The sequence below is a fragment of the Salvia hispanica genome, chromosome 4 (assembly GCF_023119035.1).
Source record: "Salvia hispanica cultivar TCC Black 2014 chromosome 4, UniMelb_Shisp_WGS_1.0, whole genome shotgun sequence".
NCBI lineage: Eukaryota > Viridiplantae > Streptophyta > Magnoliopsida > Lamiales > Lamiaceae > Salvia > Salvia hispanica.
Genome location: NC_062968.1, coordinates 29,476,819 through 29,539,207, shown reverse-complemented (window position 1 = coordinate 29,539,207; position 62,389 = coordinate 29,476,819). Strand labels below are relative to the sequence as shown.

At 35.8% G+C, this 62,389-nt stretch overlaps 10 protein-coding genes across 14 annotated transcripts; 7 read left to right on the top strand and 3 right to left on the bottom strand.

The window, feature by feature from the left end:
- Nucleotides 1–1,734: 1,734 nt before the first annotated feature.
- Nucleotides 1,735–4,074, top strand: LOC125220866 (putative receptor protein kinase ZmPK1). Its single transcript, XM_048122999.1, has one exon. The coding sequence runs from the start codon at nucleotides 1,735–1,737 to the stop codon at nucleotides 4,072–4,074; it is 2,340 nt and encodes a 779-aa protein (XP_047978956.1).
- Nucleotides 4,075–6,816: 2,742 nt separating this feature from the next.
- Nucleotides 6,817–9,297, top strand: LOC125220865 (putative receptor protein kinase ZmPK1). Its single transcript, XM_048122998.1, has one exon. It carries the CDS (start codon nucleotides 6,817–6,819, stop codon nucleotides 9,175–9,177), a length of 2,361 nt encoding a protein of 786 aa, XP_047978955.1. The 3' UTR covers nucleotides 9,178–9,297.
- Nucleotides 9,298–9,351: 54 nt separating this feature from the next.
- LOC125221769 (serine hydroxymethyltransferase 2, mitochondrial) lies at nucleotides 9,352–15,572 on the bottom strand. Its single transcript, XM_048124011.1, has 16 exons — nucleotides 15,339–15,572; nucleotides 15,194–15,244; nucleotides 15,001–15,087; nucleotides 14,768–14,889; nucleotides 14,199–14,275; nucleotides 13,433–13,557; nucleotides 13,239–13,331; nucleotides 12,823–12,915; nucleotides 12,519–12,716; nucleotides 12,207–12,311; nucleotides 12,066–12,131; nucleotides 11,878–11,955; nucleotides 10,579–10,690; nucleotides 10,382–10,492; nucleotides 10,070–10,238; nucleotides 9,352–9,538 (listed from the first exon to the last, which is right to left on the bottom strand). The coding sequence occupies exons 1-15, from the start codon at nucleotides 15,390–15,392 to the stop codon at nucleotides 10,093–10,095; spliced, it is 1,518 nt and encodes a 505-aa protein (XP_047979968.1). The 5' UTR covers nucleotides 15,393–15,572; the 3' UTR covers nucleotides 9,352–9,538; nucleotides 10,070–10,092.
- Nucleotides 15,573–16,969: 1,397 nt separating this feature from the next.
- LOC125221770 (gamma-secretase subunit APH1-like) lies at nucleotides 16,970–21,393 on the bottom strand. Its single transcript, XM_048124013.1, has 6 exons — nucleotides 21,173–21,393; nucleotides 20,902–21,057; nucleotides 19,776–19,861; nucleotides 18,913–19,038; nucleotides 18,069–18,196; nucleotides 16,970–17,287 (listed from the first exon to the last, which is right to left on the bottom strand). Exons 1-6 carry the CDS (start codon nucleotides 21,283–21,285, stop codon nucleotides 17,144–17,146), a joined length of 753 nt encoding a protein of 250 aa, XP_047979970.1. The 5' UTR covers nucleotides 21,286–21,393; the 3' UTR covers nucleotides 16,970–17,143.
- Nucleotides 21,394–22,915: 1,522 nt separating this feature from the next.
- Nucleotides 22,916–23,591, bottom strand: LOC125220864 (Werner Syndrome-like exonuclease). The gene is made up of 2 exons (XM_048122997.1): nucleotides 23,357–23,591; nucleotides 22,916–23,262 (listed from the first exon to the last, which is right to left on the bottom strand). The coding sequence occupies exons 1-2, from the start codon at nucleotides 23,589–23,591 to the stop codon at nucleotides 22,916–22,918; spliced, it is 582 nt and encodes a 193-aa protein (XP_047978954.1).
- Nucleotides 23,592–26,440: 2,849 nt separating this feature from the next.
- On the top strand, nucleotides 26,441–30,127 carry LOC125218299 (membrane-associated progesterone-binding protein 4). The gene is made up of 9 exons (XM_048119932.1): nucleotides 26,441–26,647; nucleotides 26,731–26,807; nucleotides 26,916–26,987; nucleotides 28,346–28,383; nucleotides 28,774–28,817; nucleotides 29,159–29,205; nucleotides 29,448–29,622; nucleotides 29,719–29,891; nucleotides 29,972–30,127. Exons 1-8 carry the CDS (start codon nucleotides 26,543–26,545, stop codon nucleotides 29,884–29,886), a joined length of 726 nt encoding a protein of 241 aa, XP_047975889.1. The 5' UTR covers nucleotides 26,441–26,542; the 3' UTR covers nucleotides 29,887–29,891; nucleotides 29,972–30,127.
- A 14,079-nt stretch (nucleotides 30,128–44,206) lies between these two features.
- Nucleotides 44,207–44,734, top strand: LOC125220863 (PRA1 family protein B3-like; the record flags this gene model as incomplete). Its single annotated transcript, XM_048122995.1, has 1 exon — nucleotides 44,207–44,734. A coding segment is annotated over one exon (456 nt), but the record flags the coding sequence as incomplete, so codon positions are not given.
- Nucleotides 44,735–46,809: 2,075 nt separating this feature from the next.
- LOC125223147 (TRAF-type zinc finger domain-containing protein 1-like) lies at nucleotides 46,810–50,716 on the top strand. 4 transcript variants are annotated; one of them, XM_048126151.1, is made up of 7 exons: nucleotides 46,811–47,496; nucleotides 47,634–47,708; nucleotides 48,568–48,703; nucleotides 49,421–49,561; nucleotides 49,629–49,750; nucleotides 50,317–50,372; nucleotides 50,436–50,716. In XM_048126151.1, exons 2-7 carry the CDS (start codon nucleotides 47,659–47,661, stop codon nucleotides 50,480–50,482), a joined length of 552 nt encoding a protein of 183 aa, XP_047982108.1. In that variant the 5' UTR covers nucleotides 46,811–47,496; nucleotides 47,634–47,658; the 3' UTR covers nucleotides 50,483–50,716. The 4 variants fall into 4 exon arrangements, with proteins under 4 accessions (XP_047982106.1, XP_047982108.1, XP_047982109.1 ...); XM_048126152.1 differs by having other exon boundaries at nucleotides 46,822–47,496; nucleotides 50,317–50,351; XM_048126149.1 differs by having other exon boundaries at nucleotides 46,810–47,496; nucleotides 50,317–50,716.
- Nucleotides 50,717–54,125: 3,409 nt separating this feature from the next.
- Nucleotides 54,126–55,407, top strand: LOC125220862 (probable disease resistance protein At1g59620). The gene is made up of 2 exons (XM_048122994.1): nucleotides 54,126–55,253; nucleotides 55,354–55,407. The coding sequence occupies exons 1-2, from the start codon at nucleotides 54,126–54,128 to the stop codon at nucleotides 55,405–55,407; spliced, it is 1,182 nt and encodes a 393-aa protein (XP_047978951.1).
- A 38-nt stretch (nucleotides 55,408–55,445) lies between these two features.
- On the top strand, nucleotides 55,446–58,747 carry LOC125217812 (putative late blight resistance protein homolog R1B-16). Of its 2 annotated transcripts, XR_007175819.1 has the most exons (3): nucleotides 55,446–56,881; nucleotides 57,079–57,142; nucleotides 58,528–58,747. XR_007175819.1 is itself a non-coding variant. In XM_048119351.1 (2 exons), the coding sequence occupies exon 1, from the start codon at nucleotides 55,485–55,487 to the stop codon at nucleotides 56,844–56,846; it is 1,362 nt and encodes a 453-aa protein (XP_047975308.1). In that variant the 5' UTR covers nucleotides 55,446–55,484; the 3' UTR covers nucleotides 56,847–56,881; nucleotides 57,079–57,290. The 2 variants fall into 2 exon arrangements, 1 of the variants encoding a protein (XP_047975308.1); XM_048119351.1 differs by lacking the exon at nucleotides 58,528–58,747 and having other exon boundaries at nucleotides 57,079–57,290.
- The last annotated feature ends 3,642 nt before the right edge of the window (nucleotides 58,748–62,389 follow it).

Below are 62,389 nucleotides of genomic sequence, written 5' to 3'. Positions count from 1 at the left end.
GTGTAGATGCATGTGAAAAGCTCATGAGATTGGTCTAATTAAGTTGGTCTTAAATTAAGACCGATATTTATTTTCAAAGAAAATTCCAATTTCTAATTGTCAAGATCAAAGTTCATTGGACGTGTCAAGATCAAAGTCCATGGTACACCCGTCGTACAAGGCATGAAGACTGACTTAACTCCATTATATTTAGCAATCAATTTTTAATTCACAATTTCTCATTCACTTATATTAGAAAAAATGAATATACCATAACATTTTAGTTGGAATAGCTCAATTCTGCGTATATAATTTCACAAAATTAAATCTTTTGTCAGGCATATTACCGAGACAAATTATATTAGCCAAATTAGATTACAACAATCCTAGTCAATAGTAGTACTCATTATGTCCTAAGTTAGACGTCACACTTGGATTTGTGTGTTAAGTGAAGGAAAAAAAATACATATTTTTATATATTGATCGAGGTGAGAGATTTTTTCCAAAAAAGAAAATGTTGCATCTTTTATAGGACAAACAAAAATAAAGTGTTTTATCAACCTTGAGATTAGTCTAATTAAGTTCGTCCTAAATTAAGACCAATGTCTATTTCCAAATAACAGTTCAATGTCCAAATTCAAATTGTCAAGATCAAAGTCCACTATATATATCAAGATCAAAGTCCACGGTACACTTGTAATACATGGCAACGTACTTAGGTGGCAGAATAATCTCTCTAAATTAAAGTTGACGTCCTAGTGAAATTATGTAATTTTATGTTTCGCAATCTTCTTTGTTTAATGTAATTTTAGTATTTTTTTTTATTAGTAAATTCAATTGGAATTTTTATAAATATTAAATTGATTCAAAATAATGAATGTTGAACCGAGAAAAGTAGTTGCAAGTGAAACTATTGCGAAATTTCGTATCGGGACTCCGAAAAACAAAATGATAATTTAGCAATTAAAAATTACAATTAAATGAGTAAATCATTAGTAGGATGTAAAGCCGTCTTCCTAACATTTACTCCTTTAGTCCCATTTCAAATGGAACTTTTTTTTTTCACCAAAATTTTATGCAGTTCTGGTCCATGAGTTGAATGAAAAACAGAAAAAAGTATAATAGAGAGTAAAATATAAAAAATAATATTTTAATTTTATGAAAAGTATCATTTAGAATGAGATATCTTAAAGAAAATGTATTCGTTCCGATCCTAATAGAAATTTCATTTTTGACCGGTACGACTTTTAAGAAATTGTTGACTTTGTAACAGAAAATGGTAGAAAAAGTTATTGGAATATGAGTCTTACTTTTATGTACTCCCTCCATCTGCGAATAGGAGTCTCGTTTTTTCATTTTAGTCCGTCCGCAAAAAGGAGTCTCGGTTCACTTTTACCATAATTGTTGTTAGGGTCTCACCTTCTAGTAACTCATTTCACTCGCATTTCATTTAAAACTAATAAGTACATATAAGTGAGATCTCTATTTTATTAACTTTTTTTCACTCATATTTTTTAAAACATGTGCCGCCAAGAAATTGGGACTCCCAATAATAGTAAAAGTAAAATGAGACTTCTAATAGCGAATATGGGTGTATCACGTATTAAAGTTTATTCTCTAGTGCAATATGCCCATCGGCTTAAGTCGCCTTGTTCCTTTCAATCAAGTCATTACATATTGGAAATTCGAGAAATCAAAGTTGACTAACGACTTATAAAATCTAATAACCGATTACCATTGGCCACAACTCAAAAGATGAGAAGCCTAATTACAATACTAATCTTACTCTACCTATTCACATTCACAACAGCAGCCTCCAAATACCGACTCATTTTAAACCGCGGCGATTCCATAACTGTAGGCAAAGAATCACAGTTCCAGACTTCCCCCGACGCCGCCTTCACCTTCGGCTTCTACAGCCTCGGCACCAACGCCCACTGGCTCGCCATATGGTTCACTAACTCCGCCGACAAGACCGTTGTCTGGACCGCCAACCGCGACCGGCCCGTCAACCGCAAGGGCTCCAAAGCCACCCTCCTTCGCGACGGCACCATGGTGTTAACCGATATCGATGGTGCCGTCGCCTGGCAAACCAAAACCACCTCCTTCGACGTCACCGCCGCTCATCTCCTCAACACAGGCAATCTTGTATTACAGAATCAAAAAGGAGATATTCTATGGCAGAGCTTCGACTCTCCCATGGACACTCTCCTACCTTCTCAGCCATTCACCAAGAACACTAGGCTCACATCCGTCTCAAGCCAAGCAAGCTTCGCCACTGGCACTTTCAGTCTCTACTTCGGAAACGACAACGTTTTGAGACTGATCTCCGACTCCCCGGACACCTCCACCACCTACTGGCCTAATCCGGATTTCGACATCTACAAAAACGGCAGAAACAACTATAACAGCAGCAGGATTGCAGTGCTAGATGATCACGGCCGCTTCCTCTCTAGCGATTTGTTACAGTTCAACGCTTCCGACGTAGGCCCGGGCATTAAGCGGAGGCTTACCATGGACTACGATGGCAACCTTCGGATCTACAGTTTGAACGCCTCCACGGGCTTATGGTCCGTCACGTGGCGGGCGCTGTCCCAGCCCTGCGACGTGATGGGCGTGTGCGGGAAGAACGCGATCTGCGTGTACGCGCCCCTCCTGCCCAAGTGCACGTGCCCACCGGGCTACGTTATGGAAGACGACACCAACTGGAACACCGGATGCAAACCGGCATTCAATCTAACCATGCTGCAGTCCACACGAGTTACCTTCCTGCAAATTCGTTACGCGGATTTCTATGGATTCGATTTCAGCATCACCAGCCCCGTCACGTTGGAGACGTGCACGAGCATGTGTTTGGAGGATTTCCGGTGCATAGCCTTCGGCTACCGTTTGGAAGGATATGGGCACTGTTTTCTCAAAAGCGCAATGCTCAACGGCTACGCGACGCCCGATTTTCCGGGTAGTATATACATCAAACTGCCCAACACTTTGGCGCCATCTAAGCCCAATATATTCCATGCCTCGAGCCTGAGGTGTGGCTCGGATGAGAGAGAAGAACTCTTAGGTTCCTCTTCAATGAATGATTTCAACGTGTATATGTATTCATTTGCAGCGGCCCTGGGGGCTATAGAGCTGATGTTCATACTCCTAGGGTGGTGGTTTCTGTTTCGAAAACACGGGATCCCAGCCTCGGTGGAGGCAGGGTACAACATGATCTCGAGCCAGTTCCGGGAGTACACCTACTCAGAGCTGAAGAAGGCAACCAAGAATTTCACAGAGGAGTTGGGGCGAGGGGGCTCAGGAGCCGTCTACAAAGGCGTCCTCTCCGACGACCGGGTGGTGGCGGTGAAGAAACTAGGCGACGTTTTTCAAGCTCAGGAAGAGTACTTCGCGGAGATAAGCACGATAGGAAAGATCAATCACATGAATCTGGTGAGAATATGGGGATTTTGCTCGCAGAGAAGGCATCGCCTCCTCGTCTACGAGTACTTGGACAACTTGTCGTTGGACAGGCATGTTTTCGGCTCGAGCTTCCTTTCATGGAAACAGAGATATACTGTTGCATTAGGAACGGCAAAAGGATTGGCGTATTTACATCACGAGTGTTTGGAGTGGGTGATCCATTGCGACGTGAAGCCGGAGAATATTCTTCTCGATAGTGATTTCCAGCCCAAGATTGCAGATTTTGGGCTGGCGAAGCTGCTGCAGAGGGAGGGGGATGGGTTGGAATTCACGAGGATAAGAGGGACGAAAGGGTACATGGCGCCAGAGTGGGCGCTGAGCCTTCCCATCACCTCCAAAGTGGACGTGTTTGGGTACGGGGTGGTGGTGCTGGAGATGGTGAGGGGGGTGAGGTTGTGTAATTGGGGGGAGGAGGAGGGGGACGGAGGCGGGCCAGTTTCCAGCTTTGTGAGGAGATGGAGGGGGGAGGTGGAGGGGGTGGTGGATGGGAGGTTGGGGGGGCGGTTTGGGCAGAGGCAGGCAGCAGCGTTGATTCAGGTGGGGGTTGCTTGCGTGGAGGAGGATAGGAATAAGAGGCCGAGCATGGCGACTGTGGTGGAGAGTTTGATGGCATGTGAATACGAAGAAGATTGAGTTTCTTTTTCTTCTTTTTATGTTTTGGACACCTCATTCATCGTGTTTGTTCTAATGTTATGGATGTTCATATATGGATTCTATAAAGAGTGAGTGATGATAACAAAAAGTGTAATGCATGTAAAATGACAACAGAAACAAAACAATATATTGGTAGCATCAATTGACGCTGCGGTAGTCATACAAATGAAGCAAAGCAGAGAATGTAAATTATTGTTCCAAGGATAACACATGCCCACGGTACAAAACTAAGGGACTTAACTGATATCCGATGAGAAGCCGCTCGTGGTCATGGTAGAATTGTATAAGGCAGTCTGCATCATGAACGAACACAGTTAAGAAACAATTGAATAGATCATTGAGGAAAGCTATTGTGATTCTTTTCAAGAATGAATAACTCAAGAAATTAGAAAGTGTCCTTACATAACATTTATATTGGTCTAGAGCAAGTGATGATGTAGTGCCAACACAAATGCAGGTATACCTTGTCTCTTAAATTCACCAAGATGAGATGCTTCTCAGTTCCACCTGATACAAGATTGTAGACTCTCTCTAACAAAGCCTGCAAGTAGGATATTTTAATGTGATAAGACACCAAACAGTTAGTTCAAAGAAAGATATGTTGACCGGTTCTGTTGTATCCTACATAAATTTCTTGCTCAGAAGTGTTCCCTCAGCAAACTGTGAGCAGTTACAGGCTAATTAGCTGGACATACCTATGCCTCCCATTCTGACAATAGGAAGGATTTGTAGGTCGACTGACATGCTAATTAGGTTGTCCTTCATCAGTTATATAATCTCATCAAAACCGACCACAACATCTATGCCCGTGACTGAATCACTCAGATCTTCATCAAAACTAACCACAACATCTATGCTCGTGAGCGAGTCACTCGGATCTTCATCAAACTCAGTTGACTTTATTTTCTCCGTTAATCTCCTCAGCCGGTTTGAAGTTCAGACAATCATCTCTGTTGCAACCGTCAAATTCGTATTTTGGTTATATGTTTAGGACCAAAATTGACCTTTACTCTATAAATAAATATGAATGAAAAAAGTTAAATAAGCTAAGAAAGAGACTGCAAACAATCAAATCTGCTCTTAAGCATCACCCCACAAAAAGGAAGCACTATCCCTTGTATGATGAAACGCTGAGTTAAGAGACATGAAAACCTGACCCAAAAGTACTTCCACTCTTTCTATATATGGCATCCATCCAACATTTCCAAATTCCATGAGCAAAATTGATGACATACGGCCAATGTGGTCGCTTGACATGGGAAGTGAGGTCCTGTTCCTGTTTGATAGGCCCTACATACCATTTCTCCAAACACAATAAAGTAGTGGATTAGAGTAGAGTAGTTTTTCATTACTCCAAACGGTTGGTGAGCAATTCGGAAAAATCTGATGGATGCTCATCCGCTGCTTAATTTGTCACCACAAAACTCGAAGATTTGGTATTAATTTTGTAACAGAGTCAGGCGCGCTCCATTTCCACAGGAGCGGACGGCTTGATCGCATTTTGAATGCGTTTGTGACTGTGTTTTAGGATGTTGAAACTTGAAACGAAACTTTTGCAAAATCATGTCATACATTTTCTGTTTCGCATGCAGCAGTAATTAGGCCTAAATTGAAGCATTATACAGCCCATAAAGCGGTCCACATTCATTGCCGAAAGCCCAAAACGGGAGCCTAATAGAAGCGAGCCCATAAGGCAGTCCACAATATTTAATAATTAATCTACCATTACTGCAAGAATACAATTATAGTTATAGTAGTAGTAAAGGTATCGAATCACATAAAGATGTACAAATAATTTAATTGAGCTTATTGAGCTAAAGCAATAAATTTCAAAAGGGATGAAATAATGAAAGCTAAAATGGAATGAAGAAGATAAAGGACGAGGTTGGTCGTTAGTAAGATTTTTAATTTTGGATCATTGATCTTTGTTCTTTCTCTAGACAGAGAAATGGTTTTAGAGTGAAAATGAACTCTGAAGTGAATTGTTAATTTGCGGCAAAATAAAAATGTAGAGTGTTAAGGTTGATATAATAGTCAAGAAATATCTCCAATGATTTGTGACAATTATTTTTCTTATTCCGATATTGATATTTCATCTATAAATATTCTTTACACTCTTTTTTTTTATTATTATTCTTATTTTAGTTTATAATTTTGACAAATTCTCCCATTGGGGTGGGGTGAAATGACCAAATCAAATAGTACTACGAAAAATTGACGTTAATGTGTAATCGATGTCATATTTAAACTTTCTACAGCCCTAGCGAAATTATGTAAATTTTTTGTCTCAATTATGCAATCTTCGTTGTATGATGTATATTTTTGGTATTTTTTTGTTTATTTGCAAATTTAATTAGAATTTTTATAAATAAAAATTGATTCAAAACTGTTGCAAAAATATTGTACTATCTTGATTATTGATGTTACCGATAAATAAAATCATTGTGACTAAAAGTTTAGGCTGGAGTTGGGGCCTGGGGGAGTGTTGTACTGCTTAATTGTATGCTGTCTAAATTTATAAAATATGAAATGAGTAAATCATTATTGGGTTAAAGGTTGACTTTTTTCTAGCAATAATGTTCTTTTGCATTATGGCGATTATCTAAAGCCGCCATATCCCTTTCAATCAATTCATTTCATACTCAAAAATTCCAAAAATCAAAGTTGACTTAACAACTTATAAAATCTAATAACGGAATTCAATTGGTCTCATCTCAAAGAATGAGAGGCATAATAACAATCACAATCTTCCTCTTTCTATTCACATTCACAACAGCAGCCTCAAAATCTCGACTCATTCTAAACCGCGGCGATTCCATAACCGTAGGCAAAGAATCAGAGTTCCTGACCTCCCCCGACGCCACCTTCACCCTCGGCTTCTACGGCCTCGGCACCAATGCCTGCTGGCTCGCCATATGGTTCACCAGCTCCGCCGACAAGACCGTCGTCTGGACGGCCAACCGCAACCGGCCCGTCAACCGCAAGGGCGCCGCCAAGGTCACCCTCCGCCGCGACGGCGCCATGGTGCTAACCGACGTCGACGGCACTGTCGTCTGGCAAACCAACACGACCTCCTTCGACGTCGCTGCAGCTCATCTCCTCAACACGGGAAACCTCGTGCTGAGGAGTCAAAAAGGAGATATTCTATGGCAGAGCTTCGACTCTCCCATGAATACTCTCCTACCTTCTCAGCCATTTACCAAGAGCACTAGGCTCACATCCGTCTCAAGCCAGGCAAGCTTTGCCACCGGCATTTTTAACCTGTATTTCGGAAGCGACAATGTGTTGAGATTGATCTCCGACTCCCCGGACACCTCCACCACCTACTGGCCTAATCCGGATCGCGACATCTACACGAACGGCAGAACCAACTACAACAGCAGCCGGATCGCGGTGTTAAACGATCACGGCCGCTTCCTCTCGAGCGATCTGTTGCAGTTTAACGCTTCCGACGTAGGCCCAGGGGTTAAGCGGAGGCTTACGATGGACTACGATGGCAACCTTCGGATCTACAGTTTGAACGGTTCAACTGGCCTATGGTCCGTCACGTGGCAAGCGCTTCCCCAGCCCTGCAACGTGAAGGGCGTGTGCGGGAGGAACGCGATCTGCGTGTACGCGCCCCTCCTGCCTAAGTGCACATGCCCTCCGGGCTACGTGGTGGAAGACGAAACAAACTGGAATACTGGATGCAATCCAATGTTCGATCCAAAGCTGCTGCAATCGAAAGCAGTGAATTTTCTGCAGATCCCACACACGGATTTCTACGGATTCGATCTCAACACCACGTTCCCCGTCACGCTGGAGACATGTAGGAGCATGTGCTTAGAGGATTTCCGGTGTGTGGCCTTCAGCTACCGTTTGTTAGGACAGGGGTTCTGTTTCATCAAAAGCGCGATGCTTAACGGCTATGCAGCACCCGATTTTGAGGCTAGTATATACATCAAACTGCCAGACAGTCTGGCGCCATCTAAGCCTAACATATTCCATGCCTCGAGCCAGACGTGTGGCTCGGAAGAAAGAGAAGAACTCATAGGTTCATCTTCAATGTATGATTTCGATAGCAGGAGGTTTAAGTGGGTGTATATGTATTCATTTGCAGCGGCGCTGGGGGCTATAGAGCTGATGTTCATACTCCTAGGGTGGTGGTTTCTGTTTCGAAAACACGGGATCCCAGCCTCAGTGGAGGCAGGGTACAACATGATCTCGAGCCAGTTCCGGCAGTACACCTACTCGGAGCTGAAGAAGGCAACCAAGAATTTCACAGAGGAGTTGGGGCGAGGGGGCTCAGGAGCCGTCTACAAAGGCGTCCTCTCCGACGACCGGGTGGTGGCGGTGAAGAAACTAGGTGACGTTTTTCAAGCTCAGGAAGAGTACTTCGCAGAGATAAGCACGATAGGAAAGATCAACCACATGAATCTGGTGAGAATATGGGGATTCTGCTTGGAGAGGAGGCATCGCCTCCTAGTCTATGAGTACTTGGACAACTCGTCGTTGGACAGGCATGTTTTCGGTTCGAGCTTCCTTTCATGGAAACAGAGATATACTGTTGCATTAGGAACGGCAAAAGGGTTGGCGTATTTACATCACGGGTGTTTGGAGTGGGTGATCCACTGCGACGTGAAGCCGGAGAATATACTTCTGGACAGTGATTTCCAGCCCAAGATTGCGGATTTTGGGCTGGCTAAGCTGCTGCAGAGGGAGGGGGATGGGTCGGAATTCACGAGGATACGAGGGACAAAGGGGTACATGGCGCCAGAGTGGGCACTGAGCCTTCCCATCACCTCCAAAGTGGACGTGTTTGGGTTCGGGGTGGTGGTGCTGGAGATGGTGAGGGGGGTGAGGTTGTGTAATTGGGAGGATGGGGATGGGGATGGGGGTGGGGCGCTTGCCAGCTTTGCGAGGAGATGGAGGGGGGAGGTGGAGGGGGTGGTGGATGGGAGGTTGGAGGGGCGGTTTGGGCGGAGGCAGGCGGCAGCGTTGATTCAGGTTGGGGTTGCTTGCGTGGAGGAGGATAGGAATAAGCGGCCGACCATGGCGACTGTGGTGCAAAGTTTGATGGCATGTGAATATGAAGAGGATTGAGTTTTTTTTTCTTCTGTATATGTTTTGGACTACTCATTCACCATTCTTGTTCTAATGTCATTCCGATAAAAAAAATACGATTAAATCACGAATATATAAAGAAGATTATGGATGCTCATATATGAATTCTATAAAGGGTGAGTGATGATAACATAAACCATAATGCATGTAAAATGACAACAGAAACAAAACAATATATTGATAGCATCAATTGATACTGCGGCAGTCATACAAATGAAGCAAAGCAGAAAATGTAAACTATTGTTCCAAGGATAACACATGCCCACGGTACAAAACTAAGGGACTTCATGATATCCGATGAGAAGCCGCTCGTGGTCATGGTAGAATTGTATACGGCAGTCTGCATCATAAAAACTTGTCAGGGACGAACACAGTTAAGAAAATACGATGGACTGCTCGATCAACTATATGAAATTAGCACCCATTAAAGAGTTCTTTAAATAGAGCATGTCAAGTAACGAACAAGTATTTAGCAGCTTCTCTACGCCAAATAAGGGTGTGGGGAGTGGGAACTAGGGGGGCTGACATAGAACAAAAGAGTAACCTACAAATATGGAGACTATCAGAATCACGAGATGGACCTAAATCTCCAGTATAGCTCAGAGGACAATAGGCAGAATCAAGTCATGAATAATGTAAACCGGGAATGAATATGATTGATCATCTGGGTATGATGGTTACAAATTCTCATACATGATTTTTATACAACTATTTCTTAGTTATGCTTTGGTGGAGGAATTTAGGCGACATGAAAGTCTTATACTACAAGACAACCTTGATGTAAATTTGGGGCGCTTAATTTTGATCTAACTAAAGCACCAAAATAGCATATATAGTATCTATGATGTTTTTGAACAATAACTTTTACTACCTTTCAGGAGTTTGAGCTTGGCTTCAGTCCTTATATTTCATTGTCTCTTTCTGAAATCCAATTGTGGGAAATTGTTTAGCATAATCCTCAACCTCAAGTCGTAGCTTTGATAGTGCAGATTGATGAGTGTCTGACTTCATAGATGCCACAAAGTCCTTCAACTTGGTTCCTAATGATTGCAACAAATGGCTTTGTTATTAGAATTAACATGCACTCGTAAGAAACCATGGTTATCAAAATTGGGACAGATGGGCATGTCAAGCAAGAGAGACAGAGTAAAGGTAAAATGCGAGAAATGACAGAAATAACAACCATTTGCGTCAGCCTTTATCTTTAGGGCCAATTTTACAGCTGCATCAAAGAACTCGGCAACTTTGGCAAAATCAACCTCAACGAAACCCCTTGACGTGAGAGCCGGAGTGCCTAGTAGAGATGTTAAGGATCCCATCATCATGACTTAAATGGTATAAAATCAAAGCCGTCTATAATAGCCACGGAAAAAGGCTTACCCATTCGAATACCTCCAGGTACCATGGCAGACACATCCCCAGGAACAGTATTTTTGTTGGCTGCAATATGCACAGCCTCCAAAACCTTTTCAACTCTAGATCCATCAATACCCTGCAGTTGATGAACAGGTAATTTTCATGCGTAAATTTTTCATGCTCTATGATTCAAGATATTTTGAAGTTCGTAACAAAAGCATGAAACCGAAAAGTAGTTTTGCTTTCTAATAATAATACTATATAAAATGAATGTATCAGTTTAGTTAAATTGTGAAAATAATGAAAGGCATAACACCATGTAAAGGCATTTTCACTTGTGCTCTCCTCAAAAACGAAGATGGAAGATTTTCCTAAAGAGTTGTCCCCTTTATCTAACTCAAGATATAGGATGACACTAGGGACCAACAAAGTTGTTTAACACAGACTCTAAGCTGTAAATTATTAAATTTACTGATTCGTCTTCATGGAGAATATTATACTGCAGGAATTGCTTGAGAAATTAAAACAATAATATTTGCATAACTTCATCATATTGGACCAAAGTACTAAAATTTATCAAAGATCAAAATTTCCTGTTAAACTAATAACAGGCCTTACGTAGAACATGTATTTGCAAAGGATGAGCACCCTCGGCAAAAATGACATCATTCAGCTCCCAGTAGGAAATTTAGCAGTTATATAGCCTTTTTTCCTTTTAGGAAAGTCATATATTAACCTTGATAGTACTTATTTGTGTTATTCTTAAGTTATAGCCCGAACGTGACCCATGCCACTTTTTAGCCCAATTTTAAGAACATTACAAATATACTAGCATGTACTTATCAGTTGTTCACTTATTAGCCAGCATCAATTTTCTGGCCAACTGAAGTCGACATACATTGCCAGAAGCTATTTTTTCCAATATATTAATTCAAGTCTGAATTGGATAACATGACAATTCGATGCCGGCAATACATGTCAGCTTTAGCTGCCCAAACATTTGATGTGGGCTATTAAGTGAATAAAGGAGATAATGACATGTTATACTTGTAATTTTTTAACATTGGGCTAAAAAGACACTACGGGGTCAAGTTTTGGGCTATAACTTAACAATACCCCTGCTTATTTTCCCAGAGATGAATGCTAAGATAACTACAGAAGTTTCTTACATGTGAAACAATTGACTAGAAAATGTCATTGAGGAAATCTATTGTGATTCTTATTAAGGATAGATAACTCAAGAAAATAGAAAGTGCCTTACATAACATTTATATTGTTCTAAAGCAAGTGGATAATGTAGTGCTAACACAAATGCGGGTATACCTTGTCTCTTAAATTCACCAAGACAAGATGGTTATCAGTTCCACCTGAGACAAGATTGTAGCCTCTCTCTAACAAAGCCTGCAAATAGGATGTTTTAATGTGATAAGACACCAAACAACTAGTTCAAAGAAAGATATGTTGACAGGTTCTATTCTATCCAACACAAATTTATTGCCCAGAAGTGTCACCTCAGCAAACTTTGAACAGTTACTTAGAACTTGCTCTTGATAAGCTTTGTATTCTGGTGTCATGGCCTGCAATTCAGAATAATAAGATCAGCAATTATCAAAATTATACTCCTATTTAAAAAAAATCACTAGAATAATTGCCTGTTTTAGTGCAACTGCTAAGCCAGATATAGTATGATTGTGTGGTCCACCTTGAAGCCCAGGAAATACAGCTTGATTAATTTTATCCTCAAAATCATACTTCACCTGTAAGATGGAAATTAGTAATCAACTACCGCAGAATTCACTTTATTCATTATGCACATTTTGGCACTTACACAGCCCCAAGCCTCCCTCACAAGCAAAAATAATTGGGGAGACGATAGAGCTTAATGCTTTTAAAAAAGATACCAATGAGTAATATCAAGAAGACAGCAGCAGAAGCAAGAAAAATAAAATGATATAAGAACTCACTTCTTGCCCTTGTTTATTAATTTCTTTAACTCCCTTCCTAAAAAATATCATTGCCCCACGTGGCCCACGTAATGATTTGTGTGTAGTAGTTGTAACTACATCTGCATACTCAAATGGTGACGGGATGACACCAGCCGCAACCAACCCACTAATATGTGCCATATCAGCCAACAGAACGGCCTTTTGTTTGTCACAGACCTGTCAATAAGGCAAAAAGAGTAGCAACATCAAGAAAATCTATTACTAGAAAAGAACAGATGGTATTCAATTATGAACCACAATAAAAAACAATATTCAAGTTTACCTTGCGAATCCGTGCATAATCATATAAACGAGCATAAGCACTTGCACCAGCAACAATCAGTTTAGGCCTGAAAAGTACCGCACTCTTTTCCAGCTGCAACAACAAGATTTAAAACTTCACACATGCTGGATGATCCAAGAAAACCAGGTTGTAGAAGGAAAAGTAACTTTTTCCCCCAAAAATCTCACCCCATGGGCCATGAAGTACTAAATGGAACTGCAAGAGGCGCAAAGGTGGAAACCAAAAATGTTGACAGCAAGGACATACTACATTATAAAGATAATGATGGACTAAACTTTTGAAACTTTGGCATAGTTTTTAACAAAGCTTCATGGTAACACATGAAGGTGCCATTCATACGAGAGTCATGAGACCATCCTAGATTCAAGACTTCATATAGGAATGATACCAGGTACCTGGTCATAGTCAACATAGCCAGTGCTTTCGTCCAGTCTGTAAGGCATTGTCTCAAAAAATAAGGACACGGCACTAATCTTCTTAGTGTCAGTCTGTATATTCCAGAAATTTAAAGGAGCGTCAGTAGCCGGTAAAAGATGTGCAACTAAAGGGAAAGAATGATAAAAATGGAACTTGACAAGCTTGGAAATACCTGATAACCATGTGACAAATGACCACCGTGAGGAAGATCAAGTGCCATTATCCTCTCGTGAGGTTTCAATAAAGCAGTATAAACTTGAAAATTAGCAGGAGAACCAGAAAGGGACTGCACATTCACTGCAAAGATAAGTATAGTAGTCTTGATGTCTAGTATAAAATGTTAACAACTATAGTAGGAAATTGTGTTGATGCATGAAAAGCTCTTCATTTTATTATAAAGTTATATGTTTTGAGACTTGGCTTCATACCACATCCAAAACATAAAGGACAATTATGAAGAACCACTACTCATTAAGATAACAATAGCAATATATTATTGAAAATATAATCATTATCATCAATCATCATCATAGTCATGAAAATAATGCAACCCAGGAGCTCAGGGAGAATATTACTTTCACATTATATAAAGAGCTTTTGCAGATATATACCACTCCAAGGTAGTAGTTTTAATTAGCTATATAAGTGTCTCTTTACAGCTGACTCCTTGTTCTATGCAGATAAGGAGGGTAGCAACGAGATATCATAGTTTAGGTGTTTTTAGTCAAGAGCAGGGTACTTGCAGCATAACAAAATGCTTATGGATCAACTGGAGTATCAATATGTAACAAGCTTCATTGGATATTTAGTGTCAGCGACTCAACATGAAGTTTCCAGATCATCAACATGCTTCATTGGGTGCTTATATTGTCAAGGAATTTTATTCCTCAGTGGTATGGAAATTCTAGATAGTACAATACAAATGGTAAACTGCTTACCACCCCATTTTTCAGGATCCAATTGAAACGTTTCTAAGGCACGCTTCTGACACAGTCTCTCGGCCATGTCAATGTACCTTAACACAGAAAGATTAAGACCATCAATGCTTAGAAGGTAAAGGAGAATGAGATTCCCTCCATCTACATATCAACCATCTAATTTCAAACACATTATGAAGAATTGAAATTTTTTTTAAAGAATCTTAGCAATGTTGCCCTCATATGCAGCTGAAAATCAAGTAGTAAACCTCTGCTCTGAGCTCGAAGTTACTTTCGAGAGGAACTCTGGATTATTGTTGAGGCATGAAATGGTTTTCTATTTGTACATGAAAACCAGTGGTTCATGTGACTAATATAGACCAATTTCCAAAGTGTAATAGTAATTTCTATCTCCCTATTATCACTTATCAGTATATAACCAAGAAATTTCAAATAAATCAGTTCTGAATAGCATTCTGAGTCGCTGACACCGAGCAACAAAATCAGAATGCAATGTGTTATTTCAAACTGGAAAGATCCTCACGCGACAAAATAAACGAACACGGTACAGAGGATAACTGTCTACATACTCATTGCCTCCATAATATCTCGCACCAGGGTACCCCTCGCTGTATTTGTTAGTCATAACCGATCCAACAGCTTGCATTACAGATAACGAAGTGAAGTTCTCCGATGGTATAAGTTCCAATCCCTACACTCATATTTAGCTCAACAATCAAAAATCAACACATCTTCCCAAAACGTTGCCAAATCAAATCTCATAACACGAATCCAATAACAAACATGAAATGTATTCGGATACCTTCCATTGCCTGGCCTTCTCAAGCTCAATGATGTCTGCGACCTCCGGATCCACCTCTTCCAGCGGTGCATTCAATTGATTTATCCACTGGCAATATCGATTTCAAGGTAAACAAATACGTGCTTCTTAGACTAACAATTACAATAATCGGAGCTCATAATTATAAATACAGAAATGAGAAAGAGATAGTTACGGTGACTCGAGAGCTGTAGTGGCGGGTAGCAGCTGGATTCGCGAAGGAAGACTGTCACCAAATACATGAATGGCAATAAAATTTAGAAAGCGCAGTCGACGAGATCGGAGATGATGATAATGAAGATAAAACGAATAAACCTGACCGTGTAACGAGGGGAATAGAGAGAGCGAATGGAGGAAAGGCGCCGGAGAGCCATGGCCGCCGCAAAGTGTATTTTTTCTCACTCAGCTGAGAGTGTGTGTGTGTGAATGGGATCTGTGCTAATGAAGGAGGAGAGATCGGAAGTTGGTGTTGTGGGTTGGTGACGACGGGGAACGCATTATTCTTTTGCTTTTTATTTAAGAAATTATAAATTGCCAAGAAAACGACGGTTGTGGGTTTGAAGGTGGCCCCAAAATCCAGCGTCTCAATGTTACATCAAAGTTGGTGCGTGTTGTGTGTCCAAGGCCAAAAGTCGATGTTTCTCTAATCTTTAAATTAAGAGCATCCCCACTGGGGACGGACTTCTCATAGACTTCCTACGAATTTCCTAAAAACACCTCTTGTCATGCAATAAGGACCTTCCATAGTCTTCCTTCCCAGCACTGTTACGTCATAAGGACTTCCCACTGCAAAGTGGCGGACATCTCATAGCCTTCTCGCGCGGACTTCCCGCAATAAAAAAAATTCACAAATTCACCAAATTATAAACAATTTTACGGAATTAATAAACAATGTACGGTATTAAAATTTCTGCACGAATACGGAGAAAATGCAACGATTTTAATTTAAAAAAAAAACATACATATGCGTTGAATCTATATAGTTTGCCGCTAGCAAAACGGGGGTCCCGACGGTATGATATATTTTTGTTTTAGGCCTTCATTTTCAACTATAATGCATGCGTTAGAGTTTTTAAAAAAATCGTATATATAGAGTTTGCAACGAGCCTTATATTTAGAGTTTGCAACGAGCCGTATATATAGAGTTTATATAAAAAATAATAATAAAATAAAAAATCGCGTCGGACATCCGCCGGTGACGTCCGTCGGTCTGCCACAATGGCGGACGTCCCATAGTCATCGCGGCAGACGTCCCGGCAGCACCGCGAAACTCCCGTGTCCGCACCGGACATCCGTGTCCGCCTCCATCCCACGTAATGGCGGACATCTGCGACGGACGTCGGGCACGCTGGTCCGACACCCTGCGGACGTCCGCCGCTGCTGATGCTCTAATATGAGTAAAGGACAAAACTAGTCCTGAACATATGTTCGTCCATTTTATGATTTTTGTCATATATTCTTTTGAATTTTTGCATACTGAATATTTCAACTCGCATCACAATTGATCTTATATTAACAATTGGTTCGAGTTAAAACCGTTTAAAAATCGGGTTAAAATCGTTTAAAAAATGACGAAATTGTTAGTGTAGGACCAATTGTGATCCGAGTTGAAATGTTCAGATGCAAAAATTCAAAAGATAAAATATATAGTTAAAATCATAAAATGGACATATATTCAGTACCAATTTTGGTCTTTACATCAATATTTGTCCATAAAAAAACCTGGTGCATATCTCAATTTTTATATTTTATAGTATGTCAAATTTGGATTTTAATTTAAGTTACTACTATCTCTATTTTATCATAAAAAAAAAAGACGTTTCTTTGAGCATCAAGATTAAGTATATACTCCATCTGTGACTTTGTCCAGTGTCCACTATAGTCTATACGTGAGGAAAATGATGAAATATTTATTAAGTTAAGTGGAAAGAATAAAATACGGAAAAAAAAATAGAAGAAAGGAGAAATAAATGAAGGATAAATGTGACACCCTACGGCCTACACATATGTGGGATATTTTTAACCTGAAAATGACAGTACAATCATAGAAATATTCAACAAGGCATACGATCTTTTACCGAAAGCAAATGGGCAACTAAGACTATGAAATATGATCCTATGTTCGTCACTGCAAGTTTGTTTCCATGCTCCGGTTATCTGTCAGTCTCCTCCACACAGTGTTCCCACAATGCACCAATGTCACGATTGCCATGACATAGAGTAGAGGAATGCCGACGACACAGCCCCCAGACACAAGATTTGCTAGTGTCTGCAAGGAGACCAGGGTTAACTCAAGACTAGGAGAAATATAATTTATACTACAGAGCATTACAGCAAATGATCTCAGATTTTTTAACTGAGAATTTCTACTTTTTCTTTCCCCCTAATGTTTTGAAGAAATTCAATACAGACATCTCATGCGTATGTATATCAATCTCAAACAAAACTATACAAATTTTGGCCTTAAGGAACACAAACCATTGAAAAGATCAACATAAATATTCGAGATGTCATAATGTTGCAACTTTTTGTTCCATGTGTCTCCCAAGGACAACAAGAACAATGTACAGACATAGAAACTAATAAACTAAATATAGTCATGGGGAAGATAGACCAATATAAAAGGGACATCTTTCCACAAGAAATTAGGATGTGTTCGAGTTTAGCATAAGTACCCTATAAAAACTAAGTTTAAACTAGCGACAATTATTTTCACAATGATCTGGGATGTTCATATGGTTTCCTATTTGTTAGATGGCAAACATCTATATCAATCAATGTGAATTGCATAAAAGCAGCAATAAAGCTTCTTCGCCAAATATGAGTAACAAAAAAACTCTATAGTTCTGGTAAAGCAGTATCAACACAGAACCGGTGGTTGTTTGTTCAGTACCTCGTGGAAAGTATATAAATAAAACTAATGGTTTACCAAATCTATGTTTACTCAATCTCCACATTCGTGAGGCAAGGCAGACTGGCAGGTAAACAATCTGTAAACCCAGTAATACTTTATATACATATTGCTAATGATAGAGAAAAATGGCACTTACAAACAATCCAGCTGCTAGATGAACAACAGGAGCAAAATATTGGTCCTTTTTGTTTCCTTCCGAGTAACCATTGAATGCAATAACCATAGAGAATGTGTGAATTGTAACAAATGCAAGGGCCATAATAGCTGCGGAAAAGAGCCGTAAGCAGTGCTGTTAGAACCATGATATAAAAAAACATGGATAATACCACAGCAAACAAAAAAAAACATGTATAAATTGTGGATGCCAACTTTTCATCCAATACAATATCATCCATCATTACAGGGTTAATTCAAACAGTTAAATGCTTAAATTGCAGCAACAGTAACAATCTAAGTTAGAAATGCAACTAGATGTATTTACATGAAATATCATCTAATATCTTCATGGCATTACTTGTTTTATCACTTTATGTGGACTGTATCACATTCAGCAGCAGCCTTTAACTAAACTTATAAAAGATATAGCAGCATCTTTACTTAATCAAACTGATCAAACGCAACATTTCAGTCCACACCAAACACACTAAATCTTGATGTAACTGAGGAAGAGCATCAATTCTTTGCAAGAGAAAACGCATGCAAACAAAGAGTCTGATGAAGTAAACTTCATATGATTGTAGAAAGTAAGTAAATTCGAGTGCTTATAAGTATGACAGCTGGGAGTTAGCTAGACAATCAAAGACAACTTGGGAGTGTGCATTTAATAAAAAAAAACACTAGCTAGTGAATCTTGTATATATCATCAAACATGATACAAACATTTCATAATAAGTCATATGCTCAAAGTCCATGCAATCAGCTATATTACTCTTAGCCTTCATGCTTAAAATCGCATGATGTCAAATAAACCAAACACTTACCAGAGACAAGAAAAAATGGTATTTTTGAGCATTTTTCAACATAATATGTTGCTGGTCCAAATGCAGGAGTTAAAAGGCTTATGCAGAAGAAAACAGCATGAGCCACACCATGACCCATTCCACCAGCTGCAAGTAAAAAACTAATAGCATTCAAAACAGGACAACAGCAGAAGGTATGGGAAAATTACTATAACCGAATAACCAGTTCAAGTTCAGGGGTTGGATTAGGGGAAGGAAGGTTTAGATAAACTGCATATTTCACATACAGAGTAATATATATGGAAAAGTTTTCTAAAGCATCCATCAACTCTTCTTTTTATCATTTCAGTAAGACCTCAGAAGTCTGAGTTAAGTAATTATTTACCCTGCTAAAAGTCTTATATATCTGAAAACTATTTCATCTTTAAACTGTAACCAAATTTATTAGCTTCCAGGATGAATCCTTTCAAGGTTCTGATGTCACTTGCAATCAATATTTATAGGAACTCTAAATAGATATTAAGAGTGTTCATTTAATAGTTAATATGGAAACTTGAATAGAGATGAAATGATTTAAATGATTCAGCTTGATATGAGTGGATTTCATCGACATACAGACACCAGGCTGACACTCTTTTCATAAAAATTTGACAAGTAGTGACAACACTTTGTATGTATCTTGACCATCAGAAGGCGGTCTACAGAACTGAAGGCTGGTCCAAAAAGTGCACAGATTGCATTCACATTTTCCCATAAAGGGATTCACGAATACTATAAAAAATTAGAGCTCATCAAAAGGGTTTCCACAAACATGACTAGGTAAGGAAATGGAGGACATCAGCACCCTTGCACACAGAAATACAAATACAATCCAACAAGTGTACCAAGTGCAATTTGCATCTTATCAGTGATGTATAGGCGAGGCTTGGAGACTCTATCTGCATAGGCATCCAACATTTCTTCCATCCTCCTAATACAGATTAGTAAAACAAATGCTCAATAAGAGTAATTCGCGTTAAATATATAATATACAAATGATAACAAGTTAAGCAGCGGAAAAAAAGCAAATAAAATTACAAACAAGCTGCAGAAAGCAAAATAGAAGTAATGCATGCCATGACAGACCGGGCCATATTTGGTGCATATTTAAATATCTATACACAGGAATGCTTATGAAATATGAATCGAGGAAATACCTCTTCTACTTGATTGTCTTATTCATTGAAACAATGTGCAATCAAATACTGGCAATAATGGGCTACAAGTCTCCAACTATAACATAACGTCAGAATATTATACACACATCCAATCAGGATTAGATATACTATTTAGAATCAAGATTAATATTATTTGAAATCTTTGTCAGATGATACAAAAGCTGATTCCTTAGATCCCCAATCAAAGCAGAAAATGCAATATCATGAAAGGAACAAAGCACGAGTAGTCTTCTCAATTTAACGAAGGCACACTCTGAGATGGAATTTACTGTTAAAAATATGAAAATGTAAAACCCGAACTCAAATTCAGGGACATAAACTAAACCACTCCAATCTCATTATAATCTAGTCCATGTGTGACAAAAAAAAAGTTACCATATAAGGAAACGACTCAACTATGAAGAAACTTCCCGAAATGGTAAAATGACTCAACTATGAAGAAACGGAGGGAGTACTAGGTAATACTAGCATATATTTTTGAATCCACATAGCTATGCTTGCTTAATAAGATAAACGAACATAGATTTAACCATATGAAACCTTGATTTAACAAAAACAATAAAACTCAAACCCCTTGATAAATGGACAATTCCGTTTCCAAACTACGTACTCTCTAGTAGAGAAGGCCGTGAACCAACTCTTGATTTATGAATTTCTATTATCAGCTTATCATCCATGATATGATCTCATCCAACCACTAAAACTAAGAAACTAGAGCCCCTAAAAAAACACAGAATCCAACAATAACAAATTTAATTAAAAGCATTTCACGGTAAGTAATAACAAAACTAACTTGTTGACTCTCCACAAGAAAAGGCGGAGAGCTTCTTGGAGGGCAACGGAAGTCAAAATTAGAAGCGAATAAGGCCACCACGTCGCCGTTTTGAACGGTAGAAACGCTCTCCAGACTGCCGATAATGCAATGAGACTCATCAGCCATACCAAAGTACTACAATCAAAAAGCAGAATTCACAGCTCAAAATGTCATCCTGCGGAAAGTAGGAATAGCCCTAACGCGTATGAATTTCCATAAATTCCCAAATTGAGAAGAAAGAGGGGGAAACCTGGAAAGAAGAGTTAGAGTGAGGAAGGGCTTGCGGGAAATAACGGCGACGAAGAGTGAGAGAGAGGGGCCCAGTGCTAGCAACGCGTAGCCGATCCCCGCCGCCACCGTCATCTTCCTCCGCCGTAATTGAGCTTCCCTGTTGAGCTGAATCAACGCTTCTTTGGCTTGACTTTGCGTGATCTAATCAAATGTGCGCAGTTAGTTTAAGGTGTGCTGTTTAATTAATTGAATTTTGTAAACAAAAATGGAAGAAAAACTTTTTATGGAGTATACTCGTACTGTGATTAATAATCTAGCAAATAATATCAATTGAGTTCATCGCATACTATCAAAAAAAAATCGAAATTGCACAAATATATTCAAAGAAAAAAATATTGAAAATTAATTTTCTATAATTACTATATAAATACTATACTACTGGTATAATATTGGTCAAAGTCAAATATATAATCTTCATAAATTAGAAATACAATAATTAAAAAATAAAAAATCATTTTTTCTTCTTTTTTTTTTTGGTTATACATCCAAACCAAATTAAAATTTTCCCAAAAAAAAAAATCGAACCATACAAAAAAAAAAACCTAATTTTAAATTTTGATTTAGTTGGATCGGATATTCGATTTCCAATTATTTTGTACAGGGAGGTGCAAATGCAATGCAACGCCGTTGGGATGTGGGGGTAGTATTTGGGGCGGTGCAATTTTTTTTTATGTCAAAATTAATACTATATGCCGTCAAATTTTCACATTCATTTTATCTCGTCTCTCATTCATACTCAAATACAACTATCAAATAAAAAAAGTACCCTATCTCTTTATACAAATGTATCCGAACGACGACAATATCGATGTATTATTATTGGTATGATAATGGCGACTGACCCAATAAGTGCAAAGATGGATAGAAGAGAGTTGTTTTACAATATGTTGATGCACATATTCCATAACCAAGCTTGTACGTTCATCGATGCATGTATTAGTATAAATTTATAATTCATAACATAATTAAGGATGAATGAGACATCGTGAGTTGGATGGGTCAGTAGAATGAGCACGTCAGTTCTACCTTAGGCGTCACAAGCATTTTCCCAAATCAAGGTGCGCCTCGAGAATTTCAAGATGCCTCAAATTGAGGTACTTTTATGTATCAAGAACAAACATATGTCCGCTTCCAAATTGATCTCATCAGAGAAATTTGAGCATACAACCAACACATTCTAGCATTGAATTCAATCTTTATTTAATCTAATTTAAAGGATTTTAATTAAAGTAATCATGTTATAGATAAACTTATAATATTAGTTGTTTTAATTTTATAAATTGGTTAATAATTAAAAAGTAAAAATTATAAAATTGGTGGACTAAAATAATAGGATAGATATGAGTTGAGCCTTGAGGACTTAGGAGTGTGTGGCATGAATAAAATTTTAGGAAAATGATAATCCGATAGATAAGATATAATACTACGTATGGACTTGGACATTTTTTTAACATACACTAAAATATATTCTATCACGGAGAAAGGAATTACAAACAGAAGTCATATTCATCGCAATTCACAAAACAAAATGCGACGAGGCATGAGATAATCTACAAATCCTACAAACATGGAGTACAAAAATTTCAGAGCTCCATTTTCAACCACAATTTAATTTACCAACCATCATTTAAAAGTAACAAGAAAATCTACTTCATGGAGTATTACTTTGAAACCAAAAACAAGCATAGTTTAAAAACTACTACTAATTAAAGTCCCAAATTCCCAATTCTAGCTTGAGCTGCTCGATTATGCGTTCGCATAGATCGGCAAACCAATGGAGAGCCCTGGCGATCTCAGACGACAAATATGCATCCACACACGCATACTGGACCTGCTCCGCACTCAGCCGCGGCGCATCCCAACGGCCCACCCTCACCCACTGCGGCTTCTCCACCTCCTTCCGCAACACAACACTCGCCAACTTCTTCAACCCCGCATTCTTAAGCTTACTGCTGTAAACCTCCACCGCCATCCCCCTCAGGTCCACGTACCGAGCGCCGCCGCCGATCCCGTAGTCGGTCTGCAGCTTCTCCATGTCCTCCTTGATTCCTACGCCGTAAAAGCAGCACCAGCCGCTGAACTCGCCCGAGAGGAATCTCCCCAGCGATTCCGGGATCCAGTCGGAGTGGAGGATCTGGAACACGAGGCAGCGTGGCGACGGGGTTGCACCAGGAGGCGAAGCTGGGGCGCCACTCGACGTCGAGGCCGACGGTGAGTTGGGGTTCGTGGCTGTGGAGGTTTTTGACGTCTCCGATCCAGTCGGTGACGACGGCGTAGTTGGCGGTTACAGTGGTGTAGATGTCCTGATCGAAGAATCGGACGTTGTAGGCTTCGTATGTGTTTTCGCGCATGGCGTACGGCGCGATGGTGATCGCCATTGTTGGAGTATGGAGCTCTCTTTTTTCAATTTGTTTTGGGGATTTACAGCAATCAGGAAATTCGGAAGAGAGGAGTTCTCTTATAATTAGGGCTCCTACAAATTTCACGGATAGTCTTTCTTATACAGAAAGTTTTGATAATTCTTTTTTTCTTTAATCGAATTTCAATGGTTGGTAATTAATTTCATTACATATTTTATTTTATTAAGCAGAATTTTATCACCATCATTTAAACAAGATGAGTTCTTTATGGCATTCACGATTGGGGGGCCCTATGCGACGCCCTAAGCCTCGCCCTATGCACTGCCACGTCAGCATTTTATCCTCCTCCCATTCCATCTGCAGTGGGGCGGACTATAGCCCGCCCTAAGCGACGCCCTAAGCATTTTACTTCTATTTTGTATTTATATTTTTAGGTTTGCAAATGTAAATAAAAATAAACATATAAAAACAACACAATTAAAGGGAAATTCTAAATTTACTTAATTAAAAAAAAGTTACAAATTAAGAAATAAAAAAAAAGCACTAAATACAAAAAAAGGAGGCTAGTCTAGAGTAGTCCCAACTTGCGGCTGAGGCCATCGATCATCCGCTGGATGCCTTCGATTTGAGCCGGGTTGGTCGCCTGCATGAGGGCGGTGTGCGCGTCCAACAACGTCCGTGTAGTCGGAGGAGGCCGCCAAATCCGAGTAGGCATGGGCCGCAGTCGAAGTCGCGGACGGCGTCGAACTCGGGGTCGGCGACGGGGCCTGGTCAGGCGGCGCGGCGGAGGAGGATGTGGCCTTGCCCTTGCCCTTGGCAGCCTTGACGCCAGGGGGACGCCGGGAGGACATCGGTGTGCCGGAACTCTCATCCTCGAACACCGGATTGTTGAGGTCCATTGGAGACGCGCCGCTATCGCTACTTGTATAATCAGCGAAGGTGCGCTTCGACGCCCTCCTCCTCGCCGCCGTCGATGGGGGAATCACACCACCAACGAACTTCTGTTTGTCCCTCAAGAGTGCCCAACACTGGTAGTGCTTGAAATCGTCGTACAATGAAATGTACAACTGCATCGTTTTGTCCCGCACATCCGTAAGACTCTCGCCACTGCCATGCTCCCTCTCGCACTTCTCGTACTCCCCCGCGAACAAATTTACGTGCTTCTTTATTTGATCCCAGTGCTTGCGGAGCTGCTTCCTGTGGCGCTTGTAGGCGTACGCCGGCTTGGCCTCGTTGTATTTCTCGGCGATGCGCTCCCAATACGCAGTCACCTTCTGGTTGTTGGCATACACCGGATCCTCCGAAACATCAATCCAACATCTCGTCAAGACGATGGATTCGGTGTCGGAGTAGTTCGTCCTTCCCGGGGCGAACTCTTCACACACCTCCGTTGAAGGCAACTTCTGGGCTCGTGCCTTGGTCCGCTTCTTCTTGGTGGCGGACCCAGACGCGGCGGCGGGCCGGGCGCGAGGTGCGGCGGTGGGGAGAAGGCTCCATGTCGGACAGCCCGTACGAGTCGGTGCTGAAGTCGGGATCGTACTCGGTATTGGTGTCGAATGGCTGGTATTCGTCGGGTTCTGTACCCGGCCATCGTGCACTACCGAACATCGGACTATTCGGATAATCTCCGGAATCCATTTTGCTTGAAATCTAGAAAAATGTAGTGTGAATTTGAGAGTGAAGTGAGTGAAAAATGAAGTGAAAATGAGAGCAATATATAGGTTTTGAAAATTTAATAAAATTTTTAAAAAATGGAAACGCGTCGCATCGTCTGCGTCATCCACATTGGCGGACGATGTGACGGACGATTGAGTATCCTCTGCGCATCGTTCGCGGACGATGGTTAACCCATCGTCTGCGATGCTGCAGTGACGCGTCGCATCATCCGCACCATTGTGGATGCCCTTACTGAAAAACTCGGAGTGCAATTTTCTATACATACTCTTATTACCATTTTCGTGGGAAGATTACCTATTTAAAGAAGAGTATTCTAATTCAATATCTCAAGAATCTAAATAATTTACATATTCCAAACAAACTACCTTTGTAATCTTAAGAATCTAATAATTACATATACCAAACAAACTACGGTACCTTTTAATTAGGGGAATGATATATTACGTATTTTATGTCAGCTATTTATATGAGGATCACTTTTATTTAAAGTTTGGTTTATTATTTAATTAATCTATTTGAAATTATGAGACTATGAGTAATTCGAGCTTTGATTTTTATAAATTTTGTGAAATTAAAAATTTCAATATATTTTTTAATGTATTAAAATCAAACTAAATATATAAATTGAAACAATGTTAAATGTGCGTTAAACGAGAGTGATACTCACCTAAGTTATGTAATATATCATTCTTATCTTTAATTAAATATGATAGAAGTCCATAGGAGAGAATTTAATGATTTCTAATTCAAAATATATTTAATTTGTGAATTTTATATTGTACAAATTCCTCATAATTTAAATATCTGGAAATTCAATATTTTTATTTTCCTAGCTCAAGCCTAGAGATAGATTTAACTAATTATTTGTGTTTATATAGAATAAATACCAATGAAATGCTGCGCTGTATACTTGTATTTGCACTCCATATAGTAGTGCAGAATAAATAAAAGTGAGAATGTATGAAAAATTGAAAATATACCAATAATATCATGGTTATATGAAAATTTACCAATAAAGATTGTGAAAATGAATAGAGATTTATTTTAAGTTAACAACATTAATACTTATATACTACTAGTAATAATCAAAAAAGAAAAAGTTACTGCACACAGTCAAAAGTGTTGGACATGGGCCAATGGCGTGTCGATCAAATATATAGTACGATCCTGACATCTGCCATTTTCTACCCAAGTTCATCCCTAGCCCGACACAGACCCGGGTTGACCCGATTCCGTCGCTTACGGTTGAGAGATTCTGTTCGTTCGTTGAGTCGATCACAACTGAAGTGAAGATGCGTTGGTCCCCTTTTCTAGGAATTCCGATTTTATTGGCCTTGCTCTCTTTCTTCCTCTTCAATTTCCCCCCTCTCAAATCCCCCACCAATCATCCTCCGCCTGTACGCTTTTCAATTTCACATCTCTGATCCTAATGCCATCTATACACTGTTTCTGATCCACCTCTCTTCAATTTTTTGTGCAGAGGCTATTCACCGCGGAGGAGCTAGCTCTTTACAATGGAACTGCTCAGCACCTGCCGATTCTTCTTGGTATTCTGGGGTACTGATTTGCTTTCAAATTATTCAAACAAGAAAAATCGAGTCCTTTTTCGTGGTTTCTGTTTATCTAATGTTGTAATTATCCTTTGCTTGGGTGTGATTAATACAGGTCGGTTTTTGATGTGAGTAAAGGCAAAAGCCATTATGGTGCTGGAGGAGGCTACAACCATTTCTCAGGAAGGTTACTTATTTCTTTCCTTTGATTGTTAAATTCAGACTTTCTTTTAGATGTTTTTGTCTAGTTTCTATGACGGATGTGTATATTATACGCGATTCATGTTATATCGATAACTGCTCGAAATGCATAATTTGGAATTTTGATGTGTATAACTCATTAAAGTATCTGATTAGGCTAGATTTGAGTAATGTTGTCGATAGTAGAGGGAATTGCTTGATATATAAGAGTTTCCTTGGACTGTTTTGTGATTACCTGTTGGAAAGGGATTATGGTTGCATTCGGAGCTATCATTTGCTGATGCTTTTGGAATATAGAATCGCCGTCTAGATCTGAGTTTGATTTTATTAGGGGGTTTCTGTTATCTTATCCAAATAATGGCTTATATTTTATTAAAACTTGTTTGGAAAGTGTGGACAAATTCATTTTATTTCAAATGGCTGTATCCATGGATGGAGTTGTGGACGTATGGTTTTAACTCTTAGGACTATTTTGTTTGCACCTGTTGGAAAGAGTAATGGCTGCACTCTGAGCTATCATTTACTGATGCTTGTGGTATGAGTTTGATTTTAGTAGTGGTTCTGTTAGCTTACAAAATATTGGTTTTAAAATAATCAAACTCGTATGGAAACGCCGGGCAAATTCATTTTTTCAAATGGCTGTTTCCGGGGATGAAGTTGTTGATGTATGACTTTTATCCAAACTGGACATGCTTACCTTTTCTCCCCTGAATGGTCTGTCCAACTCCAAAGTAAGAATGGTTTGGAGAATCGTGGTCAGTGTTTTTTGTTGGTTGTGGTGAAGAATTCTGAAGGAGCTACTTTATAACATAGAGTTAACATACATTTTTTCTTGCATAGCTCTATTAAAAATGGATATCTAAATAGCTTGATTTGTTGAAGAATAAACAACTGTATGCTTCAAGATCTAAATGGATGTTGTAGACTTGTAGTGCAATCCTGTTTGGTAAGAGATGGCATTTTGTAATGTTGCCAAAAAATATCTCTCAATCTTATTTTTGCAGATTTATTCATTACTTTGAAGGGAGACGGAATCTGATTTTCAAATAATTGATGGGTGAAATAATTTCCTATTCATGTATGAACCATGTTATGAGAAGATCCTATGATTCAAATGAATATAAAATAGGAAAAAGTTTTTTTGATTTATTGTTCTAAACCCAGTTACCAAGTAAACGAAATTGATTCTCTTTTTGTAACAATTTCACCTTTCCCTTTTTATATTATCATGTCAACTTTGTATATTTTGTGCAATAAATATAATCTTAGATCAACGAGATTCATGAAGATGAAATTACCAACTCCCTTTTTTGTATGCTCATCTTTGATTAATGATTTTCTTAGGGATGCCTCACGAGCATTTGTCTCAGGAAATTTCACTGGTAAGTAACTTCCGTCGTTTCCCAACTCTCTATGTTTGGGGTACAAGTGACCATAAAACAGTTGCATTGAGTAGTGCTTTACTGCATCAAGGACATTCACAGGAACATTCAACAACTAATTAGTAGGCCTCTAACTGGTAACATGATGTTATAAAAAAATACAAAATAAATGCTGCTAATAATGATAAATAGTAGTGACAATAATACCTAAAAGTGTATAATAATAAAGCCTGGTGAGGATATATATAACAATAATTACAATAAATAACGGCATTAGCTAATATTCAAAGTGATAGCATTTTAGAAAATCAAATTATCACTTGAAAATTTAGTACCTCAAGTTGTGATCAGTTTGTTAACTGTAAAATTTTCTTTGATATATTCACGCAGGAGATGGACTTACCGATAACTTGCATGGTTTGTCTAGCACTGAGGTAATTCATTTAATTTCACTTTTGTGTTGTTATTTGATTATTTTCTGTTGACAGTATTTCATGTTGGCATCAAAGAATCTGCTTATATTCAAATGCTTACTACCAGTCAGTCTCATAATTTAAAAGGCAATATAGGACTGCAGCTAACTAGGTGATTCAAAGTTCATGCTTACATTAGGAATAAATTAGTCATTGTTTCTATCCTTTCTTTTCAATTACCAGAAGAAAAGATGCATCCTCAAATGCACCGTATCTAGAACATGTCTTCTCTTACGGATTTATTGCTTCTCATTTTATAATTGGAAACCTTTCATGTTTGATTAATTTCCAATTTTCCATAGGTGAAAAGCATCGTTGAATGGCGAGATTTCTACTCCAGGACATACATGTATGTTAGTATTGCATTTATTATTATTTTTTTAAAAAACTATTGGTGATACTATTATTATGTACGTGTTGAAAAATTGGCACCGGCACTAACCCTGGAAGTATATTGTTTTGATATATAGTTCTTTGGTGAATTAGTCGTTTAATCCTTTTAAAGGCTGATTCTTCACCCAAGCATATTTTATAATCCATATTTTCTACAATGTAAATAAAATTGGTCTCTCAAAGTCTTATATATTACAGATTTGTGGGTAAATTAGTCGGTCGTTATTACGATGCTGAAGGAAACCCAACAAAATACTTGAAAGGGGTTGAAGCAAAGGCAGCCAGAGGCGCTCAGCTGCTCGAGAAGCAGAAGAAAGAAGAAGCTAGTGTAGTCAGCTGTAATTCAAGGTGGAGTCAGGAAGAGGGATCCGAGGTATAAGTTCTGTCTCACAAATTCTATTAATTTTTAGTTGTGTTTGCTGTGACTATTTGTGTCGGAGTGTATCTCAACTAGAACAATTTCATTCAGGTATGGTGTGACGAAGGTTATCCTAGGCTAGTTCAGAGGCCCGTTGAAATAGCTTTGACGGGGAAAATGAGCAAGCGATGTGCTTGCTTCAAAGAAGACGAACTGGACCACGTCGGGTTAGAAGTCTATGACGGATGTGATTACTTATCCAAGACATGCCGATTATAGCACAGGTACAGCATCTATACTACTCTACGTCATGTTGTCAGAGTTTTGCAGTTTTGTCGCCATAATATCCGTCTCTCTACATCAGGTTTATCCTCCCGATAGCCCTGCTTCGGGCAGCCAGATTTGGAACAAGTATGTTTATTTCCCTTATGCAAAATTTTCCAAATCATTGAAGATATATATACAGTGGAGTTGTATATTGGCTGATAAAATTTTATGCACAAATCATATTTTCTCTGCATGTTCTCTTTTCCGGTATGTGTGAATCCGTTTTTGGTTACTAACTAACTAACTAACTACTCTATCCGTCCCACTACAGTAGTTGAGGCATTTTTCTGGGGCACGCATATTAAGGAATGAGTGTTTAGTTGTTCAATAAAATAGAAGAGATAATAAAGTAAAAAAGATTAAATGCTTTGTTTTTTGCCATAAAGAGAAATTACTCAATTACAATAGGACGATCGAAAAGGAATATGACTTAACCTATGGTGGGACGGAGGAAATATATAAAAATATATAGAAGGCATGAAAGGAATGAATTTGCTCTATAGTTACACATGAATTATAATTTTTTTCCTTCCGATTAAGGCCATACTTTTTCTCCTTATCCATTTGTTACTCTATTTTTAGCCAACTAATGACATTATGTGGACGTAGTAAAAGGCAAGATCTGAAAAATTGGAACATACCCCTAGTTTCATTTCACACACAAAACCATCGAAACCCGATCAACTATGGCCCGTGAGGCGCAGAGAGAAGCCACGCCTCTGTGTGGGGCGGGGCGGCGTCCGTGGACAGCTGAGGACGAGAGCGAGGAGGCGCCAGTGTGGACGTTTAGGGTGATGGTTCTAGGGTGCACATCCTTCTTGTTTCTCTTGGTAGTGAACAAGTATTTGGCGACGGAGACGAGTGAATGCATCATGGGGATGGGATTGACTGTTGTTGTTGTGTATCCCTTAGGTTTTCTCATGGGAAAGCTTATCCCAAGAAGAGTGGTTTATTATCCCATGTTTAGATTGGAGTTCTGCACAAATGAAGGACCCTTTAGCTTTAAGGAGTATGCATTGATATCCATATTTGCTAACTTGGGTGCCACCATTGGTGGATTAACTTCTTCTTCTATCTATGTGTCCTACATTTAGGTTTTTTGTGTTTTTAGATATCTTTCTTGGATTATTTTGTGTTTTCCTCTCTTTAATAGAATTTGATTTTATGAATTTTTGGTGTTTATTAGTATGGGCACTATTGTAGCGAATTTATCGTAACTTTGGAACTTTTGGTTGACTGTTGATTAATTCCACGACTTCAAAAAGTAGCGAATTAAGCCATAGCTTTTGTACATTTCTCATTTGTCTTGTGCGATTAAAATTTTGATGAAATTTGTATAATAGCTGATAATTGTTTGGAAAAATCTTAGAAATAATTAGTTCATCAACTTCCGAGAAAGTGGTTAAGGCTCTTTGTAGGACACCTGTGCCTTGTGAGATAATTAGTGGTGAATGAAATTCTCGGAGATATTACCAGATTGTATATGTAGTTTAATGACTTACGGCCTACTCTCAGACATCAACTAAAGCGATTTTGTATTATATTATTAAATTTTATAGTTTTATTTCTTGTTCTCCGTTGATTATTATCGTTTCTCGATCTCTCACTTCCATCATATTCTTTAGTCCACCAAAATTTGTCCCATTTTTCCATTTCCGTTCGTCTCCCAAAATTTGTCTTATTTCATTTTTACCATTTTTGGTATTGGACCTCATATTCCACTACCTCATTCCTATTAACATTTTATTATAAAACTAATATATAAAAGTATTATCCACAATCCACTAACTTTTTCAACTCACTTTCCATTACATTTCTTAAAACCCGTGCCGGATCAAAGTGGGACAAATTTTGATGGACGGAGGTAGTATAAGTCTGATTCAATAAATAAAGAGTAAAAAACAATTTTAATCCTAAATATATGACCGAAATACAAATTAGGTCTAAAACATAAAAGACAAATGAAATCCGTATCGATCAAGTCCATTTTTTATGGTCCCAATTTTTGACGGTCATTATAATTTACTCAATCATAAAGAATTGGTACGTTACTTAAACAATTGGGCCGGCCCATAACCTACCATTGGAAAAGATGGGCTGCAAGAACCTTAATCACTTTAGTCACCGAGTTGTGTCTTTTGGAATACGGAGTATAATCTATTTTTAATTGAAATTGTGTTAAAGGAGTAACTTGCTTTTACTAAAATGATCTTATTACTCCTCCTTGTTTCTCTTGCTAGTGAAAAAGTATTTGGCGACGGAGATGGTAGATGAGTGATAGGTTTGGCATTGTTCTACATTAAAGTGGTCGATTTCTAGATGTATGTAGTGGAGATATAATGACAAAAGATATACAAGTTTCATCATAACGTTAATTGTTGAGACAATTGCAAAAGTACAAATGTTATGGTTTAATTTGCTACTTTTGAAAGATACAGAACCAACTTATAGTCTAAAGTTATGATTTAAATAACATTTTTTCTTTCTTAATAGTGGAAATAGAGAGGAAGATAAATGGTGCACTAGGTACCTTAAGTTATGACTATGATTTTGAGCACCACCATTATTTAGTCCATGTTAGTATTACTTGTTTGTTTCATGTATAGATTTTATTAATTGTACTTAAAAATTAAAGTTCAATTTGTTCATTTTATTAGTAACTTTTAATAAACAAATAAAATAACATATTTTTTTATTTAAGTTATAAAATCAATTATATGAATAACAATTTGAAGATATTAGAATCATACTAAACAAATAAACAAAATAAATAACATAACACTAATCATTGATTAAACGAGAACAATAATGACTAATGATGTCCATATACAGTATATACTAACATACCATAATATTTCACCACAAACATATCATAACATTTATAAGTCAAGCATTAATTAAATATGAACATTAATTCTTTATATAATTTATGAAGATATCATTTTATGCTGGGTAGTTGCATAATAAAATAGTACTCCATCCATCGTATGAACCCAGGTCATCTTTTCCTTCCTCAAACTAAGGGGTAACAAATTCATAATAAAAATACTAATTTCTAAGTATAATCTGTTTTTGTTGGACATTATTTATCATCATATATTCAAGATTACATAATTGAATATAAATAAAACAAGATCTTCGAATATCATGTATTTCACGTATTAACTATAAACTTAATAGGATCGAAAACTTACCTTCACGATCCATAGCGGAAGCGATTGGAGAAGACTGAGAGAATTTCCTCGGACTCTTTTCGGCGTAGTGGCGCAACTTCAACTCCAAGGATTTGTTTCTCTCTCTTTCCCTCGTTTATGTGTTCTCTATAATGTGTGTGATTTGATGGGATCACCACACTTGTATTTATAAGCAGAGAGAGGACAAACCCTAATTCTAGAACCTTAAAGCCCTTTTCATCAAAGTGGCTATTTAATTAGGACGTTTCTTTTTGACCAAGTAATACCAAAATCATATTAAATAATTGAACATAATAATTTGATTTGATTTTGTTAGCCAATAATATATCAAACCATAATTATATATATGCGTCCTTTTCTTCCCTTAATAATCAGAGGAATAAAATACTATTCCTTTCTCTTAATGATTATAATCAAACGCATACATATACTTATAATTATGTTAATATATTCTTCATTTTCCTTATTAGTAGAGGAACATATATTTAGTCAAACTTAATGACTAATTAGGAAACGTCTTACATAAATCAATATATACAATTGACAGTTACTCCCTCCGTCCCAGATTTGTAGTAACATTTTACCATAAAAGTCCGTCCCACATTTGGAGTAACATTTAGAATTTACCATATTTGCACATAAAATTTTACCCCATTATTCACTAAAATTACACCCAAATGCCATTATTTATATTAAAATAAATCAAAACAAAAAAAAAAAACCAAAAAGTCAAAGAGGGACCCACCTTCAACCAACTCACTTCATTTATTACACACTCCATCATCTCACTTCATTTATTACACACTCAATCATCTCACTCCACCATCTCATTTCATTTATTACACACTCCACCTCTCACTTCATTAATTACACACTCTACAAATTCATTAAAACCCGTGCCATAACTAAATGTTACTACAAATGTGGGACGGAGGGAGTAATTAATTAGGGAAAAATGTGTCTAATACCAAATTAATGTATTATATTAAAAATCCAATTCTATTTATGATTCTATCACATATGAGACATAAAACTTACATTCTCCCACTTGGCGAACATGTGGGACACAAAGTTTTCGATTCTCCCACTTGTCACACTTGACAGAGCCACAATAAAATAGACATAATAAACATAAGGCGCGCATAATATTGGAATTTATAAATACTTTCATCATTGGTAAACATAAGTATTATATTAGAGAGACTACTAATGCGAGTCATGGCGGGCGTATATCATTCAATCGATATAGTTCCTTCCATGTACCACATCACCAATATCCACTCTAATATAATCTATAAGTGACACCGCGTCCGTAATTGTCTTATTTCAAGACCTCCTGCATTAATACTAAAAACGTACATATGCATTTCAAATAATAAGTATATGCAGGAAAAGTAGAAACAACTTTATTGAATTCAAAATATCTATAACTTAAGTGTCTGAACCAACATGGAAACATAAAGATTAGACGTTTCCATACCCAAGACCCATTATGTTAACTTATTCCATAAATGTCTTAGGCGGTAACGCCTTAGTCAATGGATCAACAACCATAAGCTGCGTGCTTATATATTATATAGATATTCTTTGTTCCCAAACTCCATCTTTCACGACAAGAAACTTTAATTCCATGTGTTTAGCTCCTTGAATACTTGTCATACTTACAGAAAGATACGATTGCACTATCATCAAAATATAATTTCAACGGCTTGGATATTGAGGAGACAATACCAAGGCCTGAAATAAAATTTTGCAATCATTAATGCTTCAAAGCAAACCATAAATTTAGCTTTAATGGAAATCCAATAATTTCTAGTTGATCAGATTTCCGTAATGTGAGCATAAAATCTTTTGTTCCCTTTAAGTATCTCATTATTATCTTTGCAGTTCTCCAATGTTCAACACCAGGGTTACTTTGGTAACGGCCTAGCATTCCAACTGCAAAGTTGATGTCTGGTCTAGTACAGACTTAAGCATACATCAAACTTCCCACAATAAATGCATAAGGAATATTTTTCATCTTACGTTCTAATTCAGTTTTTGGACATTGATTCAAACTGAATTTGTCACCTTTATGAATTGGAACAACACTTGGAGAACATGCACTCATGCCGTATCTCTCTAAAAGATTCGATCTATGTAGCTTTTATGAGACAATCCAAGAGTCCACGTGATTGATCACAAGATATTTCTATCCTATGACATAGGATGTCTCACACATATCTTTTATGTTGAAATTTTTAGAGAGATAATTTTAGTGTCATGTAGTAATCCAATGTCACTATTAGCAAGCAATATATCATCAACATACAAAACCAAAAATATGAACTTGCTCCCACTAACCTTGAGGTATATACACCGATCAACAGTGTTTTCTTTAAAACCAAAAGCAGTAATAGTGTCATGGAATTTAAAATACCATTGTCGAGAAGCTTGTTTCAGTCCATAAATTGATGTCTTAAGTTTGCAGACTAAAAATTTCATTCCATTTCTTAATGAAGTCTTCAGGTTGTTTCATGTAGACTTCTTCTTACAAATCGCCATTTAGAAAAGCAGTTTTTCACATCCATTTGATGTAGTTCCAAGTCGAAATGGGCTACAAGTGCCAAAATGATTCTAAGTGAGTCCTTCTTTGATACTTGAGAAAGTCTCTTTATAATTAATGCTATCTTTTCTGAGTATAACCTTTGGCAACAAGTCTGGCTTTAAATCGTTAGATTAAACCATTTATGTCGAATTTGGTCTTGAAGACCCAATTACACCCAATACACTTTTGTTTATCGGGTAATTCGACAAGGTCCCAGACTTTAATCCATAGATTTTAACTCTTCTATCATGCATCAATCCATTTATTAGAATTATTACACTTAATGGCTAGTGAATATGAAATTGGATCATTATGTATTCCTATATTACATTCGGATTCTTGGAGATATTAGCCACAGTCATCAGAAATACCCAACCTTCATTTTTGTAGAAAAGCCTTAATGGCACTTCTGTAGATGTTTTTTTTCCACACCCATGTTCAATGACTTTGGCATCATCATTAAGTGGTTGGTCATTCAAATATTGTTAGGCTGTTCAACAATATTTGGCACACTTAATTCTTGAGGAAATGAGGGAAGAAGGTTATACCCTTATTTCATTAATGACCGCATTATGAGTGTTAAAACTCCCACTGATCTCACCATTCTCAAAGAATCATATATTTCCAGTTTCCACAATTCTCATGCTATCATTAGGACAATAAAACCTATACCCTTTGGATTTTTCTGGTAACCCATAAAATAACCAATAATTGTCTAAAATCCATTTTTTCTTTTCTTGCGAAGAGTATACTCTAGTTTCCGCTGAACAGCCCCAAACATGAAGGTGCTGCAAACTGGGTTTTCTACCTGTCCAAAGTTCATAATAGAGTCTTTGGTACAACCTTACTAGAAACCCGGTTTAATACATAAATAGCGGTTCTAAGAGCATAAATTCACAACGTTATGGGTAAGGTAGAATTATCATACTTCTAACCATTTCCATGAGAGTTCGGTTTCGTCTCTCAGCAACATCATTCTGCTGAGACGTACTTGGCATAGCATAAATGCCATGCTTTTCTAAATATTTGGCAAAAGGTCCATGTAATTGACTTATTTTAGTGGTACGACCATAAAATTCACCACATCTATCAGATCGAATAATTTTCACCTTTCTATTTAATTGCCTTTCAACCTCAGTCATAAAATGTTCAACTGTGCCTGAGATTTTTCTTGCAATAAATAAATCCATAACGCGAAAAAATCGTCAATAAAGGTGATAAAATATTTTTCTCCACCAAAAGTCGAGACATCAAAAGGTCCGCAAATATCTGTATGTATAATTTTAAGGAGCTCATTGCTTCTTGTGGCATTTTTAGTAGTGTTTGGTTTGTTTACATTTAATACAATCCACACAAACGGTAATGCTTGTAAAGTCTAAATTCGAATGAATATTATCCTTTATAAGCCTCTTAATTCTTTCACTAGAAACATGATCCAGTTCTTTTATGCCATAAGAATGATAAATTCGAATGAATATTATCCTTTGGATGCTCCTTCGATTGCAATGTGAGCATGAGATGCACCCATTCCATACTTCTTCATCTTACGCTCCTCCTAGACCAATACGTTACCCAATTCTTTAAGAGTCCACTAATCTTTTATAATGAATCAATTTGGAATGGTCCATATTGAGGAAGTAAGGAAGTTAGGATGAATTGGACAAGGAAATCCTCATCCACCTATAATCCTAATTTTAGCTTAGAAGAGATGTTATTTATGTCCATCACATGCTCGTACATAGTCCGAGAACCATTATATTGCATGCTCATGAGATCCTTCATAAGTTTTCCTGCAATAGACTTTATATGCAGTTGTGAAGCGATCTTCAACATCCTGCAAACATTCTTTTGCAACGTCAATCGTTGAGACTTTTTTCGCAACGAACATTCTAATGAACTGTAAACTTAGTCTCGTTAGATTTTTCCCTAGCATTATGGGTAATCAGCCAACTACTTTGATCATAAAATAATTGGCTTATCATTCAACAGTGTTAGGTCCTAGTCCATTACTTCAAGAGTGAACTTAAGTTTCTCTTTCCATTCAAAGAAGTTAGTTCCATTAAGTTGGGGAACGTTTGAGGTAAACATACTAGTAGCAAAAAATATATGTTTTTACATTATAAGAGCAATTAAGAAATGAATGCTCACATATAAAAGCTTTGAATAATAACACGAACATTAATTTGAAAACCCATATCGTGAGGCAATTATGAAAACTCCTTTGGGTAGTCTTCATACAATAATAAAAATCATGCTTTTAATATCCATATCTTAGTTCAATAATTGAGTAATAATAAATTGGCGTTAACTTTGGGTAATCGACACCAATTTATATTATTAACTCCATTAGTGTTCATTATGTCGTAAAGACTATTTCCTTTGGGAATCTAGACCTTTTATGACAAACAAACTATTTAGATAATGAATAACCACAACAAGCATGATGATTAATTGCATAAATGGATTTTCATATCAATTTGATTATAAACTCTTCTTATTTTACCTCACTTTGGTGATTGCAAAATAAACATAATACAATCAAGTATGTATAGAGATTAATTGCTTAAGCAGATTCACTTAATTTGATTATAGACTTTTATTATTTTATCCCACTTTGGTGATTGCAAAATATACATAATATAATCAAGAATGTATAATGATTATCTGTTTAAGCAAATTTTAATATGACTTTGATTATAGACTCTTCTTATTTTACCTCACTTTGGTGATTGCAAAATAACAATAATATAATCAAGAAGGTACATATCAAAATATGAATTGAATTATGTAGTCATTCATTCCACCGTCTCGGTAGATTCATAATCTTGAAGCATTTAATTGAAATCTCAATTCACCAATACATATAATCAAACTCAATTTACATACAATATATACACAGCCAAAATACCAAATCAATTCCATATACATAAATTGAATCAATTATGGAAACGATATATTTCAAACATGGAAACGATTAATTCTCAGTAGTGAGCATACAAATACGAATTGACAATTCATCAATTAAAAATATCCATAATAAAAAACTATGGAAACAAGATTTCGATTAATAACCAAACCAATTTTCAAAACATCCACAAATATTTAAGCATATAATGAGAAGTAGCAGCAGTCGGCAAATTTCATTTTTTCTTTTTATAACCAATTCCAAACAACTTAAATTTTATGTATACACTTCTGATTACATAAATATTGTTACATATGTAAAAAATAAATTAAAACTTTATCTCAAGTCATTCATAATCACGTAATATCAAATCAAAATTTGAAAATTATGGTTTCAATAATACGAAAATACATGAGTTCTCAACCATGCTATGATACTACATGTTGGACATTATTTATCATCATATATTCAAGATTACATAATTGAATATAAATAAAGCAAGATCTTCGAACATCATGTATTTCACGTATTAACCATAAACATAATAGGATCGAAAACATACCTTGGCGATCCATAGCGGAAGCGATTGGGGAAGGAGGAGACGATTTCCTTGGACTCTTTTCGGCGTAGTGGCGCAACTCCAACTCCAAGGATTTGTTTCTCTCTCTTTCCCTCGTTTATGTGTTCTCTATAATGTGTGTGATTTGATGGGATCACCACACTTGTATTTATAGGCAGAGAGAGGACAAACCCTAATTCTAGAACCTTAAAGCCCTTTCCATCAAAGTGGCTATTTAATTAGGACGTTTCTTTTTGACCAAGTAATACCAAAATCATATTAAATAATTGAACATAATAATTTGATTTGATTTTGTTAGCCAATAATATATCAAACCATAATTATATATATGCGTCCTTTCTTCCCTTAATAATCAGAGGAATAAAATACCATTCCTTTTTCTTAATGATTATAATCAAACACATACATATACTTATAATTATGTTAATATATTCTTCATTTTCCTTATTAGTAGAGGAACATATATTTAGTCAAACTTAATGACTAATTAGGAAACGTCTCACATAAATCAATATATACAATTGACAGTTAATTAATTAGGGAAAAATGTGTCTAATACAAAATTAATGTATTATATTAAAAATCCAATTCTATTTAGGATTCTATCACATGTAAAATCCAATTCTATTTAGGATTCTATCACATGTGAGACATAAAACTTACAGTTTTTTCTCCATTATCAAAGTTCTGAGAATAGCTATCTGGACTGTAATGAATTGACCGTTGATCTTCTAATTTCTTCTTATTCTTGTTCTTGCTCTCGTCATCTTTTTTCGATGATAAACACTTCACAAAGTCCACCACGGGCGATGCACATTTCTTCTTTTCCTTAAAACCCTTATTCTTGGAAGTTGAATTTTTCCCCATTGTCGATAAACTTAAAGTTTTATGATTTTTCCTGATAATTATCTTCCATTTAGGTGTGTTTGGGAACATGGAATTGGAACTATGGAATTTGAATTGGAGCCTCCAATTCCAATTCCATTGTTTGGTATCACAAAAATGAATAGAATTGGAATTGAATTATAATTCTAAAATTTTTAATTTCATGATTTGAATTTCATATCAAAAGAAGAAAATTGGAATTCCAAAGTCATAAAATTAGATAGTTTTACTATCCACTACACACATTTCACATAAACTACACACGTTACACACATTACACACATTTCACACACACACTTCACACGTTTCACACACTACACACATTTCACACACTACACACACAACACACACAACACACACAACACACACTATACAAATTTCACTCATTTCCCGCAATACACACATTTAGACATTCACACACTACACACGTTTCACACACTACACAAAATTCACAAACTACACACATTACACACATTTCACACACTACACACATTTCACATATTTCACACATTTCACACACTACACACATTTCACATATTTCACACATTTCACACACTACACACATTTCACATATTTCACTCATTTCACACACTACACACATTTCACATATCTCACACATTTCACACACTACACACACTACACAAATTTCACACACTACACACATTACACAAATTACACACAATACACACATTTCACACACTACACACATTACACAAATTACACACAGTACACACATTTCACACACTACACACATCTCACATATTTCACACACTACACACATTTCATTGCACACACTACACACATTTCACATATTTCACACACTACACACATTTCACACATTACAAACATTTCACATATTTCACACACTACACATATTACAAAAAATTCGCACACTACACACACTACACACATTTCACCACTACACACACTACACACATTTCACATATTTCACACACTACACACATTTCACACACTACACACATTTCACACACTACACACATTTCATATATTTCACACACTACACATATTTCACACACTACACTCATTACACGCTACACACATTTCATACACTACACACACTACACACGTTTCACATATTTCACACATTACACACATTTCACACACTACAAACATTTCACATATTTCACATATTTCATACGCAACAAACATTACACACACTACACACATTTCACACCCTACACACATAGCACACACTACACACATTTCACATATTTCACACATTTCACACACTAGACACACTTCACACATTTCAAACACTACATATTGAATATGTGTAGTGTACAATCCATTCATCTATTTTCATACTAATCACGAAGAGCATCAATTCATCACAGCAAAATTTCAACAACCAAATTAAATGAAATCAACTAATCAAATTTTCAAATAATTAAGATCCGTAATCAGAGCGATTTTTTCATAAAACGCAAAAAAAAGCTGAAATCACGAAGATACGACACAATTTAACATGCAATACAACTCCGTTATTCACCACCACAACCATCCGCGCTGCCCCCAAAACAAAAATGCGAAATTAAAAAAAGAAAAATGTGTAGTGTATGAAATATGTGAAGTGTGTGAAATATGTGTAGTGTATGAAATGTGTGTAGTGTGTGAAATGTGTGAAGTGTGTGTAGTGTGTGAAATGTGTGAAATGTGTGAAATATGTGAAATGTGTGTAGTGTGTGAAATGTGTGCAGTGTGTGTAGTGTGTGAAATGTGTGAAATATGTGAAATATGTATTGTGTGTGTGTAGTGTGTGAAATGTGTGTGGTGTGTGAAATGTGTGAAATATGTGAAATTTGTGTAGTGTGTGAAATGTGTGTGTGGTGTGTGAAATGTGTGAAATATGTGAAATGTGTGTAGTGTGTGAAGTGTGTGAAATATGTGAAATGTGTGTTGTGTGTGTAGTGTGTGAAATGTGTGTGGTGTGTGAAGTGGGTGAAATGTATGAAATGTGTGTATATTTATCAAACATGTCAATTCAATTTCATATCAATTCTCATTTTACCAAACAAAGAATTTGGAATTGAATCCAATTCAATTCCATAGAATTTCAATTCCAATCCAATTCCAATTCCAATTCTGTGTTTCAAATGCACGTAATTCGTATACAAGTATATTAATCATGCATTTAATTTTCTTGGATAAAATCTTCTTGCATTTGTGATGCACTTTTTATTAGCACTAAAAATACCTGCAAGTATATAGGGTAGACCTAAGGTCAGTACCGGGATATCGAACATGGGGAAGGCAAACACAAAGTGTCTATCCTCTACTAAGACTCAATTACTATCTGGAAAAATAAAGGGTTTTGGAAGACTTTTGAAAACTGAAAACAAATAAAAACATATAACAACTAAATGCAGATAAAACACGGAGATAAGCGATAGAGATAAGGGAATCCCAGGGATGTGCGTTCACAGTTATGGTTATACAAATTCCGGATTACAATACCCTAACACAGTTTTTACTTTGATAGAACGAGTCACCTAGCTTATGCTCATGCGATGCAAACGTTGATTACAAAATTAGGATTGTCAATCCTAACACGTAACTCCATAAAGCTCCTAAGACCCTTGAAAAGTCCTCACTCTCAATTAACGGTGTCGTTTTAAGGGAAGCTAACTGTAGCGTCTACTAAGTGGATCTAACTCGCTAGAACTATGTCACAGTTATGAAGCAAGCTATATTAAATCATACACGATTGTGTCACTCAATCATGAAGCATCAAGATTACTTAGGGAAAAAACAAAGTAAAAACAAAACGGATATTAAATAGAAAAAAGAATTGTATAACCAAAGTCGTTACTAACACATCCCTAGAATCCTATGAGTTTAGTTATACATGGTGAAATAAGCTAAACACATAGATTGAAAGGAAGACAATTTGAACATAAAACTAAAACAAAAAAAACCCGTAGGTTGAATCCTTGTCGTTCTTGATGTTCTTGAAATCCTTCTCCAACTCATTGCACAAGTGAAGTACTCTAGCTCTTGATCTCTTTGAATTATTTTGCAAGTAGAAGCTCTCTCTTTTGATGAAGCTTGAGGTCTTATTTATAGGGGAAAGCCAATCCTTGTTGTAGAAGGAAAAAATCTTCAAAATATGGTAAATCTTGGAGCAAATCTAGGGCTTCTCGGATTCGCCGCCTTTCTCCGGCGGGCCGCCGCACTGACTGGCCGGCGGTCGCCGGACGAGACTTTCTCTTCCAAGCGTATTTTTCCGAGGCATACCGCTGCATTGTTCCGCCCGCCGGGCGCCGCGGTCGCCGTACACATCATGCGGTCGCCGGTCCGTCGACTCAGATTTCCGGACTTTGCGTTTTGGCTCCCTTTTTCGGTTCAATTATGCACATTTCTCACAAAACACGTCAAAATACCAAAATAGACAAAATATATAAATAATGAACATGTAGAGTGACTTTGATATAAAAAACAGACCAAATGATGGCCTTAAAATAGTGCAAAATCCGAGTGTATCAATTTGCATAATAATCCATACTAGATTTTTGAAAGGTGTGGGGCCGGGTATATTATTGTTAATCTAGTAAATTTCAATTAAATTGTAGTAATATTTTATGCATAGAAGTGAATAAATTATAATATATTTAATAGTACTATCCCACTTGAATAAAAAATAATATTCCATTCAATCCAAAAGATAATTAAACTTTATGGAATCCTAGGCACGAAACGCAACACTTATGTATTAAAAAATAGCATAGGATTCAATTATGAAATATTAGTTATGATTATTCTTGAAATAAAATGTTCAACTCAAAGACAAATTTACAGTTTTTAATTTATTTTTGTATAAAAAAAAGCTTCAAAAATTGGAAGTTTGAACCAAGATCAAATAATTAAATTCCACCATGTTTAGATCATAGACAACTATCCATTTTTCAAGAGTGATAACTGATAACTGATAAACATAATTAATATTTTCATAATCACATTCTATAATAATACTATAAAACAAAGAATGAAGCTATTGAGAAAACACAAAGAAAGAAATGAGCATAATTGATGCGTTTTGTGCCTTTAATCCCGCGTTTAACGGACAGCAGAGTGTGATTAAAAGCAAGAGATCCAACTCTTGACCGGCTGAACCAACCACCAGCTCCGCCATGCTCCAGCCGTGGGCGGAGTTCCAAGACCTCTCCGCCCTTAGGCCTCCCGCCTCCCTCTCCGAATCGGTCTGCCGCGTCACCCAAAACCTCCGCTATTTCCGCCGAAACTACGTCGTTTTGACCATAATCATCTTCCTCCTAACCCTCCTCACCCGCCCCCACTCCCTACTCTTCTTCCTCTGCCTCTCCGCCGCCTGGATTTACTTCGTCCTCTCCCGCGACTATCCCCTCCACGATCACAGATTCGCCATCGGATTTCTCGGCGTCGTCACTTTGAGCGCGCTGTTCTGGAATCACTTCTGGACGAAATTGTTCCTTTCCTCGATGATCGGAGCCGCCCTCGCGCTCGTGCACGGCGTTTCGAGGCTGCCGGAAGATTATTCCATCGGTAACCCTAGCGGCGGATACCGTTACGCTACCTTTTGAGAGGTGAATCGTTTCAGTATTTCAATTGGATTATTTGCTATTTTAAATTAATGCAAGTTGCGTTTGTTCAAATTTTGTGCCTAAAATCGTTTTTATGTTGTTTTCAGCGATTCAATTTCATCAATATTCTTCATATTTATAATTAATTTTTTAATTAGTAGGAAAATACAGAATTCCACAACACTATTAAAAAATATACCTACATAACTCTATTTTACTCTGTCAATACTGAAAATAAATTAAAAATAAAAGTTGCACACCTCATGGGAAAAAAGAATTTGTTGATCTCATTATCCCATGAATTTATCGTTTTTAGCTTTGGATTGGACTTAAAATTCTCTAAGTTTTTAGCATTGCTCTTTGGACTCTGTATCGCTTTTGACTTTGCAAAATTCTCTAATTTCTTCTTCTTTCCCTTGTCATCTTCTGGCAATGATATCCACTTTTTGAACCCTGAAAATATACTCTTTTTCCCACAAGTACGACACTCATTTGATGAAAATAAGTCCATGTCGATAAACTAAAATATGTGATTTTTCCTAGAAATTATCTTCCATTAAGTACTTGTGTGTGAGATTGTAAAATCATTAATTAATCATGCGTTTAATTTTCTAGGACAAAATCTTGTGCGTTGGTCTCCACACCAGATTTATGAGAGGCGTGGGATGTATAGTATATTATCGTCTATTTAATGAAATTGCAATTAATTTGGAATATCTTATGCATAGAGTTGAATATAGTATGAAAATTAATACCATTGCTTGGGAACGAAACATATAAATATGCTACATGTTTGCAATATATTGTGTTAAATAAAAAGAAGTAAGATTATTCTCTAGGGTGATTTAATAACATTAAACGGGAACAAAATACTTATATTAATTTAGAATATTTTTTTGCATAGAATTGAATAGAACAGATTACGAAAGGTGTTGCGTATATTAGAACAAATTGTCGAAAAAATCACAAAGTTTAGAAAAAGTCTAATTATATCTTTAACATATATACCGAGATGTATCGGTTTCACGTTATTGAACTATTGTATCGTAAATTGTTCATGCATCAGACTTGTATACACATTGTTTGGCACATATATAGATATTGGTAGTGAGTGATTAATTCGTCAACATGGAGTTTCTGTTATAAGTCTGGACCATATTCTTGTCTATATTATCCATTATGGGATTATTCGGTTTCAAATATTATATTTCATGATTAAGTATATACTTATAATTGGTTCATGCAATTGAATCCCACAACTTATAAAATCCTGGATAAATAATCATGGGATAATTAGTCATAGTCAATCCCATCCAACTAAAATAATCTAACAACTTAATCCTAAATTATATAATGGTAGTACCATTTAATCTAGGAAACCAAACGCCATTTATGTATTATTAGACGATGACAATTATTTTTAACAACAATATACACTCATTTGAAAGAGCACTATAACGCTAGAGTCGCTCACTATCTAACATGGATCAAGATTTGACGGAGTAGGTGCAGCATACCTCGACGTAAACCCTCGAAAATCTGGGTCGTCGGCTTCCCATTCGATCCCATCGTCGAAGTTCTGAGCATAGCTCAACGGACTGTACCTAAAAGCCTCAGATTGCTTGCCACGCTTTTTTGACTTCAAAAACGGGAAACTTATAAAGCTAGAACTGTTGGTGCTGCTATCTTTGAGCTTTCTTTGGTTTCTTGAGCGTGAGAATACGAGTTTGAAACGCCCCCAGCATGAATGCATCTGATCTTCTCTTGAATCTTTGTCACCGTCGGGAGATGAATATCTGTGTTTCATTTGAGGATTTTTTGCACATTTCTGCTAATGTTTTTTAAGTTATGGGAAGAGCTTGTGGTAGAGAAAAATAGGAAGATATATCGATTTGAGTTTTTTTTAGGATAACAAGAATATTATTGTGTCCATAAAATATTCTTTTGTTTTTGGCTCTTTTAGTTTATTAAACGTGGGAATTGCATTATTTGGTTTGGTGGATGTAGTACTTGTAATTATTTGATACCTAACCAGATATTTGATTTTCTTGTGAATTATGGTCAATCAGTGATTTCAAATTTGTATTTGTCATTAACTTGATGGTAATTTGTGTAAATTGTTATCCAACACTTCATGTCATCAAACTATAATCATAGGAAAATTCCTTTTGTAATATCAAGTTCAAAATTTAAATAATACAACCCCATCAAAAGGAAAGTTGTGCATCTACCCAAAAACATGGTTTCACATTTCAATAGTGGATGAATGTTGCGGAGATACTGATGCTCACAACGCAAAGTTTGACATTTTGATTGTCGCAACTATCATCGAATTTGTGAGGTGTGCTAACAGCAAGACCTTAAATTCTACACGTAGTACTTAGCATTTTTAGAAGCACTGATTGTTCGATTTTTAGAACCCCGTCAAGTTCGTCGGTCACTGTATGCAAAACTCGTTTGATCTGTGAAGAAAAGCAGCAATCTGAGTGCATTAGCAGTGCGAAAAAATGAATTTTCTCAACTCCAGAGCCCATGATTTTGTCACGCGCTGAGCTAGCACGTGTAAAACGTCCCGACATTCAATCATACGAGCTGGTGCGGTGTCATCAAAATCTTCGTCGTCAAATTGGACTTCCTCTCTCTCATCTCACTCTCTCTCTTCCTAGTCCCCAAAAGTTTGTACGTACGCATTGTTAAAACCTAAAATCCTCTCACCTAATTTACTTTACATCCATAAATTTCCACATATCATTACTCAATTGGTTTAACCAATTTTCATACCGGGTGATCTGATCGTCCCTGTTATCGGAGCGCAGAGGAGGTCAATTCTTCCGGTAATCATTTTCCTGCGATAATTGATTACAATTCGATTGTGTTGACCTATTACTTCCGATGATCAATTTTTTGATTGTTTATTTGATATTTCGTGTCTGAATTTGTGAATATTGCTACTGGTTTTGCTGTGCGGCAGTGCTTTCCTGTTTTCAAAGAGGGGAATGGCTGGAGTTTCTGATGATGATCAGGTCACTAGCGTATGCGGTCACTGGTTAGTTTCATTTCCGATTTCCTTTTTTTTTCGAAATATTTATCTGTTTCTATTGTATGATTATGATTCCGAGTTTTATATCGTGGTCAATGTTTCTGTTGTGGATGTGGAAATTCGCATTTTATGTGGTCAACCATCATCTGATTGTTTGAGAAATTTTGCAGCTAGATAACTGTGGATGATTGAGTGATTACAAAATAAGATTATGTGCCTTGTGTTTGTGATATTGTGATTTGTGTTGAATCACAAGGTTTTTCTAATCACGTGTTGATTATCAAATTACAATGCTGGTGAGGACTTTCAGTGCGTCTCGAGTCTGTGTCAAATATACCGGCACGTTCATGTGATATGTGCAAAGAATTCTTTGCACTTCAACTCTTTTGCATTACTGCCGCACTTTCATGTACACAAATACATCTAAGCAATCATAGTAGTATGTTTTTGGTAAGGTCACATTCAGTTTCTATGTCAACCAAGATAACCATTTAAAATATAATTAAATCAGAAGTACATTTTTTCGTATTAAGTACATGCTATGGTGCAGTGAAATAATGTGATGTACTTGCTATTGCATATTACCGAGCTTGGCTTTCCTAGTTTGCTGTTTTAATCTAAGCAGATTGGAGCAGAAAATCTAACTATCTACTACCCTTGACTGCTGATTTAATCCTTTTAGTTATTATTTCAACCAACTGTTTAATAATCATCAATATTAAAGAAACTGTCAAATCTTCATTCTAGGAGTATTCTGGTTCATTTGCCTATGGATGCTTGATGAACATCCTTATGTTTAATGTTGTCCGCTTCAACCTTTTCAAATATCTACATTGTATGCTGAATTAATATTCATTCATTGCAGTGACAGAGCTATTCCATCTTCCAATATTGACTTGCATTTCGCTCACTGCTCCCGGAATCTGGAGAAGTGTAAAGTGTGTGGTGATATGATACCCCGAAAACATGCAGAGGAGCACTTTCTGAGTACCCATGCCCCGGTATACTGATTTATTTTCGCTGTTTAAATTCTGTGAAATTTATAAAGGAAATATATCTCTAGGAACAGGGACATCCAATAGATTGTGTCTTTGACATGGAATTGGCTTAATTCTTCATCACGTGCATAAATGATTATGGCAAATGAACATAATTTTGTATAAAAGAATGGCAATCTAAGACTAATTCTATTGTGTGGGAATTAAGAACTTGAGTGAGGAGAAAAGAAAGCCCGAGAAATGGACCAGCCATACTGCCAAATCTACTATAAATGTGAGATCAAGCAGATCTGCGAACTGTATACAAAATCTCTCGTAATTGAGTCTCAATTCATGAAATCAAAATATCATGTGTTTACTCCTCAAAATGTTTTCTATATGCACTGTTGATCCGTGTTCTCTTTTTAAAATAGAAATCTTTGTGTTTTATACTTTTACATCCCAACTATACTAATTATTCTAAAAAGTCTCCAGAAGTAATCAACTTTTCAACTCATTTATAGTTACTTCGGTTCAAATAACAATAGTTGTCTTGAAGAATGACTGCTTATAGTAGTATTAATTAATTACTATGACACTAATAGTTTAGAATGCTGTGTTGACTGAAGGATGATTTGTTTTTGCATCATTGTATTTGCACTTAATACATTTTTCTTGAGTCTCAATCGTAATTGTGTTGTGCAAGTTTATCGTACTCATGGCTTTTCAATTACTTGGCAGGTCTGTTGTTCCCTGTGCAGTGAGACTATGGACCGTGATATTTTAGATGTTCACAAAGGAGAAAATTGCCCGAAAAGAATTGTGACTTGTGAATATTGTGAATTTCCACTGCCTGCAATTGATCTATTGGAGCATCAGGTGGTAAGTTGTTAGTTTGATTTGTGATTTTCTTCATATGATTTAATGCGCTATTCATTGTTCATTTCAGGAAGTTTGTGGAAATCGGACAGAGTTATGCTACATGTGCCATAAATATATAAGACTTCGAGAGATGCATAGCCATGTAAGCAGATGCACTGGTCCTGTTAGAACCGTAGCTGAGTCATCAAGGTTAGTAGAATGTGATATTAATTTATTCAGCCTCTTGCTTATTATTTGATGTTTGGTTACTTTTTGTGTTTTAAAAATTATTTTCAAAATTTGAGGTATGTGATTTGATAGCCTGAATAGCACAATTTGAGGTGATATGTAAGTGGATATTCTTTGTTTTCAGAAGACTGCCAGAGATGTGGTTTTAGGTGAAATATTTACTAGTTTTCTTCAGGATCATTTTTATCGTGTTTCCTAGTTGGTAACTACCTGATAAGGTAGTATCCTGTTTAGGCCTTGAAAAAGTGTACCTGGGTTTTCATTTCTTCATAGTCGAGTCATTTTTCCATTTCGGAAAGTTTCTTCATAGTTGAGTCATTTTTATATATGGTAACCTTTTTCTCTTTCTTACTTTACTATCTCTTACTTTATTCTCTCTACTTTATTCACTTTATACTTTATTCTCTCCACATTTTCCTCTCTCTAACTTTTTTATCTATTTGTTTAACACACCCAATATTCCTTTCTAAAATTTCGTGCCTAAAAGTTTCGCCTCAACTATGAAGAAACGGAGGGTATCTTTGAAGGAACACGAGAGCACTGGAAAGGGAAAGGGCTGCAGGTGCTCCGAGGAGGCAACCGCGTGAGTTTTCACCTAGGCGTCTACTGTTTACTATTGCAATAACAGGGATTGCTGTTCTATTAGGTTCGCTTTTCTTCCAGAGGAAGCCAGGCCCCACTCCAGTCAACTAAGAATGCTTTTCTTTCTAGGCTACTACTGATTACACCATCTTACTTGGTTTTACGTCTAATGTTGGCTGCGCCTGTGTAATTACCGACATGGTTATACTGTTGAAAGATTTGAGCGCATGGATCTTTGTATCAATCGACAGACATTATTGTTCCATTGGGTAAATAGTCTTATTTGTAAAAAGGGAACCGAATCTTATTTGAACCGGGAAAGAATAAATTGTCTGTTCTTCCAAATGCATACCTACTTATCAGTATTATGTTGGTATGTTATGAGATATTCTTGAGTGTTTGTAAAATGTTTGCCAGTTATTGTGCTATTCTTAATTTTGAAATGGGAGTGCATGATAGGCCGGAAGTCACGGGAATTCAAAATCAAACAAGCCCTAATTGGATATATTACGGTTGGGCTATTTTGTTGTAGGGATGAAGATAGCAAGAATGAGTTGCTAATAATAATGTTTATTTCTCAATGAATAATTAACAAAGAAGAGACATTTATTTTTGTGTGAGAATAATACAGAAAAACAAAATGACAGTATCGGCGAAGGCACGGTGAAAAGAGAATAAAAAATTAAAGAAGCAAAAGCAAAAAGGCATAAAGAATGCTTTTGAAGCTTCTTTTGAATGAAGCATTGGTAATTCTGCATTTTGTTGGATAATTGTTGGCGCAAGAGCAACTTTGTGCTCTTAGCTAAGAGCATAGAAGTGGGTCCGGACTAATTTTTACTCATTGTCCTTAACTAAGAGCACAATATCTACATCCGTCTTAGCTAAGGATAAGCTCAAGGGTCCAACCATTCTATTATTCAATTTAAATAAAAACATTTCCGCAAATAAGGATCACCCCAAAATGTCCTCTAAACAAATACAGTATATTTTTCATTTCTGTCATAAAGGGATATTTTAAGCATATACAAAACTGTTACCAAAAGTGATATAATATTCTCTCATTTTCCTCACTCTTTATACTATTATTATTAATCAATATTAATATTATTATTTTAATATTATAAATTAAATAATTAATTTATTTTTTAATATCATTCAAATATACTTAATTAAAATTATAGTTATAATTATATTTAATTATTATTAAAATAATGTTATTGTTACCATACTAAAAACTAGTTAATTAATAAATAATTATTGTATAATTATTTAAATTATGAGCTGTATAATATTATATAATAATAACTGTTATTATTATTATTATTATTATTATTATTTTATATTAAATTAATAACTAATCAATATAGTCATAATAAAAATTTCAATAGTGAATTGTATTCATAATTATATAAACAATTGACTATTTTAAGTTAGGTGTTTCAATCTTAAAATGAGTATAAAATAATTTAATTAAAAATATTCAATTGATTTAATTAGTTTTTATTATGAATGCAATTAAAAGGAAAGAAGAGAAAGGAGAGAAAAGAAAAAAAATGAAAACATAAACCAAGGAGAAAAAAGAAGAAGAAATGAACTACATAAATGGTACTTGATCTTTATTTCATATCGCTTTTGGTACCTATAAATGACATTTTTTGTACTTGATGCAAATTTCTTCCCAAAATACCCTCTAAACAAATACATTTTCTCATTTATGTCATAGATGATATTTTGGACAAACATAAAATTAGTACCAAAAGTGATATTATAATATCTTCTCTCATTCTCCTCACTCTTTATATACTATTCTTATTAATCAATATTAATATTATTATTTTGATATTAAAAATTAATAATTAATTTAATTTTAATATCATTCAAATATAGTAAATTATAATTATAGTTATAATTATATTTAATAATTATAAATATATTATTGTTATAATATTGAAAATTAGTTGTAATTAATAAACAATTATAGTATAATTATATAAATTATGAATCACATCATAGTATTATGTAATAATAATAATAATAATAATAATAATAATAATAATAATAATAATAATAATAATAATAATAATAATAATTATTGTAAATTGTATTCATAATGATATAACGGGTTGAATATTTTTAGTTAGATGTTTCAGTCTTAAAATGAGTCTGAAGTAATTTACTAAAAAATATTCAATTGATTTAATTATTTTAAATAATTAATTTAACTAGGCATTTTGTTCTTGATTTATATTATGAATGCAATCGATATGTCTGTGTAAAAAACTAAAAGGAAAGAAGAAAAAGAAAATAAAAGAAAAAAGAAGGAAGAAGAAATATAAACTAAGGAGAAAAAAGAGAGAAGAAAGAAAGATAAAATACTAAAAAAAACGAAGAAAATGAAGAAAAAAAAGTATGAAGAAGAAACTAAAAAAGAAATAAGAAAGGAAGAAAAAACAATCACATATTTGGTACTACTATTTAATAGAAATTTCCAAAAATATCCCCCATAACAAAAAAAATCACATGTTTGGTATCTGGGATTATTTTTGTCACGAGGTAGCAAAAACGATATAAAATAAAGATCAAGTACCATTTATGTGCGAAAGTGAAAGATCAGGTACCATTTACGTAGTTCAGAGAAAAAGAAATAAAAAAGGAAGAAAAAATAAATCACATATTTGGTATATAATTGAAATTTCCAAAATATCATCCATAACAAAAAAATCACATATTTGGTACCTAAGGTTATTTTTGTCTCGAGTACCAAAAACAATATAAAATAAAAATCAGATACCATTTATTTACGAAAGTGAAAGATCATATACTCTCCATTTATATAGTTTACTCTATTTAAAAATGTTATTGACATTTTTAGTTTTATGGAGTAAGATTTATAAAAAATCAAAGCTCGATTTGTTATTTTTTCAATTATTTGAAGTTATAGAGATAATAAATTAATTTCAAATTTTATAAAATTAAAAATGTAAATAATATTTTTTTAATGTATTAAAATAAAATTAAATATATAAAACAAAATAAATAACCCTAAAAGTGCGTGAAATAAGGATGTTGCTCATTTGTTGTTTATTTGATTATTTGATGTTATGGAGAAAATAAATTTAATTTTAAATTTTGTAGGCTAAACTTTTTGGTACAAGTTCAAGAAAAGAATATTGAGTGTGTTAAATAGATAGATAGAAAAATAGAAAGAAAAAAAAAGGTAGAGAGAAAAGTAAAAAAATGAATAAAGTAGAGAGAATAACGTAAAAAGTGAATAAAGTTGAGAGAATAATGTAAAAAGTGAATAAAGTAGAAAGAATAAAGCTACTCTTCTAGTATTTTTTAAAAATGACAACTATCTTCATTTTGGATCGTTCCTTAAAAATAGAAACTTTAGAATCTTTCTATTTTAAGACATGAATCCCACAATCTACTAACTCTATTTTTGCTACTTTTTCTCTTTCTCAATCTTACTTTCTTCATTTTTTCTTTTCCTTTCTCTTACTTTACCAATTCTTTTTACTTATTTTACCAATTATGCATTAAAACTGTATCGTTTTAAATATTTCTATTTTTTGTATACGGAGAGAGTACCGTGAAATTACTCAACTATAATATAACTTTTAGAAATGAACGGAACGGAGGACTCCACTGCCTCAGTAATAAATGGAGGAAGCACTATTTGCCAACTGTCAAATCTCCTTTTTCTTGCCTGTTTTTTTCTCCACACAAAGCAAATTATTGGCGTAGACTTGAAATGGCTGATGAAGCTCTGGATTTGCTACTGCAAACCTTACTCCAAATCTATAAACGCGACGATGATCTGACCATCCGTCGTGTAAAACTTCTAATTATATGCATCCACGACAAAGCTGTCATTTTGATGCATTTTGTCCAACATTTTCCAGAAAAAGAAGTAATAAGGGAGGTAGCAAATACAGCAAAAGAGATTATTGAATATCTCTTCTCCCCACAGAATCTATCAGCTGATTGTGGATCTGTCAGACTTTACGATCAGTTGAGGGAATTGGAAGAGGAGCTCGACTCAACTGTCGAAGATGTGGTTGACTACATACGTCAACAGAGTGATTCCCCTGCTGTCGGTTCATCATCAGTATCTACACTCGAGAGTGAAGTTGTGGATCCAGTGGTTGCAACGGAGCTGATTGTCGTAAATTCAAAACGGTTCAGGAGATTAGCCGAGAAAATAGAGTCAAGTGACAGAGAATTAGCAGATGTAGATCCGAGTGATACACCTCCACTCACGATCAAAGATGTTGCGGTTGGTTTTTCTGAAGATCTAAGTGACTCTACTGCTGCTACATCATCATCAAGACCTGCATCGAGCAAAGATGATGTGGTTGTGGTTGGTTTTGATGAAGATATACTACAGATGATGGACCGAATAACTGACTATTCATCCTATTCCAACCTACAAATCCTCTCGATTGTCGGAATGGGAGGTATTGGTAAGTCCACACTTGCTAGACATATTTTTGATCGTACATTGATTAAGCAACATTTTGATATTCAAGCTTGGGTCACAATATCACAAGATTATAGTGTAGAAAGTATTCTCTCTCAATTACTAGCTTCACTCAAACGAAAAGTAGATCCAGTTGGAAGGGATTCGTCGAAAGGATCCCAAGCAGAGGAGGAAGAAATTTACAAAATCTTATGGGGGAGGAGGTATCTCATTGTAATGGACGACATTTGGAGTGCGGAAGCTTGGGATCGCGTACGGATGCTATTTCCTGACAATAGAAATGGAAGCAGGATCATACTAACCACAAGGCAAATGGATGTGGCTACTGCCGTATCGCACAATATTCATAAGATGGATTTCTTGGATGACCAACAAAGTTGGCGTTTGTTCCAACAGAAGGTTTTTGGAGATCAAAATTGTCCTCTTGAGCTACAAAGTGTAGGGAAAAAAATTGTAAAAGGATGTGGAGGACTGCCCCTCTCAATTGTTATTGTGGCAGGACTTTTATCGAGGATTCTTAGAACGCCAAAGATGTGGCAGAAAATTGAAGTAAATGATGGGCACTTGGGATCAATATTATCTTTGAGTTACAACCACTTGCCTCAACATTTGAGGAAGTGTTTCTTGTATATGGCAGCCTTCCCTCAATATTATGACATCCATGCCTCTGAACTCATCAAACTTTGGGCAGCTGAGGGCTTTTTGGAATGTCACAACGAATCTGAAAGAGTAGAAGTGGTGGCGGAAGAGTGCTTGGAGAATTTGATCAAGCAAACTCTAGTTTTGGTAACTAGACGGAAAAGGGATGGTAAAATTAAAAGTTGCAGGCTGCATAGTATGGTATGGGACTTTTGTGTGAGACAGGCCGGGCAAGCGAAGTTCCTTCTTTCTGTTACGGACTACTTCCCTAATCCTATCTTGAGAAGGCATTTTCTTCCACAAGTCCTTCAAAACCATCGTCGCATAAGTTTTAGTTGGCATGATCTTAATCTTAAAGACTCCATGCATAGCTCATGCACCAATTCTATTATATGCATCCCACAGAGAGGGTATAGGCCCAAAGGCTCTGTACAAAACTTTACTTCACTTAGGGTCCTTCATGTTTTACGTAGAAATGACTGTTCATATTGGGAACTAGGTCAAGTGTTTGAATTGATTGATCTCACGTACCTTGCTTCCAATATTCCTAATAGTATTGTCCCTCCAGTTATAGCAAAGCTTCAGAATCTGCAGACCTTAATTATTTACAGATCTGATGTTCGTTTGCCAGTGGAGATTTGGAGTCTGAGTCGGTTGAGACATCTTATCGCCTTCTCCTTTCATCCTTTACTTCTTCCTGAAGGAGTAACTCATTCTCTAAATAGCTTACAAACGCTTTCTGTGGCAACAAACTTTGTATGTAGTGAAAGGATGGTGGATATGATCCCAAACATCAAAAAGTTGGGAATATGCTACTCTGAAGAGAAATTTAGTGCAGGCTATTATCTTGGCAATCTTGAACATTTGCTTCGACTTGAGAAGTTGAAATTAAAGATGCAGAGTTCATCTGTGCCGCATCTCTACGGTCTTACTTTTCCCTTATTGATGAAAAAGTTAGAATTGAGTGGCAGATGGATTTCTTGGAAAGATATGACAATTGTTGGTTCGTTGCCAAATCTTCAAGTGTTGAAACTAAAGAACTATGCTTGCTTTGGGGAACAATGGGAAACCATTGATGAGGGATTTGGTAATTTGATACATCTGCTTATTGATGAATCAAATCTGAAGTATTGGACAACTGATAGTAGCCATTTTCCGAGGCTCCAGTGCCTAACACTTCATCGTTGTCCATACTTGGATGAGATTCCATATGATATTGGAGAGATTCCAACACTTCAACTGATTGAGGTTGATGATCATAGCCAATCTCTTTTGGACTCGGCAAAAAAAATACAAGAGGAACAATGGGAATACGGAAATGAAGACCTAAAAGTTCATGTTAAGCGGTCCTGATCATCTTTCAAACCTGACTGTGTGCTTCTTATCAGGTGAGGAATTCATCAAATTTGTGATGTTTAACATCTTTTTTTAACTTTATAGAAATAAGATTGGTAAACTAAGTAAGTGGTTATGAAAATGCACACAGTTTGCGAATAGATAGCTAAGCATCTTCCTATCTTTTTAACATTTCACAGTTTTTAGAATGTCGCTTGATTCCTGTCACTTTTTCTTCTTGTTTTTTCAGATGCAGAGCTTTGATGAGGCGGCTTAGCAGATATTATACTGATGAAAGAGGCAGAGAAATAAAGGTGCAGTGGTTGGTTATGTTTGTTTAAGTGTGAATGGTTGATAAACTCCTCCTTGCTTGCAAACTAGTTTCAAATAACTGTGAATGATAAATGTTTTGTTATGATGTTATAATGTATTTCTCAAAGTTAAATGTTTGTTTTGGATTAACATTTGTAGTTACATTTATTTATTCTACAATCAGATGCGATTGTTAACATAGGGATGAAATCAGCTTCTAGGAATAGGACTGGTTGAACATCAATTATGTTCACACAAAAACATTCAATGTACTATATCATGATCATACCATAGATTTTGTATCTAGAAATAGAAAGGAAAACAATCCCAGCTGCATAAGTTAGAAACTGCCTTAGTTTGAACAAGCTATGCTCAAAATTCTACTTAGTAAAAGCAAATTGAGATATTTCTTCACCTCACAGTCGGCTTCGGATTCCAGCAACAAACATTTCTCCAAATCGTTAAATGTGATGATGATCTCACCACTTGTGTAAAACTACTAGCTATATATGCATACACAAATTATATGCCATGAATTAGATTGAGGATCTATATCAGTATAATAATATCTTTTCCATAGGCCATATTATTTAAACTTGCCCAGACAAATATGATTCCGAGTTTTATATCGTGGTCAATGTTCTGTTGTGGATGTGGAAAATTGCATTTTATGTGGTCAACCATCATCTGATTGTTTGAGAAATTTTGCAGCTAGAAAAGTGTGGATAAGATTATGTGCCTTGTGCTTGTGATATTGTGATTTATGTTGAATCACATGGCTTTTCTAATCACGTGTTGATTATCGAATTACAATTCTGGTGAGGACTTTCAGTGTGTCTCGAGTCTTTGTCAAATATACTGGCACGTTCATGTGATATGTGCAAAGAATTTTTTGCACTTCAACTATTTTGCATTAACTTTCGTGTACACAAATACATCTAAGCAATCATAGTATGTTTTTGGTAAGGTTACATTCAGTTTCTATGTCAACCAAGATAACCATTTAAAATAGAATTAAATCAATAAATACATTTTTCGTATTAAGTACGGTTATGGTGCAGTGGACTAATGTGATATACTTGCTATTGCATTGTATTACCGAGTTTGGCTTTCCTAGTTTGCTGTTTTAATCTAAGCAGATTGGAGCAGAAAATCTAACTATCCACTATCCTTGACTGCTGATTTAAGCCTTTTAGTTATTATTTCAACCGACTGTTTAATAAGCATCAATATTAAAGAAACTGTCAAATATTCATTCTAGGAGTATTCTGGTTCATTTGCCTATGGATGCTTGATGAACATCCTCATGTTTAATTTTGTCCGCTTCAACCTTTTCAAATATCTACATCAGTACATTGTGTGCTGAATTGTTATTCATTCATTGCAGCGACAGAGCTATTCCATCTTCCAATATTGACTTGCATTTCGCTCACTGTCGGATCGGGATGTATGGGCCCTTAGGGTTGGGTTTCAACCTTTTTTGTACGAGAGATATGTAATTGCAACCTCTAACCAATAATTAGATCATGTTTATCGGCGGAGGTGATTGGCCTCCACCTCACTTTGCAATTGAAAAAAAAAAAGAATTGAAATGGTGGTTTGTCTCTCTCGTCGGCCATGGTCTGTTGGTTGCCAACCATCAGCCAGACGGTCTCTCCAATGTGTTGATGAATCATCTAATGAGATTGTGCCATGTGGCACAATTTCATTGGTTGATCTTATTTTTTAAAAATTAATTTATTTTTTATACATTATATTAAAAATTTATAAAAAATTCTACCAAAATTCATAATTTTTCATCGTCTATAAATAGAGACCACATTTGCTATAGTTTTGCATATAAAAAAATCTTATCTTTTCTCATATAATCCTTCTTCTTTGGTATAATTTCTTATTTTGTAGTCCTCTTTGTTGTTCATTATGAATAATGATGAGAATAACATATTTCCTTCCCGAATTTTTGATCATTCTCCAGATTATTTTCCTAACTTTGATGTTTTTATAATTTTTAGTTTGTTATTTATTATTTTTTTTATAATTTTTATTATGCAATAATAAATGTTTCATTCAATAATATTATTGTTAAAAAAATAATATATAATGTTATAGTTGGATGGTCATTAATAAACCATGAAAGTATATTTGATTGGGTTGGATGAATATTAATGATGGATAAGATGATGTAGAGGAGATAAAAATAAATTCAATATTAAAAAAAATGGACGATTTGGTTGGATGTGTTGGAATATTTGACACACAACATATAGAAACGCTCAACAAGAATGAAGTTATGAAGGTATGTGGGAATAAAAAGCTTCTAACAAAGGTATTACTCCCTCCGTTCCATAGTAATAGAGTCATTTTGCTATTTTGGTACATTCCATAGTAATAAAGTTATTCCATTTTTAGTAAAAGTCAACATATTTTTCCACACCTACTTTACTCTCTATTACTTTTCTCTTTCTTTATCTTTTTACCTTTTTCATTTTCCACTTTATTTTTCCTTTACTTCTAAGTAATTGAGTCTAGAAATCAACACGGACCACTGGTCCAGCAGTGTAGATCACCTACACATTTTCCTCCACTATTTCCTACTCCACTCCTCACAAACATGAATAATGGGCCTCTGATAAACGATCTTGAGAATTATTATCAACTAGTATCACACCTGTGCGATGCACGGATTAAGATATTTTGAAACATTAATTTTAGATTATTAATTAATTAAACTTGAAATAATTAATAAAAAATTATAAAAACTTGGAGAGCATTAATTCACAAAACATGAACGTGGACATTTGAAATAACATCATTTCATTAAGTTCTAAGTTCTAAGAAGAATAAAAGGAATCCACATATCATACTAATTAAAAATACTACTCATATATTAGAATCAATCGAAATTATAACATTCGTGAACTACTTTCTATATAAAAATTATAATCGTGAATAAATAAATTTAAATCAATATTAAACTATTATTGTTATAATTCAACACACGTAATAACCACAAATTTAAAAAATTGACGTGCAAAAAAAAAAAAAATAGTTAAATGATACCAATAGTATTAAAATAAAAATAAATAAATAAATATTAAAAACAATTAAATTATAACATATTTAATTTACCAAGGGATATGTTAAATAATTACTAATGGCCATTATTCTAATAAAAAGACTATTAAGATTCTAATGATTACTATTGGAAATAAAAGTTATAATTATGATAATACAAAATAAATAAATTGTTGATAATATATTAGAGTGATATAGTAGAATATAGTTGTAATATCTAAGTGATTCAATACAATGGTCAAACAAATTAGTGAGGGTTACAAGGACCAATAATATGGGAAAGCTTAAACTTATTGAATAGTCTAATAGCTGATCCTTATAACGAAAAGAATAAATTACAATTAATCAAACTAATAATAATATAAATATTGAAGAAGATTAAACTAAAAGGACAATAATATAGGGAAGTGATGTAGTTCATCACCATGAATATATCTAATTTACAATGAATCAAGACTAATAATAATATTAATATTGAAAAAGATATACGCCCGGATATGTTTTGACATGATGAGTATGCCAGCGGTGATGCTACACAGAAATCTCATCACATCATCGACCTTCGTCCACAGCCTGCCCCTTTACCTCATTTTCTAATACAATTTGTCGTCGAGAAAAGTGAAATAAAAACAAAACACACAACCGCAATGAAAATACAACAAATAGTAAACCTGAATTTGTACTAATAAGCCTCACTTCCTTAAGCATTGCACCAAACCTTGTGTGTAAACTTCACGGAAAAGTTGCTTGAATACTAATGCCCTGAGGGAAAAAAAAAAATAGTCCACAATTAATGATTTTATATAATTTGCATAGAAACTGAAAACAACGCATTAAACAACATACCACACTGTAATGAAAAATACATTGTAAACTGAGGATATTGTTTGGCTCTATGAGCAGTAGCTTCATAAACGTGAATACAACGAACATTGATTACCAAATAATTTGTGGAAGACTCTAGTTTACTGAGCAAGGTGTGGAATGTGGAATGGTTCTATGATGTCGACTTTTCTTCCTATGATATGAATTAAATATCAAACTTGAGTTATGTAATATAAAGCGGAATGTGTGTATAAGTATTCCTTCAAACGCCATATTTATAAGTAAAAGATAATCATGAGATGATTTAACTTCTCCAAATTAAAGTCTATTAATTTGCACCTTTAAATATGAATAATAAGTTTAAAAACTAAATAATTAATTTAAAGCAACGTTACATTTGCAGAAATTTATGTCATTTGACTATTTGTATTAATACTATATTTCAATACATTGAATAAATGTGGCGTTTCATACCTTAGTTTAATACATAATTCCTAAGATATGAGTAATAGTATTAATATAATTATGACAATTACAAATAAAGTTGAATGTAATTTAGTAAAAAAAATTTAATTGCATTTACATCCATAATATAAAATATAATTCAAAATATTCCAAAACTTGATGTATAGATTTATGACTTGATCTCTGCGACGACCTTTGGGATATCCCAAAAATATCTGACCTTTCAATATTTATTTTTTCATTTGACCCGATGCATCTTGGTTGTTTTTGTATCAAAATCTAGCATTTAGTATGTGAAATTGTTGGCGCACACCTGCTATGGCGTATGAAGCTGTGGATTCGCTGCAACAAACCTTACTCCAAATACTTCAACACCACGATGATGTCACCACTCGTAGTGTTAAACAACAAATTGTATCTATCCACGACAAAGCTGTTGCGTTGCAGTTAAGTCTCAAACATTGTCCGGAAAAGGAAACAATGAGGGAGGTAGCAATTGCAACTGAAGGGGTTATTCAATATCTTTTCTCATCAGAGTATCTATCAAATCAGAGATCCATAAAACCATATGACAGAGTTTCAGTTTCAGAACACTTGTAGCAAGTGGCTAAAAGGCTCGAGTCAACTGTTGAATATGTATTTGATAACCGCAAGAGCAACGATGTACATGTACGCAAACCGAGCGATTCTCCTGCTGTCAGTTCATCATCAAGATCTGCACTCAAAAGTGGGGTTGAAGATCTGACGATTGCAACGGAGCTGATTGTTAGAAATTCAAACTGGTTGAGGACATTATGGGGGAGATTAAAGTCAGCTGGGAGAAAAAGGTCACCTCCGAGTGATTCACCATCAATACCTCCTCCCACGAGCATATATGGTGTGGT

Bases quoted from the DNA above. Each gene is read 5' to 3' on its own strand.
- LOC125223147 (XM_048126149.1), top strand. From the start codon at position 47,659: ATGGCTGGAGTTTCTGATGATGATCAGGTCACTAGCGTATGCGGTCAC. The intron at 47,709-48,567 runs GTTAGTTTCATT...CATTCATTGCAG, and splicing joins ACTAGCGTATGCGGTCACTG to TGACAGAGCTATTCCATCTT. The intron at 49,562-49,628 runs GTAAGTTGTTAG...TGTTCATTTCAG, and splicing joins ATCTATTGGAGCATCAGGTG to GAAGTTTGTGGAAATCGGAC.
- LOC125218299 (XM_048119932.1), top strand. From the start codon at position 26,543: ATGCGTTGGTCCCCTTTTCTAGGAATTCCGATTTTATTGGCCTTGCTC. The intron at 26,648-26,730 runs GTACGCTTTTCA...TTTTTTGTGCAG, and splicing joins CCACCAATCATCCTCCGCCT to AGGCTATTCACCGCGGAGGA. The intron at 26,988-28,345 runs GTTACTTATTTC...TGATTTTCTTAG, and splicing joins TACAACCATTTCTCAGGAAG to GGATGCCTCACGAGCATTTG.
- LOC125217812 (XM_048119351.1), top strand. From the start codon at position 55,485: ATGGCAGCCTTCCCTCAATATTATGACATCCATGCCTCTGAACTCATC.
- LOC125220862 (XM_048122994.1), top strand. From the start codon at position 54,126: ATGGCTGATGAAGCTCTGGATTTGCTACTGCAAACCTTACTCCAAATC. The intron at 55,254-55,353 runs GTTTTTGGAGAT...TTATTGTGGCAG, and splicing joins GGCGTTTGTTCCAACAGAAG to GACTTTTATCGAGGATTCTT.
- LOC125220865 (XM_048122998.1), top strand. From the start codon at position 6,817: ATGAGAGGCATAATAACAATCACAATCTTCCTCTTTCTATTCACATTC.
- LOC125221769 (XM_048124011.1), bottom strand. From the start codon at position 15,392: ATGGCTCTCCGGCGCCTTTCCTCCATTCGCTCTCTCTATTCCCCTCGT. The intron at 15,088-15,193 runs GTAACTATCTCT...CGATATTGCCAG, and splicing joins ACTACAGCTCTCGAGTCACC to TGGATAAATCAATTGAATGC. The intron at 14,276-14,767 runs GTATGTAGACAG...TTCTGTGTTAAG, and splicing joins AGATATTATGGAGGCAATGA to GTACATTGACATGGCCGAGA.
- LOC125220864 (XM_048122997.1), bottom strand. From the start codon at position 23,591: ATGGCGATCACCATCGCGCCGTACGCCATGCGCGAAAACACATACGAA. The intron at 23,263-23,356 runs GTGTTCCAGATC...TTTACGGCGTAG, and splicing joins CCCCGTCGCCACGCTGCCTC to GAATCAAGGAGGACATGGAG.
- LOC125220866 (XM_048122999.1), top strand. From the start codon at position 1,735: ATGAGAAGCCTAATTACAATACTAATCTTACTCTACCTATTCACATTC.
- LOC125221770 (XM_048124013.1), bottom strand. From the start codon at position 21,285: ATGACGGTGGCGGCGGGGATCGGCTACGCGTTGCTAGCACTGGGCCCC. The intron at 19,039-19,775 runs GTACACTTGTTG...TTTTACTTGCAG, and splicing joins TAAGATGCAAATTGCACTTG to CTGGTGGAATGGGTCATGGT. The intron at 18,197-18,912 runs GTAAGTGTTTGG...TCTTTTCCGCAG, and splicing joins ACCATTTTTTCTTGTCTCTG to CTATTATGGCCCTTGCATTT.